Raw genomic sequence first — 72,089 nt, 5'->3', positions numbered from 1 at the left:
CACTGAGATATAAAATTGAGCAAAAGCAAGAGTGATCCCTTCCCTAATACAGCTTCTAGTCTAGTGGGGAAGAGAGCCATTAGTCAAATAATTATAGAAATGCATGTAAAATTGCAGCAATGATTAAGTACTATGAAGGAGAAGTTTGTGATGCTGTAGAAGCTTACTTTAGCAGAAACTGACCTTGTCAAGGATGTCAGGGAAGGCTTTTCTAGAAGTGATGCTTGAAGTGAGCTTTGAAGAAGTTAATTCAGAAAACAGAATTCCAGGAAGAAGGGCAGGGATATGCAAAAGCCCTGGATGTGCATATTTTTGGTAAGGCTGGGGAAGACAGAGATCAGGGTGATCTTTGTTTAAGAGGATACTGAAGAGGTGCATTCAGATAAGACTGTGCAACCCATATGAGGAATTTTACCTTTAACCTGAAAGAACTGTGATAGATTGAAGGGTTTTAAGCAATGGAGTGGCACAGTCAGACTCACAATTGATAAACAAACACTTTTGAGTTCTGCTTATAGTGAGAAGTAAAGTGGATAGGGAGCAAAGAAAATATTGGTAGGCCAATCAGTAGAATAAATAACAAAAATTAAAAATAATGGTAGCTTGGAGATACAGAAAAGTGTTTATATTAAAAATATAACTAGAAGATTCTACTTTGGGCCATGATAGTGTAACTGCTATCAGACTTGTCCTTCTGCAGTAAGCAAAGTATAAAACTGGACAAAACATATGGTATACTGTTTTCAGATATTAAATAGCATACAGACTTGAGAGAAGGGCAAATCATGACATGAACTTCACAAATGGCATAGCCCCATGAATGGGGACACTTTTTCTACTGCTAGTGCAGGAGGTAGAGCTCAAACAGCAGCAGTCACACTGAGCTGAGGGAGAGAGATCAGCATTTGAGGCTGGAAGTGGCTGGAATTTGTAGGATAAGGTACCTGAGAAAAGGGAGTTGTGCATGAATTGGGGGAAGGTCACTAAACGTCTACATTGGGAATTCGCCATGAGCCCTTAGTCCAAGGCTAGGCTTTATGTGAATGATCATGGAAGACTCTATAAGATCTAGCAAAGTAAGACAGCTGAGGGATGAAATGACAAATGGTGATATCAGAACCATATGGTACTGAGAGACCTTTGAGATGTAGCTCAGCTAGAGAAGAGAGACTTCATGAGCACCTCATGCAGAGTTGAGACCCCTAAAAAGACACAATTTATAAATAAGGATGATGCCACTATCAAGGGGTAAAGTCAAAACCAAGAGATTCACCCTAACAAAACATAAAACCAAAAAAGATAGGTTCAAAAGCAGCTGCCAGGAACTCAATTGTCTTCTAGAACAAAACTAAACACCAATTACAAGAGGCTAATGTAATCCAGAATTCAAACAACGTATTACCTAAAAATATCTAACATAGAATTTAAAAAATTTTAGACTGGTAGGAAAATATGGCCCACACTCAAGAATAAAAGCAACTGATAGAAACAAAACATGACATGTCTCAAGTATTGGAATTAACAAACAGAAACGTTAAAAGAGTTATTAGAAATATCTTCCAAAGCTTAAAGGAAAAGATGACTATAATGAGTGAAAAGATAGGGATTTTAAGTATAAACATGAAAATAATAAAAAGAGAATCAATGAAAATATCTAGAGCTGAAAATTATAACATCTGAAATTAAAAAACAAAACAAAGCACCAAAAGGACTCAACAGCACTATGAGTCAACAAAAGATCAAAGTGTATTTGATGACAGATCAATTGATATTATCTGATCTGAAGACCTCAAAGAAAAAAAAACTAAAACAAACTCAGTAAGCAAAACACAAAAGAACAGAGCCTCAGTTACCTGTGGGATAATATTTTGATGTCTAATGTACATGCATTTAGATGTTCCAGAGGGAGAGGAGAATGAGACAGAAAAAGAAAAAAAAAATCTGAAGAAAAATGGCTAAAAATTTTCACCTTTTACAGGTTAATAGTATGAAGAGAACCACTTAAGAATATCATAGTAAAACTGCTAAAAACCACAGATACAAAAAAATTTTATAAGCTTACACCTTGAGAAGCTAAAAAAAGAAGAGTAAATTAAACTCAAAATATATAGAAGTAAAAACATAAGGCTAATATTAATAGCAGGTATCAATGAAATAAGAAACAGAAAATTAACAAAGAAAGATTCTTTGTAAAGTATAACAGATTGACAAATATTAATATTAGTAATATCAGGAATGAAGAATATGTATACCAAAGACATTTGAAAAATAAGAAGAAATTATGAATAACCAATACTTAACTAGAGTAGATAAAGTGGGCAAATTCCATAAAAAATACAATGAACCAAAATTGACACAAGAAGAAATAGAAAATTCAAATTGCCCCATATCTATTAAAGACATCAAATTCATCCTCAAAACCAGGGGACCTCAAACTTTTAAACAGGGGGCCAGTTCACTGTCCCTCAGACCCGTTGGAGGGCTGTTAGAGAGTGCAGCGCACATTCCACACATGTGCACTGTGGGCCCAGGACAAGTTGGCTGCTAAGCAGGACAGGCAGCGGCGGCAAAAACACCCAGCGGGCAGGATAAATGTCCTCTGCGGGCCGCATGTGGCCCGCGGGCCATAGTTTGAGGACACCTGCTCAAAACCCTTCTTACAAAAAAACTCCAAGTCCAAATGGTTTCATTAGTGAATTCTATCTAATATTTGAAAAGGAGTTAATGCCAACTCTACATAAATTATTTTAGGAAATAACATAAAAAGAGTGAGCACTTTCCAATACATTTTACGAGGCCAGAATAACCCTGATACCAAAAACCTGACAAAAATATTAGAATAAAATTACAGGCCAATATCCCTCATGGACATAAGTGCAAAACCATAAAGCTAAAAAAATATTATGCTGTATGAAAGAGACAAGATCATAAAAGTTTTATTTTATAAGTCCTTTTGTAAAAAGTTCAATAAAGGAAAAAAATCAAATGTGAGAAAAATTAAATGTGTAGTTTCCCATGAGGTGGGGAGAAAACAGGTGGGGATTGGCCAGGAAGGGGCATGAGAGAACTGTCTGGGATGCTGGGTATCTTATACATCTTGATTGAAGTGATGATTATACAAATCCATAAGTATAGACATAGATGGACATAAGATGGAATAAAAAAGTCATCAAATCATATCTTAAGGTCTGCACATTTACCTTCCTATATATTTGACCTCTGTTTTTAAAAAAGATATCTAGAAGGCAAAATGATCAGAGTTTGTTGACCAATTACAAACGTATGTATAGAGAAAAATGCAGTTATGATAGATTAGAGATATTCAGGAAGAAAAGTTTAATTACAGCTTTTTTCTGCCTTAAAACTGCTTACATTTCTCTGCCTGGTGCTAGGTAGATGATGGAAGGGATATAGAACCCAATAAGATTATGTCGTAAAGGAATTTAGAGCTAATGAAGGAGTCAGAAACGTACATAGTTCTGATTTAGCCATTTGTAATTCATTCATCCTATAATTGAGATATAACATCCTACAGGAAATGGAATAAGTTGTTGATATCCCGTGCTGCCAAGTGTATTATTTTGGAAGCTTGCTGGAGACCGTCCACAAAGCATTGCCCCAGCTTTTAAACTGCAAATCCTGGAAGTTTTTTTTTTTTTTTTATCTTATTTTAGTTTTTTTTGCTGGCAAATAAAGACGTGCACGTGGAAAAATGATTATTGCAAAAGAAGGGGACAGTAAAAGAACAAAGGGAAGAAAATAGCATGGGAAAGCATTGCTTTATAACTACTATGTATTGATTGATAGAACTGGCATCTTTCAAGCTCTGTCACAACTGCATTATGAAGCCGTCACTTCACAGGATATTGATGAATACTCTGAAACATGCAAATAGCAGGAGAGATCATTTTTCAGCAAGTTTTGGTTAATGAGGATGGCTTCAGTCCCCAGGGGAGGGCAAAGAAGAAAGGTCAGCCTTGACTCTCATTCAGAGCAAAGCCATGTCACCCCGCTGCGCTTTGGAAGGTATGATGAGTTATGCGAGCTCTCTGCCAGCGTCCCTCTTAGTGTGGACCGGGGGTCTGCTTCTGGCCCCTCCTGCTAATTGGAGAACACATAAACTGTAGTGCAAAGAAAATTAACAATTTTATTCCATAAAAATCTGTTGGTGAGGTGAATGAGCTCAAACACATTTCATTCATGATAGCTTATAGTTTTCTAAGGAAAAAAGAAGTAGTTCAGGGATGTCATAGCAGGTATCCCATTAATATTGGGAAAGGTATGAGAGGGTACTTTTGGTTATTAGCTATTTTTTATGTATAGAAAAGTAAAATAAAATCCAATGTTGGTTTTTAAGAATTAAATTAAGTCAATAAACTTACCTTGATATTCTCCTCAAATTTTTCAATTGACATTGCTTTAGAATAATAGACCCAGAGGTAGAAATTAATATAAATATATATTGCTATATATGGATATGTGTGCATATATTTGTATATATAAGCATATATACTTATATACATACTTATATAAGTATATATGCTTATATATGTATATATTTATATATTTATATACTTATATATATACTTATATATGTATATACTTATATATACTTATATATGTATATATAAGTGTATATACTTATATATGTATATATACACATATACTTATATATGTGTACTTATATATGTATATATTTATATATGAATATATATTTATATATAAACAAATATATACTTATATTTATATATACAAATATGTACACTTATATACAAATATATATACATATATACTTCTATATACAAATATATAGAGATAGTTATATATATTTGTATATAGAAGTATATATATTGTATATATAGAGTGTATATATACTTCTATATACAAATATATATATAATTCTTTGTTATTATAAATAATGCTCTTTAAACATGCCTCTCTATCTCTCTAAATTTTTTTTTAATCCACAGTTTTAGATGTGGATTTAAACAATTAATTTTATAACCCATGTATCTTTTATGAATTATTTTGACATTTGCATTGTTTCATGACTGTGCTGACAACTAACATGAATGGAACCCCATGGAGATATGCATTGTATTGGCAATGGGTTAATTCTACATTTTCTGGTTCCATTGCTCAGCACTATTTTTTTTTAAGAAACTAAGTCTTCTCCTTTCTTAAATCCCTTATTGTAACTCATTTTTCAGTCTTCTACAGTTTTCTATTTGAGAGATCCTTCTTTCCAAAAAAAGTTTGAGAATGATATATTTTTATTTAGTCCTTTGATGCCAGACAATTTTTATATGTTTTTGCATATAAATAAAACATGGGCAAGATATAGAATTTTGGAGCGGTGGCTCTTTCCATTAAAATTGTGGGAAATGTATTCCAAAGATTTCTGGTTAATTTTAGTGCAAGGAGAAATCTGATACTAAGTGGATTTTTTTTCATTTACAAGAAATCTGTTTTAATTTTTTTCTTGCCTGAATATGTATAGACATGTTTTTCTTTACCATTTAAATTCAAAGATCTTATTAGCAAACATAAATATAGATCTTTTTCATTGGTTTTCTCTAATCCTCAGTGAGCCCTTTCAATAGAATTTATTTATTCATTTGACAAATATTTATTAAGTACCTTTTTTGGGTGCTAGTCACTGTTCTAAACTCTAAGGACACAGGAATGAACATAAAAGACAAAAATTCACCTTTCATGAGACTTGCATTCCGGTGGGAGAGAAACAAAAAAAGTAATAAATTGTGCTAAATGAAATTGCCATTTTTGTAGGTCAAAATGGTTTAATGTCAGCTATTTCATATGGCTCAATATATTAATATTAAATTTATAGTGTATTAGATGGTGGTAAGTGCCGTGGGGAAAAACTATAACCAGATAAAGGGGAAAAAGAGAGTACCTGGGAGAAAAGGTAGTCATAGTATACCCTGTTTAAAATTGTTGGTGGCTCTCTGTATTTATGATGCACCCCAAACCCGTAACATGGCCTGTGAGCCTTTACTGCCCTAACCCCTGCCTACTTTTTCTGCCTCATATCAAGCATTTAATAATTCTCCACTCTTGCTCCAATCATACCACCTGTTATACTTTCCCTTGGACACACTTATTCTCCCTCTTTTGTTCAGATGTCTCTTTAACCATCGGTAAGTTTAGTCTTTTATTTGTAATTTTTGTCCTATTTCACATCCTGCTCCGATGGTGTGACCTAGTTCTACTCGTTCAGCCTCATCCCCTTCCCTTGGGACTGAGCTGGACTCTGAAAATCAGTTGGGAACCCCAGCTGTTCCAGTTCTGAGAACTGTTCTTACTGATTTTTGTCCCTCTAGTAATTAGCATCATGTCCTAATGGTTCTCAGTCCTGATAACAGATTTTATTCATTTGGGAGCTTTTAAGAAATACTAGTTCCAGGGCCATCCCAGATTAGTTAAGTCAGAAAATACAGAAGTAAAGTCTCAGTATCAATATTGCTTGAAAATTTCCCCCAGCGATGCTAACTTGCTAAAAGTTTGAGGAGTTTTCTGAAATCCTCATGCCTGAGTCCCACCCCTGAGAGACTCATTTTATTGGTTCTGGTGTCCAGACTGGGCATTGAGATGTTTTAAAGTTCCCCAGGTGGTTTTACTGTGCAGCCACAGTGAGAACAACTGGTTCAGGTGGTGAGTGGTTGTAACGTATAACAGGGCCTGGAAGAACCTGCAGAGAAACAAGCTACTGATTTGGCAGGGAATGGGTATAAGATGAAGGAAAGGGAAAAAACATTTTTCTGTGCTTTCTCAGGTTCTACAGCTGGACCTGTGAATTAAACTGACCAAAGACAGATTAACAGAAGAAAAAGCATACAATTTTTTGATATTAATATTTCAATTTTTATATGCATGGAGGCCTTCATAGGGAAGATGTGAAGACCCTAAGAAGTGGTTAAACTCAAGGCTTATATACCATTTTAACAAAGGGTAATAATACATTGTAGAGAACTGACAAGACACAGGAAGAGGGGTTTGAGCTTCTAGAGGTGAATTGTGAGAAGGCAAATATGTGAGGGAAACTAATGGGAGATAAGAGTTATTTAGTAAGGTTTATTATGCAGACTCAACTCAGTGCTGTCTCCATATCTAGTGATAAAGGTTGTTCTTTCCTGGCTGGTACAAGAGAGTGGGGACACCTTTACAAGGAAAATATATGCCCTGATTTTAGGCAAGTAGGGAGGAGGGAGAGAGCTTTACCTATGTTTGGTTTTTCTCAATTGCCTTTAGCTCAAAATAATTTTCACACCAAAATGATATAAGTAATAATAATAACAATAATCAAGTGTGAGGTGCACAGTAAGCATCCGATATAATACTTTTCTAAGAATTATGCATATATGTGCTTATGTATTTCCCACAATACCACTAGTCTGTTTCTCAAGAGTAGACAAGAAGACTAAGAATGAATATATTTCTTGCCCAAGATTATACATCTAGTAAGGAATCAAGATTCAAACCAATATGGTGCCAGAATCTACCTTCTCAACCACTAGGTTAGACTACCTTGTCCCTAAGTGGCCTGGAATAACTCCAAGAGTATTTTTACATATCACTAAAAACATTTTTTATTGAAATGTTATTGTTTTATTCCCATGTCAAAATAAAATGGGAATAAAACTGTATTTATAGTCACCTTTCTGTGTATGGTTTGTACCTAAGATAATCCAATAACACAGCTAAACTCCATGTTCTAACCTGAAGAGAATTTTGAGAAAGTAATCAAATCCAGAAGTGGTCTTTATGATAATCTAAGGCTGTATTTTCTAATGGTTTCCTTAAAGATAGTAAAGGAGTCCATGAGACATTTTCAATATTTTGAAAGCCCCAGTGGAAACTGTATATGTACCTAGCACATTTTAAGCCAGCACAGGCCAACTGAGAGACATCAGATTTGCTTTTGGCTGAAATGATATCAGCTCAGAATAGTACAACTGTATGTCAGCTAACCTGAAACTCTAATGGTGGTAAAGAGCTCCATGGCTACATTTAAGCTACCGGCTAGGGAAAAATAGAATAGTGAGTACCTTTTTCCTGTGCACTCCAGCAAACAATTCCACGAGACTATGGCTAGGACAGGCCTGGGAGCAGAGTCAGGACTGCCTAATTCCAGGAGAGGCTTTTTCCCAAAAAGTTGCTGGGGTAGCCAATAAGAGATGTCTACTAGACGGAGAAACTATGGTTTGACTCAATGATCTCAAAAGGCCCTAAATATCAAGATTTATCTAACCCTTTGTATTTGACATTATATTCTATGAAAGTCTTCCTGTTGATCAGAATCATATGGAAGCTTGAGGGGAAGGAAATTACATAGTTAAACCATAAAGTTTTATACTTCTTAAGACATATTATCTCAGTTAATTCCAAGTGTATTTTTAGGTCTTTAATTTTAGGAAATATATTACATTTAAAAAATATCTTTAAAGTTTGATATACTACTTTTTGCATTTCATAGTATAATCTTAGCATTTATTCTCTTTTTTTTTGTAAAATAAAGAATAAACATCGAGATTCAGATTGTGCTCGATTGAATTGCTCCAAACTCATTATCATATGAAGATACAAATTCTATTGCTTAGCATCTAGGCTATTCAGACGATTATTTTTTATTCCTTTCAGACAAGGTGAGTTGAATCTCAATGTCAGAGTAAGCTTTGAAAAGTGAAGACCAGGAACCATGTTGGATTTTGTGTTCCAGTAAGTCAAATTGAAAGAGAGAGATTTAAACCCAACAACGAGAATGTCTCAATACTTATCATGCTTCCGAGATTTTCTTGAAAACGAGCCTCGCCTGTTTGCAGGATGTCTTTAACCTTCAAACTGTCCTTTCTCCAACAGCCCCACTCCTTTAGAAGATACATGTTTACTTAGAGAAATCTAATTTGTGTTTTGTTAATGTGTGCTGTCTTTACTCGCTATATTACATTAAACGAGAAATAGAGTTACCAAAAAATCATCTTACTTGAAATCATTCATAAGCTATCAGCAAGGGAATCCATATACCAATTTCCTTTTTGCTTTATAACCATCCACGGCACTAACTTGACCTTTACCTAAACAGGACTATAATTGCAGTTAAGATTATATAATTTACAATAACAACAAAAAATTACTTTGGAGGAACTGCTACCGGGCACAAATGTCTCGCAGCCATTAAGTGTATCATTCATCTTGAGAAGAAAATTATTCTTATCCACATCGACATTTTTAACATAAACTGTAGTACTCTCTGTTGGCACCTTTTTACGTACCCATTAATCTCAATAGTAAAGTCTCAGTCTCACCCACCTAGTCTCTGAAGTTTGGATGTCACTACTGTGTACAATAAAAATTGTATATTCATGAACTCCATTTGTTTTATGTCCTTCTCTCTGTCAAAGCCTCCCAAGCAGCATATGCTTTGCTCTGTGGAGAATAAAATCAAATTTGTCTGTCTTGTCATATTGTCATCAAAGTGATAGTATCACAATTAGATTAACATTTTGTGAAGGAGCTGAAGGGAGGGAAATGAAATAGGAGCACATTATAATAAAACCTACTTAACCCTTTCAGTCACAAATCCCTTTTTCTCTAGCACCCGGAGGCAAAGAAGGCAATCAGACTCTAAAATAAGTGACACTGTCAAATTATTATGATCTATGTTGGAATCAAATAGGTCAGTTACTAGGCCTGCGAGGTATATTTTCATTTGAAGGGACCATTAAGATTTTGCGACAACAACAATCTTAAGAAGTAAGACACTTCCTGGGGTTCTTTAAACCAATCAGTTTGGGATTAAGTCAGCAAGAATTGGTCAGAGTGGTTGGTGACACTGTTTGACCCTTCCTATATTAGCACTCATTGAAGTCCTAGGCTCCAAACTCAAGGTAAATTTTATATCTCCAGATGTCTAGGTCCTAGGAAATTTATTGACCTAAAATTTCTGCGTACCACAGAGAAATTTTATTTTCATCCTGATAGTTTAAAAAAAAAAGCGCTGTGAGACTCAAACAGAAAATTTTGTGAGTCAGAAGTGGGGCCTGAACTAAGAATGGGTTGAAAACGAATAACAATTCCAGTGTCAGTTATTCTGACAAGTTTCTTCCTTTTTCCCATTGTGTGGAGAACAAAAGAGGAAAGAACTCACACATTGCAAAGAAAGGCACCACTTGAAATGAACTTACATCTAGTTTTTACTCTTGCAGAAAAGAGTGAACTATCTTCAGGTGGTGTAGGTTGCCTTCACTAAGGGATGTTAGAAGGTTCAAGAAGAGTCACTGCCCCACTGTCCACAAGGGTGCTGAGTGACAGGCACCCCAGGACTTGAGGCTGCCATGGACCTCATGGTCTGCAGTGCTGTTTGCAGCAAAGATGTAACCATACGAGACCAACTGGCCTTGACTTTTATGTGACAAAGTCGTGAGTTGTTTTTCTGTTGCCATGGAACCCCAGGTTGAAGGTCAAGTAACCTGGGCGACCTACGGATGAACCAAGCATGCAGCCCTGGGTGGAAGCTCAGTGCTTAGACCCAGGAGCAGGGACTGAATTAAGACATGGACATGGCAGGATCCAGGATCCAGTCAGATTGAGCCCTGGCATCGCCCCATTGCAAGAGCCTATCAGATCACAACTCGTTACCCTCTGAGGATAAAACCAGTCCATCCCCTTTGTTCAGGGACACGCTGCTTTGGGAACTGTCGACAGTATGCCAAGTAATCAAAACCCGCTTGCTATGACCAACTTGACTGGGTCTATTGACTGGACACCCACTAAGGAAATGAACCCCTCTGTTTGGGAGGTAACGTGACCTTCCCGTGACTTCTTCCCCAGAAAGGAGGCAGCATTTGGAGGATTAAGACTCACATGTCTTGGAGTAGAGCCATATCTCAGTCAGCCTCCATTGTCCTTAGAATTACATAACATTTCCCCATCCTGGAACCATCCCCTGCCCTCAACTCCTTTAACTTCACTGTACTTAACAATCGATTTAGCATTAAATCATGTATTTAATGGTATTATCAATCAGTCTTACCTCTCCAGCATCGTTTCCTACCAATTCCCTACAACTCTACCGGAACACTATTTCCCTTGTCTCAACAGTTGCCTCTGTCCTATACCCCCATCCCTTTCTGCACACCCTTGCTGCTTCTTAGAATGCCCTACCCACTCCCTTCACTGGGGTTCACTTGTCTTCAGACTTGGCTCAAGTATGTCATGTCCTTAAAGAAACCTCACGTCAATCCCCACTTCTGGGACTTCATGGCCCCCTTTCATAATTTCCCCATAAAATTATGATTATTACCTATATTTCCTTACACTACATGATACCCAAACAATAATTTACATCTATTTTTTCATCTCTGATATATAGCACATTACCTAGCACATGGAAAGGACTCATCAAATTGAAAAAAAGGAACAATAAATGCATGAAGAGTCTCTAAACACTCATGAAAGCCAGAGATGGTCTCTAAAATGCCAGATATTCACAGAGGAAATATCATATATAATAAAAATTTATTTGATGTTTGGATTGGGGTTATTTACTTATATCAGGAGAATACATGGCTCATTTTGACTTGAGCAACTCATGTGAATAAAACTCTCATTTTATTTTTGTGAGAAGGAGGAGAAGCATGGACTGAGTGCTGGTACAACTAAATGGATATGTCACTGGATAAACAAAATAAACCTCCAATCATTTTGGTTACTAGACAGCTATTTCTTGGAAGAGGTTTGTAGTAGTATGTGTAGTGACATATGTGTTTTGGTCTTGGCTTTTAATTCTTTATTATTTTAAATCAACTTATTAGATAATAATAATAGTAATTACTAATAATACTTAATTATTAATAATATTTAAAATATTACTATAAACTTTTATACATTCACTCATTTTATACTTGCAAAAAATCTTTTGGGTTAGGTATTATTCTATCTCCACTGTAGAGATGAGGAAACTAGGGCACAATGTGCTTGATAACATGTTGATCACATCTTAAGATGACATAAAGCTGAAATAAGGAGTTATCTATTGGATCATAAAAGCAGGTTACAACAGAGCTCAGTAGACTGGAATAATGGATGAAAAATTCAATTACTATAGTATGAGGAATCTTTGGCAGAAGTTTGTAACAGGAAAAAAAAAATAAACTTTTACTAAAGGCCTGCAAAAGATCTGAAATAATAGTGCTGTTCAACACTAGGAGAAATTTAGTAAATTTATTTACCGACTCTTCTCAAATCTCCATTATTGCCAATAAGAGCCAGGGAGATTTTTAAAATCACTCCTTCTTGGAGATGAAATTCAATAATTTGACACCAGATGCATCAGAAATTTCTGCACATGGAATTACTGAAGCCAATCCAAATGCTATTACAACATTCCATTACCATATTCCAGGATAACCTGCCAAATTCACCTCTTGTCCTTCAACTTTGTCATTTATCATCCTTAATGATGCAGTTTCCTAGTCTCAGAAAGAGCAGCTGTTAGGTACCTATAGGATCCCCTCCTCGGTTAATTTCTCTCAGGTGGCGTCTCCTCACTGAAAGTATAGAAGGCAACTGGGGCAAATTTACCCAAGTTCAACACGACTTTAGCATCAACATGTAGATCTTTTAGACAGGAGTATTTGGAACTTTTAGGCACACTTTATCTGGAAAACTGTAGCAATTCTTTACTTCATTTTTTTATGAATAGAAATAGTCTACAAAATAAGCAATTTAGAATAAATTGCATATGTGTTATCAGCCATTTTTGACAACATGATCCTTTTCATCTTATGGCCTCTCCTCCATCATTTCTAGTGAGGCCTCCAGAAACTTTATAACAAGAAAGAAAGAAGTAAACTTGTATCCCACACTAATTTTATAGATTAGGCAGGTCTGAAAGTGGTGGTTTCAAGGTGCTCTGAGAGGGGGTGGTGAAACAGCAGCAAGATGAAGCAGCTCTCTTAGAATTACTCTTCAAATCCATTTGAAGAAACACAATAAAATGATAAATTGTTTCTTTGATTTTCAAATGATTTAATATTTATAAATTATGTCTATGATTTCTTTTTAATGCAATTTGCTATATTTCTAAACCAAAAGTGTGACTAAGTCTTTAAATAGTTTTACAGTTTATATTTTTTATTTTTCAAATCCTTCCAACTAGGTAGTGTATAGCAAATTTGTTCCACTGTGAACTAAATGAGATATTCAAATAAATGGATGATGATATTTCTTTCTGCCCACCATCTTGCAATATTTATCAACAGGAATTCTAACATCTAATTGAATTTTCACATCTGTATAGGCAGCACTTCTCTTGGCCAACCCTCTTCCCAGTGAAGCAACCATTCAATCAGTAAAAATTATAAAAAGAAAAAGAAATTAAAGTGTCTACAAATTGACCATGAACATACAACAAGTAGGCAAACATTAATTCAAGAAAATTTGCTATATCTCAGTAAGAATGACAATAGTCTAGTTCCCATCCTTCGACCAGCTCCATTTTATAAAAGCTCATTTCAGCTCTCAGCCAGAGGCTATGGTTTCACCCTGAGAAAGGCAAGCTACCCACGAACATTTCTTATCACAGCTCCATGTTGCAGAAGTTCTATTCTAAGTAGGCATAACCCTGAGGACTGGGCTCCCTTTCCCCACCCACTTCAGCTCTTAGATTAGAATCCCATGTTAGTTTCAGCAGACCAATCAGTTATTTGAGCTTCATGCAATAATCCCCCTCTTCCACATCCCATACCCCTGTCCCACCCAACTTGCTTGTAGGGCAGAGGTTCTATGTTGGAATGGGTAAGTTTAGAAGACCAGGAGTGTCTGGTCTATCTCTCTTAGTATCTGTATAAGTGTCACTCCAGGAAAAGTGGGCCACCATACCCACTCCTAGCTATGACACAGTTATGAACAGGGGAGGAAAGGCAGGCTGTAAAGATGGAAAGCTCCATAGCTGTCCCTAAGGGGGACAGATTTTGGAACAAAATGTAGAGAACTCTATGCCTGAGGTCCTTGTCAAAAACAATGGAGATCTTGGTGGACAGTAATTAAGAGGAAGCTATAGTGCCATGAAACAAGCAAAACCTCATTGTAATCAGACATTAAGAGGATAGATCCAGGGAAGGAAATAGCCAAGAAGACACCTGCTGGGATCACAGTCAACTCTGTAGTCTGCAAGACTGAGTGCATGCACTAGGTTATACCCTTATGACTGGACCAATCAGGGAAGGACGTGGGGTAGACTTGAAAGCATTGCCCAAGCCACTTCACAGATCCATTAGCAATTGACAGAAGCTGTACTGGTCAAACAGCTTCAGCAAAACCTCTGACCAACCACTGAATATGGTCCTCTAACCCAGGGGAAGCTCCAGGGAATCCAGGATTAAAAATAAACCTCACCCATTCCTGACAGTCTGGAAGATTGTATGCATACCCCAAACTGCATTCTCTCAAGAGTAGCTAGAAAGGCCAGGTGCAATGACTCATGCCTGTAATCCTAGCACTCTGGGAGGCCAAGGTGGGAGGATTGCTTGAGTTCAGGAGTTCAGGATCATCCTAAACAAGAGTGAGATCCTGTCTCTACTAAAAATAGAAAAATTAGCTGGGTGTTGTGGTATGTGCCTGTAGTCCTAGCTACTTGGGAGGCGCAGGCAAGAGGATTCCTTGAGTCCAGGAGTTTGATGTTGCAATGAGTTACAATGATACCACTGCACTCTACCCAGGGTGACAGCAAAATTATGTCTCAAAAAAAAAAAGTGACCAGAGAGAGCACCTCTCAGCTACTAGTTCCTAGTTAAATGTAGGGCCAGAATTAAACTGTAAAAGCAATCTCCAAGACACACCCACATCCGATAGTAAAGGGTTAAAATCTAATTACCTAAGGGAATGTAAGCACAAACTTTGACCAATAAGTAATTTAAAATGACCTAAGGGGACCCACAGAAAACTAAAAGATAAAACAAGGAGAAAAATCTGAACAAGGATGACATAGAGTGAACACTGTAGGAAAAATAGACCTTGCAGAATTAGTTCAAATGAGCCTGTAAAAAAAATAAATATATAAGTAAATAAATAGCTGAGCAATCAATAACCAGCCCCAGAAACATGGAATCATTGCCAGGAGTTGTTACAATAAATATTCAATTTTCAACAAAAAGATATTAGACATGCAAAGAAACAGGAAAGTGTGACCCATATCAACATTATCTCATCAATTGTAACAAATGTACCCTACTAATGTTTGATGTTAATAATAGAGGAAATTAGGTGGGAGAAATCAATGTGCTGCCTTGGTAATTTTTCTGTGTATCTTAAACTGTTCTACAATAAAAAGTTTACTATTTAAAAAAAAAGAAAGAAGAATCAAATGGAATTGCAGAGTTGAAAATTACAATAACCTAAATAAAAAAAATTCACTAGAAGGGCTCAAATGCAGATATGAGTTGGCAGAAAAAAGATTCAATGAGCTTGTATTAATAGATCAATAGAGATTATGAAATCCAAAGAACAGAAAGAAAAAAGAATAAAGAGAAATGAAACCCTAAAAGAATTGTCGGACACAATTAAGTACACTAACATACACATATTAAGGGGACCAAAAAGAAAAGAGAGATAAAAAGGAACATAAAAAAAATTTGAAGAAATAATGGTTGAAAACTTTCCAAATTTAATGAAAAATAATAATCTACACATTCAAGAAGCTCAACAAGCTTATCTTCTAAGTAGATTAAACTCAAGGAAAGCCATACCTAAACACCTTATAGTTAAATTGCCAAAATACAGAGACAAAGAATCTTAAACGCAAGGGGAAAGTGACTCATAATATAGGAGAAAACTGCTCTGAGATTAACAGCTGATTTCTCATCAGAAATAATGGCAGCCAGAAGTCAGTGAGACAGCATATTCAAAGTACTATTAAAAAACTATATCAACCAAGTATTTTATATCCAGCAAAACTATCTTTCAAAAGACAAAATAAGGACATTCTCAGATAAATAAAAACTGAGAGAATTTATCATTAGCAGAAAATGATATATTTTAAAAGAAATATTGAAGGAAGTTCTTCAGGCTGAGAGAAAGTGACACCAGACAGTAATTTGAATTCATAGAAACACAAAAACACATACACACACACACACACACACACAAAGAGCTCTGATAAAAGTAATTATGTAGGTAATGATAAAAGACAGTATAACTGCATAGCTATTTTTCTTTCTTCACTTAACTTATACGTGCATATTTATGATCTCCTTTCTTCTCCTAGCATCTTTAGAAGACATAAAATTATATAAAACAATAGTTATAACAATACATTGTTTAGTTTATAAAAAATATATATATATAATATGTACAATATGTATAACAAAAATATTTTTAACAGTAGACAAAAAAGGAAGCCATATAGGGGTATTTTTATAGATCTTAGTGGAACTAAGTTACTATAAATGTGAAATAGATTTTAATACAATAAGATGTGTATTATAAGTTCTAGAGGAACTACTAAGAAAATGACAAAAATAACTCTAATGTCTGTAGGATCCATAGTGATATCCCCTCTTTCATTCTTGCTGGTGGTAATTGATGTTTTCTTTCTTTTCTTTTTCCTTGATCAGTCTGGCTAGAGGTTTATAAATTCTATTAATCTTTATAGAGAACCAAGTTTTGACTCTGTTGATTTTTCTCTTTGGCTTCTATTGATTTCCATTCTTATCTTTATTATTTTCTTTCTTCTAGTTGCTTTAGGCTTAATTTGCATTTCCTTTTTAGCTTCTTAAGGTGGCAGCTTAGATCATTGATTTTAGAGCTTTTCTCTTATCCAATATAATTATTTCAAAGCAATAAATTTCCTCTAAGCACTTCTCAAGTTTTGCCCCCAAATTTTGATATGCTGCATTTATATTTTCATTCAGACAAGATATTTCTAATTTTTCTTGTAATTTTTTTTCTTTGACTTGAAAGCTATTTAGAAATGTATATTACTTAATTACAAATTTTGGAGAGTTTCACAGTTATCTTTTTATTATTAATGCTTAATGAATATGATTGAGCACATAACTGGCATGATTTCACTGACACCTTTCATGGCCTCATGTGCAATATATCTTGATGAATATTCTATGAGCTCTTGAAAACAATGTGTATTCTGTAGTGGTGGGTATAGTGTTTTATAAATGCCACTTACATCAAGTAGATTGAGAATGTTATTCAAATCTCCATATACTTACCAATATGTTTTTTATTCTACTTGGAAGATAAGGCTCTACCCTTTTGACTTAATTACCTCCCAAAGACCTTTAACTCCAAATATCATCACATTGGGATTAGGGTTTCAACATATGAATTTGGGGTTGGGGAAGCACAAACTTTCAATCCATTTGCACCAAATATATGCCTTAGAATCTATGATATAAAGAGTAAATCAGTGATAGACAGATTCAGATCTACTGATCCTCAGTCTAAGGCTCTTTTACAATACCACATCACTTCATTCAGTAAAGACTTTTTTATTCTTTTTTATTTTTTATTTATTTTATTTAAGACATTTTTTATTCTCAAAAATAGCTTGATATCAAAAATTATTCCTTGAGATTTATAGGCAAAGATTTTTCTATTCAAGTGAAAATATGCATTAACTTTAAATCCCGATGAGCTAGTATCTAGAGATTTATTTCTGGACAAAAGAAAGACTGAATATGAACACAGATAAGCAGTTGATACTAAAAAAAGAAAAGAAAGAAAGAAAAAAATGAAAGGAATACAGAGTGTGGGAGTGGATTGTAAGAAACAAAGGAGAAGTAATTGGGGAACTAAAATATTCTAGTTACTGTAACTTGTTTATTTACTGTAGAGCCTGGTTGGGGGGGGTGTTTCTTGATGAAAATTATTCAATAGCCTAGAGAGAGAGTGGTTCTGAAATCAGAGTCCATTCTTGTCTAGTCATTGATTATTATGTGTCAGCCACTGTTTTAACTGTAGTCCAAAAATATATCCATAGCTTTATGAATGCATGAAGAAGCATTTACAGCTGCAATAATTACAGGAGGTCACAGACTACACAGAAATGTTGTTGACAGGGTAACTAGAACAATCAAAGTAATGTAAAAAGTATGTGAGAGGAAATAATTCTATGTGTACATAATCAAATCAAATTATATTCATTTCCTTACTCTAAAATCTACTTTTACGAAATATCCAAAAGTGTAGGGCATAGCACTAAGCACTAGAAAAATCAAACATAAATCAAACATGATTAAGGCACAGTCATGGCCTGAGCAGCTCATTCCAGTAGGGAAGTCAGATACATAGACAAAAACTGAACATAACAGGAAATTGCAAGACTAGACATGGCCCCAAAGTGCTATTGGGATAGGAAAGGAAGAGATTAATTCTGCATCCCTAGGAATTGGGGTGGTGATTGATAAATCTGAAGAAGGCTACAATCAGGAGGCTACAGTCCAGGTGAATCTTGGATGATGACTGAGCATTGGTCAAATGCGCAAGAGGGGAACACACCCATTTGATTCTGAGTTTGATGTTTGTAAATGAAAATGCAGAACAGAGAGAGCATCTGTCTTGTGGTGCATACTTGACAGTTTTTCTGCAGTTTGTACTTGGCTTGCTATTTGTGGTATTCCTTCCTCTTCCCAGAAAATGTTAAAGTGCTTTGGAAAAAAGCTCCCTGCCATATATTTACTATTTTCCTGTGCTTTGTCTGGGTCTTTAGACTCATTGGACATCTTATAAAACAAGACTGTGAGGACATTCTAATATCTACAGCCACCACATGACTCCATTTGCTTGGTGTCTTAGTTTCTGATATCTTGTCTCTGGTGTGAACCACTAACTCTATCTGCACCTGAAATGTTCAAGGACACGCTGTTGACACAGTAGTGTCTAGAAGCCAGATAGACGGCTTCAGGCAAGAGAGCTGCAGTGGAAAACTGTCTACATCTACCTAAATTAGAACTGACAACCCAGCCCTGGATTTATAATGAAAAATTCTTCAGTACAGAACATTGGAAACTAGCTAGAAATGGAAACAACACAAACTGAGTTTTTCTGTTTGTTTGTTTTGCTTTGGGGCACTTCCTTTGTTGTCCTTTGTATAAATGTCTCTTTATTTTAAAGGAAAATATTTCTGATGTTAAAATGTTTAATCAGAAGTAGTTATGCCATTTTAGTGTCCAAATTGACCTGACTGTAGCTTATAGTTAGTGTATGTGCTGCAGAAATAGGATGAAACAGAGACTTTTGAAGTATCTGTTATCTTCCCACTGATTTGGTGTATAGCTTTTCCTATATAGCATTTATATCTTGAAAAAAGTTGGTTATTACTAATATGTAGAACATGCTAATAAATTCTTATATCTTAGTTTATACTAATGTTTGGCTGTTTTATCAATGGTACCATGACTTTTGACACATCTAAAACCAGTAGCCCCTAAAGCAGAGTGCTTGTATTGAGAGGATTTGTGAGAATCTGTTAGGTATAGCAAACAATAGCAATAATACAGCTTTTATTTATATTTATTTTATGTATAAATTTAAAAAAAATGCTAGGCACAGTGATGCACACTTGGAGGTGTAGTCTCAGTTACTCAGGAGGCTGAGAAATGAGGATTGCTCAAGTCCAGAAGTTCAAGACCAGCCTGGGCAACATAGGAAGACCAAGTCTCAAAAAAAAAAAAAAATTAAGCTTTATTGACCATTAATGTAGGGATGGACACCACTTACCCTTTTGGTCCTTATGTGACATGTAGACCCTGCTATATCCTGAGAGAAGAGTGGAAGAACTCCACAGTGGAAGAATATACAGCATATTCCTCAGGCCTTCATTTGCCAACTGCAAAATTTGCAGTTTACACGCTATAAGATGTTATCAATGTGGTTAATTTCATAAAAACTAGTCCATTTAATAGCTCAAAAATGATTTTAAACAGGTGATATTTGCATATTGTATGAAGTCCAAAACACTTAAGAGCATAAAGTATGAAAAGTCATCCTCCCACTCTTGTTTCCAATCCCAATATACATCCTGGGGATGATCAGAGGTGCCAGTTTCTCATGGTCCTTCCAGAAACATACTATGCATATACAAAAAGCTGACATACCTCCATATTCTGCTTCCTACCTATCTCTTTTGTAATAGAATTCTTAGCATCCCAGAAATATTTTGCACCTTACTTTTTTTCACTTACTATGTCATGGTGATAGTTGCATAACAAGGCAGAAAGAGTTTTTGTGTTCCTCTTTATGACTGCACAATATTCCTTACTTTTTGTTATTTAACAATCTATAATTGTATAAATTTATGGGGTACAGAGTAATGTTATGATTTATGAATGCAATGTGGAATGATCAAATCAAGTTAGTTAACATGCTCATCACCCGAAATACTTAACAATTTTTGTGGTGAGAATATTTGAAATTTGCCCTCTTAGCAATTTTGAGATATAAAATACCGTGTTTAACTATATTCACCATGCTGTACAACAACAAGTGTTGTCAAGGATGTGGAAAAAAGGGAACTCCTGTACACTGTTGGTGGAAATGTAAACTAAATTAGTACAGCCATTATGGAAAACTGTATGGAGGCTCTTCAAAAAGCTAAAAATAGAATTACCATATGATCATACAATTCCACTTCTGGGTATTTACCCAAAAGATTTCTAATATTCCTTCTTATAAATATACCATGAATTGATTTTCCAGTTCCCAAATGATACATATTTATGTTGTTTCCTTCCAGTCTTTTGCTATCGCAAATAACACTGCTTTGGATTACCGTGTTTTATGTGCCATTTTGCACGTGTGCTAGTATTGCTGTCAGATAAATTCTTAAGAGGTCGAATGTCTGGATCAAAAAGTGTGTGCATTTGTAATTTTGAAAGACGTTGCCAAATTATCTTCATAAATGTTGTACCAATTTACACTCCCACCAGCAATGTAGGACAGTGTCTGTTTCCTCACAGTCTTGCCAACAATAAATACCTCTGTATAATTGGAGTTTGTGATTGAAAAATGAGCATCATGATTTAGTAAGATGAGCCAAGAATGAACTTCTTCCATTTGGATCTATCTTTCTTTGTGAGATGCCTCTTTCCCAGTAATGGCATCCCTTAAAACCCTGTGCTAAAATAAAGACCTTAAAACCAGATCATTGAATCACTATATCACAAGGAATTAACCAAAAATTTTCAAAGCCAATGAAGCATATTCAACCACAGTTCCTATTACATTGTGCATTTTATACCATCAATAAATGAAATAAAATTACTTTTAAATATTGTTCATCCTATCTTTATCTTATCCTTTGTGAATATCTAGTTTATGTAGGTTTTACATGTAGACACTATATATATTTAGTTTATGTTTTATGGTACACATACTATTAGTATATTATTCTATAATTATTAAGTAAACATTTTTATATGAGGGGGTTGTCCAATACTTTTTTTGCTGATGGAGCCTGGTACAAGAACATTTTGAAGACCACTGATCTGTATAATCTAAATGTCTTATAAACCAATGAACATTTCAAATTATAATAACACACATTTAAAACATGTAAATTTTTATTCCAACCTTCTTTCCCCAGGCTCCATAGTTCTGGCTGGAATCTGAAGACCAGGCTCCAGCCTATTGCTCACGATCTGTAAAGCCCCACCCAGAGTGGACTTCAACTACCACCATATTTTAAATAAATATATATATGTTGCAGCAATGTGTACGGCTAGCCTTACAGCTCTTGGTATAGCTCTTATTCCTTTGACCAGGAAAAGAACCAAGAGTTGGAGAATAGCCTTTATTCTTCTACAGCAGGCTCAGCACACTTACTGCTACAGCTCTCTTCAGTGTCTTCTGTTATTCTGACCCTTCTGCCCTTTCTGCCCCTGCTTTTATACCCTTGCTAAGGCTCAAAAAGCGTCCAATCAACTACAAGCTTTAACATCCAATCAACAACAAGCTTTAACATCCAATCAACAACAAGCTTTAACATCCAATCAATAACAAACTTTAACATCCAATCAGCAACAAGCTTTAACATCCAATCAAAAACAGTGGGATTCAAAAATTACCCAATCAGGATCACGCAAGCAGCGAGGCCGGAAACAGGCAGCGGCACATGGGCCTGGGGGGCATTCCTGAGCAGGGGTCCGGTGGCATGCAGGGTCCTGGCCCCAGCAGCGTGCCCTCCAACTGGCCACATGCAGCACTGGGCCGAGGCGATGCGGAGCTATAGGGAGGTGGCAAGCAGCTGCGTCCCGGCACCCGACATTTTCCACACTATATATACATATATATATATATATATTTTTTTTCTCTCTCTCTCTCCTGAGGGAGGGTTACACTGAATAGTCTACAGTCTTCACTGTTCCTAAGAAGACAAGTTGGGCAGAAAAAGGAAGGCTAGCCCTCTTCATTTGAAGGGTACCACTCGCTAGGTACCAACATGAGGATGCTGGGACTGCCCTGCATGCAGACTCCGTGCATGGCTCCCAAGGCATTGCTCCAGGAAGTCTCCTAACAGCTGCTCCTGGAGCTGCGACACTGGCCAGGGCTTTCTTCCCCAGCAGCCAACACACACTTCCCTCCTGGCCACCAGCTTCTGACCGCAGCTCCCATAGCAGCCCGTCTTTCTTTCAGTCTGTGGATTCCTCAACCCCTGCACCATGCAGCGAAACTTCTAAGGAGCACTTTCGAGAACTGCCTACTGAAAGGAGCTCTTTAGGATCACAGCCATTTAAAAGTATTTTTTCTGTTTTTTTAAAAATTGGAAAACATAGAAAATAATAAACAAAAAGTTTAAAAAGGCTGGGAGTGGTGGCTCACGCCTGTAATCCTAGCACTCTGGGAGGCTGAGGCGGCAGGATTGCTTGAGGCCAGGAGTCCGAAACCAGCCTGAGCAAGAGCGAGACCCCGTCTCTACTATAAATAGAAAGAAATTAATTGGCCAACTAATATATATAGAAAAAATTAGCCAGGCAGGGTGGCACATGCCTGTAGTCCCAGCTACTTGGGAGGCTGAGGCAGGAGGATCGCTTGAGCCCAGGAGTTTGAGGTTGCTGTGAGTTAGGCTGACGCCATGGCACTCACTCTAGCCTGGGCAGCAAAGCGAGACACTGTCTCAAAAACAAACAAACAAACAAAAAACCAAAATAAAACAAAACAAAACACAAAAAGTTAAAATCAACCAGAGGAAATTTTTTTTTACTGAATCATATTATAATTCAGAGATAAACTGCTGTTAACCTTTTACCTTGATCCCTTCCAGTCTTTTCTCAGCATATGATACAGTATTTTGTATAATGAGATCGTACTATATATATGTGTAGTTTTTGCATTCTAATTTTTGCTCTCAGTGGAATGCCATGAATACTCCCCATGTCGTTGAAAGCACTCCCAAAATACCTTTTTGATGACTACTTAATAGATCATTGTGGGGTTGAATCTCATTTAACTAAGCACTGTTGGATGTTTGGGTTGCTTCCAGTGTTCTATTCTAATTTCAATGAGCACCTTGCTACAGTGAACTTTTGCCCAAGGTTTCAGGTTGATTTCTTAAGATGAATTCCTGAAAGTAGCTGTACTATGTTGATAGCTCTTGATGACATAGTCCCACCCTACATTTTAGACAGGAGTTTTGTCTCACCACACCCACACTTACTTGCTGCTTTTATTTACTGCTAACTTAGTAGGAAAAAAATGGTAATTTGATACTGCTATAATTTATATTTCTTTAATCACTAGTTAGATTGAATATTTTTTGTACATTTTTCTTAAATAATTTTTATGATAAAAATAGTATAAGATCACCATAGGAAATCTGCAAAATAGAAGAATATAAATAAAAATCATTTGTAATTGCACAACTGAGAGATGTATTTCCCATAAATGGTATTTTACTTTTTATCATTCACATCTTATTCCAGTGAGAATTTATATGTATTTTACATAATTGGATTGTATAGTATATATAATTTAGGAGCTTATTTTTTATTTAAACCATCTTTCTTATTCCTAAAAAAATTTGAAAATATAATTTTAAATAGTTTTCAATGCATTGAATGTACAATAATTGATTTAAGCATTGCCATCTTATTAAGCTTCTAGTTATGATTTTTTTGCCATTACAAATAATGGTATTTTATTGTTATTTAATTATCATCTATGTGATTATAAATAAAGTTGAATTCCAAACTGCTTCCACTGTATTTTTGCTTCTGTGGATTATCAGTTTACATACCTTCTCTCATTTTTTAACTGGAATTAATGTTTTTCTTAGTTATAATGGCTTTTTTGACTTTTGAAGATATTAACCCCTTATCAATCACATTACGAATAATTTTCCCATTTTAGTTGTTTGATTTTTGTTTCCATTTATTTTACATCCAAAAGCTTTACAATTTTATTTGATCGAATGTATCCATACTTTCCTTTAAGACTTTGTCCATTGCTTTTATGCATTAAAAATTTTTTTCCAATCCAAGATCAGTTAAATATTCAAGTATGTGTCCTCCTATTTGTGTTTTGTTTTGGTTTTTAGTGTTTTTATGTTTTCCATCAAACTATTTAATTTATGTAGAACTTGTTTTGGTATATGGTGTAAGAAGATGGGGTCACTTTTTTTTTCCAAAATAACCCATCTTTCAGGCTTTCCCTTAGTTTGAGAACTTCTTTTTTTCACACATAGAAGTCATCATATATAGTGAAACTCACATATAGTGAAAATCTCTCATATAGCCCCTAAAAGATTATATGTAGATATATAATTATCTATAAATTTAACATAGCCACTGTCTTCTCCAGTGTTGGAACATTTGATAATTTTTAATGTATGGCCCAAAGTTAACAAGCTAGCTTGGGTCAGTACTCTAAACTGCTCTAGAAAAATACTCAACATGAAAGATTCCCACGCTGTGGGAGGCTCAAAGGAGCGAAGAATGAACAAACATGAGGTTCCTACGTCTCTTTCATGCTGAATCATTCCAGGGCATGTGATCAGGGAATGGAATGAAAGACCTGTTATATAATATAGGCTCACTCGTTCAGTCTAAGTCTTTCTCTGTTTCTCTCCCTCTGTAACATAAGTTAATCTGTGTATGATGTAGTGTTACCGTATCTTCTCAGAAACCTGTAGCTGTGAGGTAGGCTGACACTTCCCAGTATCAGATTTCTTTGCCCTCTTTTGTTGTTCCTGAGCTAGATTTTACTCTTCTATCCTCAAAGGTGAATCATACTGGTCCTTAAAATTATCCTCCAAGCCACAGAGTTCCATCTTAGAATCTATTACTTCTCCTTTGTAGAGGCTAAAGTAACTCCATCTTGGATGCTAATCCACCATGTTGACTTCTGATTAACCCCAGTTCCCAGGAATGCTTCTAAGATTGCTACTTTCATGTACTTACTATAAATCCTGAAACAACCTTGATGTTATAGTAAACATACTTGCGATAAATCCTGCCCTTAGGCAAATTCTTGCCTTTCCATGTGGGGTCAACATCTGTTGTCCTGCACATTGCTTCTCCATGGTATAGGAGCCCTGGGTCTAGGAGGGAAATGGGGGGATCCACCATCTTGTCTCATGGCTGCCATGGAAATAGAATATAAGCAACATATTTAATTTTGAATTTTCTAGTAGCCATATTTTAAAAAGTAAAACGAAACAGTGAAATTAATTTTAATAATATATTTTATTTAATCCAATAAAGCAATCATTTCAACATGTAATCAATATAAACATTATTAAGGAGATATGTTACATCTTTTTTTAAAATCCTAAGCCTTCAAAATTTGGTGTGTGTTTGCTACTTGAAGCACATCTTATTTTGGACTAGAGACATTTTAGGTGTCCAATAGTCACACGTGGCTAGTGGCTACCATAATGAACAGATCAGATCTAGAGGGCTTGCTAACAATCCTAAATTCGTCATTAAAATCATAAGCATGTATGTGTTTTGGATATCCTAGAAAACTAACTCCTCAATGACTCCAAGCTATACCATTTAGAAAATAAGTAGAATTAAGAATCAGCTGCTTCTTATTTCTTTTTCTTATCTCCCATTATATGTCATCATTTCTTTTCTTTGCATCCATATCATTTAAATTCCACATTTTCCAGAGAGCCTATGACTTGTGTTGGACACAGGCAGCCCCAGATCGAGAGATATGAATGAGACATAAGACTCAAGGAAGAGACCTTTAATGAAAGAGACCCTTGGTGAAAATCATGAGTCACAAACATTTAGACAGTTTTCCTTTCTTTGGTGGTTTCAAATCTCTTCCAGTAGCCCCCAACTCCAATGTCTCCCTTTCCCCAGTTCCAAGAGGATAAAAGATTTAATTTTATTTTCAACCGATATATGTGGAAAATCTGCATTTTTCTGTTTGTCACTTATTTTAGGGTTGTAAGCATTAATAAACAGAGAATATGTATCTTCAATGGTGGCCTAATTTTTTTAAAGGAGCGTGCAAACATAGCTTTTGCTAGCATTGTTTTGAAATGAATAGAATGCTCTCAGTAAACTTTTACATTACTCTGCAACATGTTTTGTTAGAAAAGCCTGTGGTAGTATCTAAAATTGTGTAAATCATCAGTTTTTAATCTGGCAGGAAGTAGATAGTGGCCCATTAAACTTTCGTAATTAAATTTTCCCTGTACTCCCCCATAGAACCATTATCTGAGTTTTCTAATTAACACAAGAGGAGGGAGTCAATTCAGATTGATGGGATCTAGAGCCATCCCCTTTCATTTTAATGACCTTTAATAAACTTTTATGACTATTGATATTGATAATTATAATACACCCTTTAATTCTGCAATGTGATTCTAAGGACCTTTTCAAAAATTGAAAAATTCACCTTTAAAGCAAGACTAGGCAGAATTATTATATTCCCAAATGCTGTGCATTTAAGGCAGTGACTTTAAGGAAGTTGAAGGATGGGTAGACATCGTATTGTTGGCGTTTCCTTTCCTTAAGCCACAGTGCTGGACCTCTGTCCTTACACAGTCTCTAAATTTCACAGTATAGCTCCCCCAAGAACAGCAATTGGGCTGAATTGGGAGGTGGTTTTTGATAAATAATCCACAGGGGGGATAGGTGGAGTTTACTAAATTTGTCTTGTTTACAATTGGAAAGGCATTGAGACCAGGAGGCCAGATGCCCAAGAGGATAAGTCATTAGGCACGTGGGCTGGTTTCCCAGAATGTTTTCTGGAGATCTTGCCAGAGTTTTACATAATTCTACATCCTCTTGGAGCTGCCATTCCTGTCACCAGAATTGATCCTTCCAAGTGAGAAAATGAATTTGCCAACAAGAACACATAAGCACTGAGAAGAACATTCCCATTATTACTTATAATTTGCTTCAGAAATTGGGGTGCTAAGAGGATAAATTACCAAGGTCATGTGTGTAGTAAATGATGTAGCTAGAAGTTAGCTTATGCTGGAACTCAAGTTATACTATTTGCAAAATCACCATGGGTAACCTATATGGGACTTTGGGTGCCTCCATTAATGAAATCAAAAGTTGTAAATATGAGATCCAACAACCTCATGGTGTTTAGAAGAGAGTGAATGGAATGGTTTCAAACTCCTCTCATCTATAACGTGGCAAATAAACAATTTGAAGCCATAGAAATGTGAGGATTAAATGAGATCAGGCATAAAACATGCTTAGCATAGTCTGATTCATCAAATGTTACTTATCATTTTTATTATAAATATTATTTTTATCATATCTCACCTATCAGAGTTTAGTGCTTTGATATCTCAATATACAAACAAAAAAGTATACATTAAAAATAAAATGCAAACACTATATGGCAGGGGAGAAACTATGATCATGGAGGTAGTTTTCCCAAGGTGAGGCTCATCCATTGCACTTGGGGTGTGCTAACCACTGCAATTTCCCCAAATGTGAGGAACTGGATTGCATTATTTATGGTGGTGGGGGACTGTATTTGTGCTTTCACCCCCCAAAACTAAATGAAATAAAAAATATTTTAAATAAAATAAAAGCCTTGACTTGCCTGAGAGAAGAGATAGCAAGGACATGCTCAAGATCACAAATATAAGATATGATCATTGAATTCAAAGATTTTATAATCTCGCTGTGACAGTAATCTAAGGATAAGGTTTAGATGGCCTGTTGTTATATAATAGCAGGAAAAAATAGAGAAGAAAGGAAAAATCAGAGGGATTTTAAGTGGCAATAACCATGATTAGAAACCAGACATGTTTTAAGATACTTGTGGAGAAGTTCTGTCTTATGATGCCTTGGAATACCTGAGACCAAATATACCCTCCTACTAAAACAACTAGACAAGTGGGGGCAATATATGAGGCAGTGGTTTTGGGACAGCACATAACTGTGATCTATTAGAGAAAGGAAATAAATGAAGTGAGCCATACAACTGCCCTGTCTGGAGGAACTTTCCAGACTGTGGGGTATTAAGGAGACCCTAAAGAAAGCATGGCAATCTCATCAAGTTGAGGAGACACAGATAAGAGCTTGGGATGACTGAGGTGATTCAAAAGGAGAGAATTGTGTGGAGAGAAAGCTCCAGAAATATTGACAGGGGTCTTGTGACTCTGTTGTTGAAGACTAAACTACACATGATTAAGTCCATGAGGCCAGGCAAACAACAACTCAAGAGTTGAGGGGCGAAAGCCACCTTCATTAGAGACCCCAAATTAGCACACTTTCACAGTGATGCTAAACTAGCCTCAGAATAAAAGAAATTCTAGATCAGGGATTAGCAAACTAAGGTCCATGGGTCAAATCCAGTCCATGACCTGTTTTTGTAGGGCCCACCAGATAAGAATAGTTTTTTCATTTTTATTTTTATTTATTTTTTTGAGACAGAGCCTCGCTCTGTTGTCCAGGCTAGAGTGCCCTGGCGTCAGCCTAGCTCACAGCAACCTCAATTTCCTGGGCTCAAGCGATCCTTCTGCCTCAGCCTCCCAAGTAGCTGGGACTACAGACATGTGCCACCATGCCTGGCTAATTTTGTCTATGTATTTTTAGTTGTCCAGCTAATGTCTTCCTATTTTTAGTAGAGACAGGGTCTTGCTCTTGCTCAGGCTAGTGTCAAACTCCTGACCTTGAGCAATCCTCCTGCCTTGGCTTCCCAGAGTGCTAGAATTACAGGCGTGAGACATCATGCCCAGCCTGGTTTTTTCATTTTTAAAAATTTGTTTTAAAAAAAAAAAGTGAGAAGAGGAGGAGGAAGACATGTAACAGTGATTGGATGTTATCTAGAATGCTTAAAATATTTACTACCTGGCCTTTTATAGGAAAAGTTTACCAAACTGCTGTAAAAATCTCTAAAAAATAATCCTTGAAATAATCAAACTGATCCTCAGTTAATTTAACTTTCTGGCTAAACAAAGTTCATTACTTAAATAGATAAATTCTAACATTTAACAGTGTATAGTTCATAATCCCTAGTACCCAACAAAAAATATTAGACATGCAAATAAGCAGGAAAATATTATCCATAACCAGAAAAAAATCACTCAATAGAAATAACTCAGAAATGACAGAGATGATGAAAGAAGCAGACAAGGACTTTCCAAAGGTATTATAAACATGCTCAAGGATTTAAAAGAGAACATAAATATAATGAGGAGAGAAATAAGGGAGATATAAATGAACCAAATTGAACTTTTAGAGATGAAAAATACAATATCCTAAATGAGAAATTTACTGTGAGGGATTAATAGCAGATTAGATGCTGCAGAAGATTGGTGAAATTGTAGACATATCAGTAAAGAAAAAGTCTGAAAAAGTGAATAGAGCTTCAGTGACTTATAGTACAATATAAGATGAGTTAACATATATGTAATTAGAATCCCAGAAAAGAAGGATGGGGAGGAAAATATAGAAGAGGAAACAATGGTAAACATTTTCCAAGTTTGATGAAAACTACAAACCACTAATCCATATAGCTCAATAAACCCTGAGAAGGATAAACACCAAGGAACCAGAATAAGACAAAAAAATATGTGATAAAGATAAAATGTTAACACAGTCATAAAAAGATACATCACACAAAGAACAACAGAAATAAAATAAAAATAAAAATAAAAATAAAAGTTTGTCTCAAACTATGCAGCCATAATCTGAAAGAAAAACTGTCAACCTCAAATTCTGTAAATATCAAAAATCTCCTTCAAAATGAAGGTCTATGATAGCAATGAATATTTGAAATTTGAATTTTTTTAAAAATACCATTTATAAAAGCACCAAAAAATTAAATATGTAGCAATGAATCTAACAAAATATGTATAAGATCTGTATGCAGAAAACTGCAAACTTGGATTAAAGAAATCAAAGAAGACCTAAATAAATGAAAAGATATTCTGTGACTCATAGATTGGTAGACTAAATATTGTTAAGATGTCAACTCTGACCTTTAGATCCAATGTAATCCCAAACAAGATCCCAGTGAGACATTTTGTAGATATCAATAAAATTATTATAAACTTTACATGGAAATGCAGAAGATCTAAAACAGCCAACACAATATAGAAAAAGAACAAAGTTGGAAGACTTACACTACCAGATTTCAAACTCATTATGAAGCTATCAAGTTACGAAAAGGTAATGATGAATCTTAAATGTATATTTCTAACTTTAAAAAGCCAATCTCAAAAGGCAAAATACCATAATTCCAATTCTATGACATTCTGGAAAAGGCAAGACTATAGAGACAATTAAAACATCAGTGGTTACCAAAGGTTTGGCAGCAGAGGAGCGAAAAGTTGAACAGATGAAGCACAGGGGACACTTTTTTAGAGTGGTGAAAATATTCTGTATGATGCAGTAATTGTGGATATGATATTATGCATTTGTGAAAACACATTGAATTTTATAGCCCAAAGAGTGAATATTAGCATAACATAAACAAATTTAGAAAAAAAAAATCATTAAGGAGGTTGGGAGAATATCAAGATAGAATGTTGAATGTGACAATGCAATCTGGCTATATCACATTTATACATTTACACAAATGTATTAAACAACCTCACTGAAGAGGGGTGGGCAAAAAGGTGCTTACCATACTAACGTTAGAAATGAGTAGAGTTCTTAAAGTGAACAAGAAACTGCACATAAGCACTGTACTCTAGTTGATAAAGTTGTACCTCACAGAAATATGGATTAATAATTCTGATACTAATAAAACTGAATGCTAGTAAATGGATGGTGGATGGTAGGATTCAGGTTTCTCACTCTTGGAGTGGGAGTTTACAAAAAAAGTAGGCAGAATGATTCTTGTGCTAATGTATTAGAGTTGGAGACATCGGCATGAACTCATGTTTAGCTTAATATATGTATAAATCTTCAAATATAGAAAAATTTATAGGTGCATATTTACACATGGGATAGTATACATACACACATATTTGCTTTCTCTGTCAGCTGAGGGGGCCTAGAAGCAATGACACCCTAGTAGCAATAAGCATACCTAGCACCTGGATCTTGGTTTCTGACACCACTCTCCAATTAAAAAACCAAGGAATTTGAAGAAATGGCTGATCCTAGGACCAGGGCAGGAAATACACAAAATGATCCTGGAGCATCTTATAGTGCTGAAAAGTAAGGAGGTGTTCAAAACAAATAAATAAAACAAGCCCCACAGTGATGGAAGTATGTCCAAGGGAGACAGGACAGCATTTTGAGAAAACAAGTAAATAAACTCATGTTGTATTATATCAGTCAATCAATAAACTATTCTAAAAAGATGAGAGACTCTAAATTATTTTGTAAGACATTATTATTCTTACAAAGACAAAGGTATTATAAGACAAAGATATTATAAGAAAAGGAAACTATAAGCCAAATCTCTCATGAGTATAGATGCAAAAATTTTTAACAATATAGTATTAAATCAAATCAAGCAATATGTAAAATAGGATAGTTTTAGTGGATTTGTATGGCATCAATTTAGCTAAGCTGGAATTGTGTTTTCCGGAATGTCTCTCCATCCATAATTTTAAGTTAGCATTGGCTGAAGAAACATTTTGCATGGGCTACAGAAGGTGGAAGTGAAGTTACAACCATATTGCTTTTATGCATGGAAGGTTGATGTGGCCACCTGGTGTTGTTATAGTGCACACACATAGTCACTGATCTGCTGGCTTACCCTGTTGGCACTGTGCAGTAGCTGGGCTTTTAGTTCCTTTAGCTCCTGTTGGATTACCTGCTTTAGCTTTTCTGAATCTGGGGCCAGAGTGTGCAGCTCCAGAAGCAGCAGCTGAGCCTGCAGCTTCTCCAGCTCCTGCCAGATCTCCTCCTCCAGGTTCTTTGAATCCTTGGCCAATGTGTGCAACTCCTGGGGCAGCCGCCAAGCCCACAACTCTTCCAGCTCACACTGAATCTCTTTCTTCAGGTTCTCCGACGCTTGGGCTAGTCCCAGCACCAAAGATAGAAGTAATGGCAGTACATAAAATATTTTAGCTAGCTCCTACAACTACATAAAGCCAAATTCCTATAATAAATCTCATAGTTTATATCAAGTATAGTGGTTCTTTTCCTCTGATCAAACCTTGATTGATGCAATGATATATCATGACTAAATGGAATTTATCCCAGGGATGCAAGGTTTGTTTAGCACTTAAAATCTAACACTATAATTTACCATATTAACAGATAGATGTGAATATTGTATGATTATCTCAATAGGGACATAGAGAAATAGGAAAAAATTTTAAACCCAACACCTATTTATGATAGGCACTAATTATAAAAGAAAACTTCCTCAACCTAATAAAGGACATCTATGAAAAACTTATAGTTAATATTATACTTAATGGTGAAAGACTGAATGGAAAGCAACAGTGTCCAGTTTTACTATTTCTATTTTTTTCTTTTTCCTAAAGAGAGGGTCTTGTTCTATCTCCCAGGCTGTAATGCAGTGGCACAATCATAGCTCATTGCAGCCTTAAACTCCTGGGTTCAAGGGATCCTCCTGCCTCAGCTTCACAAGTAACTGGGACTACAGGCATGAATTACTGCACCTGGCTCCTAAAAACATGAAATATGTAGGGATAAATATAATATATTATGTGCAAAACTTGTACACTGAAAATAATCTCAGATTACTGCTGTGATAAATCAAAGAAGATCTAAGGAAATGGAAAGACTTCTATATTCATTGATTGGAAGATTCAATATTGTAAAGATGTTAATTTTCCCTAAATTGATCTATGGATCTAAGACAATCTCAATAAAAATCTCAGCTGGATTTTGTAAAAATTTACAAGCTGGGTCCAAAATTATATATGAATAATGAAATATTTATATATGTATAATGAAATAATTATATATGTATAATGAAAATGTATAAGAACTAAAACAGCTATAGCAATTTTGAAAATAAAGAAAGTTGGAGGATGTACACTACTCTGATTTTAAAACTTACTATAAGTAATCAAGACAGTGCAGTATTCATGTAGGAATCAATGGAACAGAAAAGACAGTCGAGAAAGAGATCCACACATATATGGTCAATTGACATGTGACAAGGGGACCAAGGCATCTCAAAGGGAAATGGATATTTTTTTCAACAAATGGTGCTGTCTCTCCATATGAAAAAAATCTACCTTGATCTTTACTTCACACCATACACCAAAATTAACTTGAAATGGGTCATATACTTAAACATGAAAGTCAAAACTATAAAACATCTAGAAGAAAACATAGAAGAGAAGTTTTGGGATTTTTTTTTTAATCTCGAAGTAGCCCAAATTCTTAGATAAGATACAAAAAACAGAAACTACAAAAGAAAATATTGATAAAACTGACTTCACCCAAACTAACAACTTCTGCTACCTAAATACACCATTAAAAAAAAAATGAAAAACCTCTAACTGAAAGAAAACATTCTGACAAAAGACTAGTAGAGTTATGTCTGAGAAACTACTGGAACCAGAATTTGTAAAGAACCTTTACAACTCGACATTAAGAAGATGAAAGCCTAGTTTTAAGCAATTGATGAGTTGAACAGATTCTTCACAAGATGATACGAGAATTACCAATAATCATGAAAAGATGTTCAATATTATCAGTCATCAAGAATTTTCAAAGTAACTTAATTTACAGTAGCTAAAAGCTGGAAATGACCTAAATGCCCATCAACAGGTGAATGTATAAACAAATTACTGATGTGCCTTGACTTATGATGGAATTATATCCTGATAAACCCATCGTAAGTTGGAAATATCATAAGTCGAAAATACATTTAATACATCTAACCTACAGAACATCCTAGCTTAGTTTAGTCTTCCTTAAAAGTGCTTACAACACTTACGTTAGTCTACAGCTGGGCAAAATTATCTGGCAACAGAGCACACCACAGAGTACTGGTTGTTTATCCTCATGATTGAGTAGCTCACTGGGAGCAGCAGCTTGCTGCCACTGCCCGGCATCACCAGAGAGAATCTTGCCATATTACCCCTAGCCTGGAAAAAACTCAAAATTCAAAATTCAAAGAACCATATCTACAGCATACATATCACTCTTAACACCATTGTGAAGGTGAAAAGTCCTAACTCGAACCATCGTTAAGTCAGGGACCATCTGTAGAATATCCATATAATAAAATATGACTCGGTAATAATAATAAAAATTATTATTATCAAAAATATTATTGATACACAAAGTAACATGGATGAATATCAAAAAGGTTTTGCTGAACTAAAGAAGCCTGACACAAGATTAAGTAATGGTGATTTTATTTACATAAAGGTGTAGAAAAGAAAAATTACTATGCAGTGGCAGAAAACAGATCTGTGGTTGCCTGGGGCCACAGCTGGATGGGGAGATCCTACAAAGAGATGCAAGAATGATCTTGGGGTGATGGAAATATTCATTATCTTCATTGAGGTAGTGATTATATGGGTGTATAGTTCCGTTAAAATTAGTCAAACTACACACTTAAAACAGGAACATTTTAGTAAGTATAAATTATACCTCAACAAAGTTAATTCTTAAAAATTATTATTTTGCATCTTAGAGATAAGGAATTGAAGTGCCTGACTGATAGTTGTTCTTTTGGCCACCACACTAGTACAGATCTCCACCACTTCATAAAAAAAATCACAACGTCTCCTAGTTTAACACTTCTGATAGGGAATGATACATTGTCCAATCAATTGTAAGCACATCTTAAAAGCCAGACTTTTGATATGATGCTATTGCCATTCCTGGTTGTTTCATTGAACTGACTAACACAGCTTCCCCAAACTGGGGAATGGATGGTGCTGGATGATACTGGCACATATTGTGGGAGTATTAATTTTACGTGAAAGTAAGTAATTTAAAATAATAAAAAAGCAGATTTCTTTTGCAGAAATGAAAAAAGTTTTTAAATTTATAAGAAAACAAAAAGGATCAATATTAGCCATAACAACCTTGAAGAAGAAAGAACAAAAGTAGAGAACTAAAACCATCACAAGACTTATATCAATACATCTACAATAATTAAGACAGCATGATATTAGTGTCAGAACTGATAAGCTCACTAATGGAAGAGAATAGAGTCCAAGAAGAGACTCATACCCATATGAACAAGTGACATTCCAGTGCAATGAGGAAAGGACGTAAAGATGGACGTCCATGTAGGAAAAAGAAAGTCTTAACCATCACCTCATACAAAACACAAAAATCAACTTGAAATTGGTTTCCTAAATGTGAAAAGCAAAACAATAAATTTTCTAGATTTTAACATAGAAAACTCTCTGTAGGACTTAAGGATGGGCAATGACTTGTTAAATAGGTTACAAAAAGCAATAATCATAAAAGAAACATTTGATAAATTAGGCCTTATTGATTTTAAGAACTTTTATTCATCAAGACACCATTAAGCTAGTGAATGAAAAAGCCACAGAATGAGAAAAGATATATGTCATACATATATCCGACAAATTGCTTAAATCCAGAATAGAAACGAACCCCTACAAATCAGTAAGAAAAATATAGACATCCAATGACAAAAGATTTAGACAAGGCATTTCAAAGAGTATATTAAATAGCCAATAAACATATGAAAAGGTGTTCAACATCATTCACCAGAAAATGCAAATTAAACCCACAATGAGATACTACTTCATACTCTCCAGAAAGATCAATTAAAAAAAAAAAGTAATACCAAGTGCTTAGCAATAATGTGGAGCAACAAGCTCTTACACTGCTGGCAAGACTATAAATTGATACAACAACTTAGAAAAACTGGCAATATTTATTAAAGCTGAACACATATACTCAATGACCAATTCCTCTTTAAATATGCACCTTTCAGAGATATATATGTACATATGTTCACCGAAGACATGTTTATAGCAGCAATATTCATAATAGCCCCAAACTGGAAATTACTCAAGTGCCCATCAACAATAGTAGGAATAAATAAATCATATTATACTCATACAATGAAATATTGTACACCAACGAAAATGAAAGAAAGACTGCTACACATGAAACATGGGTGAACCTCACAAACGTAATATTAAACAAAAGAATCCATGTGCATAAACTATATACAGTATGATTCCATTTATATAAAGTCCATAAAAGGCAAAATAGGATGCTAGGAATAAGAATAACCTTGTATTTTGAATAGAGTCTATTTTTATCCCTCCCTTAAATGTTAATACATGACCGAAGGCACAGAAATTGGCCTGACATAGTATTATACATGAAATTGAAATGTAAACAAGAAGTCAGCCCTTGAATATCCTCTATTTAACCTTTTGCGCCATGTTTGTGCTTCCACTTTGAGTTTTGTGTCTAAGGCCAAATACTTTTAAACTTATATTTCTTTTGATATAGTATTCCTTAGGGAAATTCTCGATCTTTTGTGTATGACTCCAATGTCTTCTCTTTAGAAGACCTCTCCAATTAATTGCTGAGATACATGTTAGGTAAAAAGTGTTTGCTATTGTTGGCTTGGAGACCGTCTTCCCCCAAATGCATGTCTATCACACTGTGCCCGTGTCCAGCTCAGCCACTCACAGAAGGCTCCTAAACAGAACTGCTTCTGCTGTCAGAGCAGAAGAACAGGAATTGAGGAGTCCCATCCCTCACAGGGTTAGTAAAGGACAGATGACAGACAGACAGACTCATGCAAGTTGTCCATCACAAGCAATCCATCCAGCCACAGCCCTTGACAACACCTCCCCTTGAGAAATTTAGAGCCTCCTCCCCACCTCCCATTTCTTTGTCTTTTACAATCCTTTTGACAGCAACGCTACTTGAAGAATATGTGCAGAGTTATAATGCAATTTCCCCCATTAGTACCGTGTTTCCCCAAAAATAACACAGGGTCTCATGTTTATTTTTCCTCAAGAAGACACCCTAGGGCTTATTTTCAGGGGATGTGTTATTTTTTTTAAGTACGGTACAACAATCTACATTTATTCAAACATAGTTAAGTCGTCGTCTTCTGGAACATCATCATAACTCTCCAAACCCCGAATTCCATCCTGGATTTCTTGCAACTCGATTTCCTTTAGAACCATGGGCCCCAGTCTCTCGCGTCGAGCAACAGAGCTCTCATTAAATGAGCAGGGCTGGCTTATTTATCAGAGATCCAGTGAGCACTGGGTCCAATCTGCACAGTGGAGCAGAAACGATCTCTCTGGGCTCAGTAGGAGACTGCTTGCTGAAGCTTTTCCCCTAGCCCCTGGTGTTTGGGGGGGGGGTGAGAGAGGCCCACAGTGCTGAGTAAAATGGCAGCCACAGCTTTCCTTCTTCCCCCTGGGGACACACAACACCTAAAGCGGAGCAACCCGCTCCTCACTTCACTGAGGAGACCTTCCCCTCAAAGCCTCAGCTTGCAGCACGCACAGGATGGCCCGGACCTGACAGGGGGAGCCCACCTTGTGGGTGAGGCTGCCCTCACCTTTCTGGTCACCTCTGGGATAGTAGCTGTCACAATGGGGCAGATGAGAAGGGCTGCTCCTCTTCTTTACCTCTCTGAGACCAAATGCATGGGTTGTGCAGGTATGCTGCATAGCCACGCCCATCACTAGGTCTTAGTTTCAGGGTAGGGCTTCTATTGCACAAATATTTAGAAATCCTGCTAGGGCTTATTTTATGGGTAGGTCTTATTTTCAGGGAAACACGGTATAATTTCACTAGGTGTATGGGCCCCTTTTCATTCCATATAGTACTTAACTTTTTTGCCTCTTCAGATGATTGCCTATTTCTATAATAATTTTACTTCCCTTTCTGTTGATGACTTTCAGACGTAAGGGGTTGATCTTGCTTTCAATGGGCACAGCAGCAATAAACCTCTGTAAGGCTGAGATTTGTGTGCCTTATACTGAAAGTGAGAGTTATTGCTTTTACCATTAGAATGCTATTAGAAATACATTTTTTTTGAGACAGGGTCTCACTCTGTCACCCAGGAGTGCAGTGGCATGATCACTGCTCACTGTAACCTTGAACTCCTGGGTTCAAGTGATCCTCCTGCCTCACTCAACCTCTTGAGTAGCTGGAACTACAGGCATGTGCCACCATGCCTGGCTAAGTTTTTCTTTCTTTCTTTCTTTCTTTTTTTTTTTTTTTTTTTTGGTAGAGACAGGGTTGCCCTATGTTGCCCACGCTGGTGTCAAACTCCTGGGCTCAATGATCCTTTTCCTTCAGCCTCCCAAAGTGCTGGTATTAATATTACAGGTGTAAGTCACCATACCTGGCCTTAGAAATACATTTTTAAAAGTTTGGTGCTCTGAGTTTAAGTCTTCTCTAGAAGAGGGATAATCCTTTTCCAAGGCCATGGATGAGTTACTGTGCTCTCTTCCAGCATTTAATCTGAACTTCTCAGTACATCCCTGCAGGAAGTGGTGGGTCCTGCCCATTGATATAGCCTCGTCTCTCACCTGTACTCTATAGCCAATCAGGGGCCAGCCGCACCTGCCTAATTGCATTCCTCTGGGTGGGGAAGACTAGATTTTTACACATCTATGCCTTCAGGTGCTCTTCATTTTGTCTGCTTCTCCAGATAGCAGTCTTCTACACTTTATTTTCCCCAGAGACATAGTCTCCTTCTGTGGCCCAGACTGGAATGCAGTGGTATCAACATAGCCCACTGCAGCCTCAGACTCCTGGGCTCAAGTGATCTTCCTGCCTCAGCCTCCCAAATAGCTGGGACTACAGTCACATACCAACACACCTGGTAATTTTTAAAAAAAAATAGAGATGGGATCTCGCTATGGTGTCCATGCTGGTATCCAACTCCTGGCCTCAAGCAATCATCCTTCATTCTGGTGGTGAAAGTATAGCTCCCTGATGCCATGAGCACCTTATGCATACCCATGTCATTGGACTTAACATGTAATCCTGGGAGGAGCTCATTGTTTCTCTGGTTATTGCTTTAGACATTAAGTCTCAGGAACTGTGTTTTTAAAATCCGTCATCACGGAGGCTGCAGAAGGCCCCCAGTGTACTTGTTGAATAAAGCAAGCAAGCAAGCAAAACATCAAAAACATGGCAAAATCAAGTGTATTTAGTGCTTTAGTAGAGGTGATTTCCTGCAACTTGTCTACTCTAGTGAGATGAATTGCAAGAGCCTGAACTTACAGGTTCCTGCTGTTCATGTTTAGCCATCTTAATGCATCATGGCTGATTGGACACACGGAAACTCTCAATTAGTCTTGTTTTGCCATGGTGCATACAGCTCTATCCGGACATAACAACAAAAACACCACACAGCTGCCTGATATTCATTGAAGGAGAAGCACTATATCTGACCCTAGTCCCAGCATTACTAAAATCATTGCCATTGGAAGGACTCTACACCTCGGCCTCCACTGTGCTGACTATTTGTGGTTATGCTTCAACAGGTAGAAATAAGGAAGGGGTATCTAAGCCATGATGGCGACAGGTTAAAAAGCCAAAATGGAAATCCAAGACAAAGTCCTTCAGGAGTAACTAGGTTCACATCTTTACTAACATCAACCAAACACTTAGAAAATTCTGTTCCCTATAGCACGGAGTTAGTTATTCACTTGCAATGTCTTGGTAAACTCACTTTTAGCCCTGAAGGAAATTAAAAATAAACAAAAACAAAAATCTTGCCTCCCACACCACTCCTCTTTCCCACTCCTTGCTTAAGTGAACACACTTCACTTTCTTTCAAAAGAGAAGGAACTCATTGTGTTATACCCAGGAACGTAGGTAAAATGTATTACAGAGAAGAAATTGGAACTCACAATAGAACAAAATGCATAACAGTTAGCATTGAATCTCATGCCTTTTGGATCATGCCCCTTGGTAATGTGCTAGGTGTGAGAAAGCATGTCAACTTCTGTGAAGGCAAAGGTTCGAGGCTTACTTGACATGTTGTGGTCACCATCCAGTATCTAAAGAGAAGGATCCAGAGAGAAACAAATATGGAAGCTAACTAAAATGGTTGCTTCCATTAAGTACCAAATAACCCTTAGGATTCACAAGACATTCTGATTAACACATTTGATTTGAGGTGAGTGGAATTCCTGGGAAGGATTTGTGAATTAAGAACTAAATGTAGGCCGGGCACGGTGGCTTGTGTCTGTAATCCTAGCACTCTGGGAGGCCGAGGCGGGCAGATTGCTCAAGATCAGGAGTTCGAAACCAGCCTGAGCAAGAGTGAGACCCCGTGTCTATTATAAATAGAAAGAAATTAATTGGCCAACTAATATATATATATTAGTTATATAATTTTTATATATATTTATATATATATTAGTTATATAATTTTTATATATATTTATATATATATTAGTTATATAATTTTTATATATATATATAAAAATTAGCCAGGCATAGTGGCTCATGCCGGTAGTCCCAGCTACTTGGGAGGCTGAGGCAGAAGGATTGCTTGAGCCCAGGAGTTTGAGGTTTCTGTGAGCTAGACTGATGCCATGGCACTCACTCTAGCCTGGGCAACAGAGACTCTGTCTCCAAAAAAAAAAAAAAAAAAGAAAAAAAGAACTAAATGTAGAACGAACAGTAAATGTCATGATAGAATCTTTAAAGTATTTGAGTGACTGTCCTACAATATTTCCACTGAGAATAAAACTTATGTTAAGATGGAGTTGGAGGTTCTTTTGGAAATTATCTAATTTGTGAGAGGCATACAACTGGGGCTTACAATAAGGACTTAAAGAAACATAAAAAATGCACAAATGCACACATATACACATAAGAATGGGAAAATTTTACTCGACCCTTAAATAGGTACGAACATTCCTAGCCCAGGTGAATGAAAGAAAAATTTCACTAAATTAAAGAAAAATTTCATTGAATTAAAAGTGAAATGCTATTATTAACAGTATTTGGTTATTTACTAATGCTTGATAATAATTTTCTGAAGAAGACCAAAAATGTTACAAAAATGCTCTTTAAAGCCACCTACAATGAACATATTTTCAAATATATTTTTTTCATTTGTGCCCTTCTAAATTAGAGTTTAAGTCATTGGTTAAATCAATAGCAAAAGAAGGATAATGGATAATAGGAAGAATGCTTTGTGTTTCCATCACCTTCCTTTCAAGAGTCCAGGCATTTTTGTCGTTAGAGCCAATGCTTAGATGTGAAATTGTTTTTGCTGAGTTATTGATGACTGTATCTACACAGAGCCTAAGTCAAATTATAGTATATTATGGAAGCAATAGCTTCCTTCAATCTTTTGCATTATTGTACTATAAGAGCCACCTAAGCCCATTACGAAGCTGCCATGAATATTGTGTCTAGACTATAAGTCATCTCGGTTTTAACCAAATTAAGTCTCTACTACATGACTCAGATTTAGTATCTTCTGAACATAGCAATGTAATCTGCAGCCATGCAATTATTATAAGAGAAAACTAAAACACAGTGCCTTATGCACAATGGGCATACAATAAATATTTGTTGAACTAAAGATATGACCTAGACCTACTACAAATCTTTCCTATTTTTCTTCTATAAATGAATTAAGAGCTACCAATCTATAACATTTTTATCATGTCGTCAGCCTTGATATATGAAATGATATTCTTGGGGAGGCTTTGGAACTCACATTAGCCAGAACACAATAGACTAACATATCTTTGGGAAGAACAATGCATCCTTTTAATCCACACCAGTAGGTAATCAATTTCTTGGTGGTAATATCAATATAGGTTAGATATTCTTCTTAAAACTGGCTTCACTGGCAAGAATTACTCCAAGAATATTTACAAATAGACTAAAGAATAAACATTTTTAAAGAAATAATGTAAAGAGTGAACATCATTATTAAATAGGAAATATATCATACATTTAAAAGTAGAAACAATAATATACTTTTAAGTCTAAACAATGAATTTTACCTTCTCTAAATATCTAGATTTTTACTTGACAAGAAGGCTTGGATTTATTGAGCCAGTGGTATGCTTTGTACTATGAGCATTTAAAGGAATTAATCTCCCATCCATGAATGCTTAACTTAAGAATACATGGTGTTCTACACATAGATAAATCCCTAGCTGCAATTCATCTCCACTAAGAAGATAAAGAAGAAATGAATTTAAATAAAAGAATAAAGAAAAAATAGGTTAGGCAACTTGAGTTTCTATATGGATTTTCTACTCAATGCAATTACTTAACAGGGACTGTTAAGAAACCTTTTGCTGGAAGGATTTTAAAATGGAATCTGTTTTCTCTCCCCAAAACGATTTTAAAATGAAGTCTGTTTTCTCCCCCTGGGACAGTCTCAAGTGGGCCTTGCCTAAAAGTGGGAGTGAGAACAATCTTTATTTTTGTAATAATGAAAATTTTGGAGGTTGATATTGAGCTTGAGTTTGTATGGGTGATTAAGTTTCAAACACTAATGGTTTCTAAGAAGATCACTAATGTGTCTATTTTTAATCATGTATACATATACACTTTTAATTATATGCATATAAACTTACAACCATAAGTGACTCAGACATAAGAAGCAACTAAATAAATTATTCAATTTCAGAATGAGGGAGGAGATATCCATTTGAATAAGATTACTACTTTAGCGACCGTTTAGAGGATGATTTTATATTGAAAGTATACTAACTGAGATAAGTTAAAGTTCCTGAAATATTCAAGGGGCTCCGTTAGAAAGGATGGATTATGCCTGGAAAATATTTTTTTTCTGGAATAAGCATTCATATATATGGGCTTTTTCATTATTGTTTGTTTTTTAATTCCCATAGGTACTGAGATCTTTTGTTTCAAACCAGGCAGGGGAGAGTACTAAAAAGATATTTCTTGTGAGAGTCCTGTTCAATTTTCTCAGTTCTAATGGTTATAACATTTCCCAGTCTCAATGACACTGTAACCAAGTCAAGATGCTTTCTGTTAGCCAAGATCCCACCGAATGATGTGTTTGCCAAGGCACGTGAGGAGTTAAATGCAAAACACGAGAATTAAAGTTAAGCAGTAAAAGCAATAAGTGTTTTACTTCTATCTCATTTGGGACCTCCTGAGGGAAGAAACTAGTGAGCTATGCAGACTTGAGGGGAAATAAAAAAAGAAATTGTCCCAATGCTATTCAGTAATCAATTGGAGAAAAAAAAAAATCAGTCAGTATCAGGTAATAAAATATGGAATTAGGGTAGAGCACTTGCCTGAGGATATATCCTGTAGTAAAGGTTATTTTTCATGATTTATAAGGGTTTTTAAAGAATGCCACAGGAGAAATGAAGACTTCAGAAAGCTTTACATTGTTCTGCGAGTGCTTTCATAATACTTGTTTATGTTTTAAGGTGTGGGGTGGGGGGGGTGGCGGGGAAATTGTACAGTGAGGTGGAACGGTTATTGACCAGATTGATCATGGGAACAAATCTGCCGGTGGTAACCTTGTTTAATGATATGTTGCTGGGCTCAGCACCTTGCTGAGGCTGTGATTCTTCACCGGCTGGGGCCGCATGATGGATCGCCGTAGGAAGCTGATGGTGCAATCACTCACCGGCCGTCAGCGACACCTGCAGCAGCCTGACACCCGTCCCCGCAGAACCGAGCCGCCAGGCTGGCCCGCCCTCTGGGACACACAGGGCTCCTCCGAAGAGCACGCGGGAGCTCTCTCCCGGCCCCCCACCTTCCTTTGTAGGGCATTTCTTTTAAGTTTTTGCTTAGGATTGTTTTCTTTTTTTTCTTTTTCCAAAAGAACTTGAGTCCCCTTCATTGCTTAGACGTCTCAGTTCCTTTCTCACATCCACAGCTCATGAGGACTTATTTTACTGTGGCCAAACAGAAGACCAGCAAGGGCCTGAATCCGAATATAAAGACTTAAAGATTCAGGGAATGTAATGATTGTTTAGCAAAATGCAAGATCTTATTTTTAATAAATGAATGAGTGGGGTAAAATTCGTTTGGGACCGTTTGTATAGTGAAGTCTGTTCCATGAACCTACCTTATTAGGGTGGGAGCTCTCTAGGCATCGGATCTGTGCTGTTTGTCTTTGTACATCTAGCACCTCTCACGTAACTGTTTGCTAAAGAAAATAAATCAAGATGCGTGCGATTGATCTGAGAAAGAACAAAATAGTAAAATAGTGTGAGTGAATACTTTTTGCTTTCTTTCTCCTTCCTTCCTTCCTTCCTTCCTTCCTTCCTTCCTTCCTTCCTTCCTTCCTTCCTTCCTTCCTCCCTTCCTTCCTTCCTCCCTCCCTCCCTCCCTCCCTCCCTCCCTCTCTCTCTTTCTTTCTTTCTTTCTTTCTTTCTTTCTTTCTTTCTTTCTTTCTTTCTTTCGCTTCATTTTTTTCAGAGAAAGAGATTCCCATTGTAGATCAAGCTGAATGCAGTGGCACCATCATAGCTCACTGCAGCCTCGAACTCCTGGGCTCAAGGGATCCTCCCCTCCTCGGCCTCCTTAGTAGCTGGCACTACAGGTGCACACCATTATGCCCAGCTAAGCAAGCACTTTTACTGTGTGACTCCTGTACTAGCCCTATCTATAATGATTCCCTATTGCTTATCCCATTAACTCTAAACTTCTCTGCCTTGTAAAATATATCCCTAACACCAAACCTAATTCTTTAATCTCCAACATGATGTTTTGTGGCTTAGCCAAGACTACTTCCTTGTTTTCATGTTCTCATTATCCATGCTAATTCTATTTTTTTTTTTTTTTGAGACAGAGTCTTACTCTGTCTCCCGGGTTTGGGGGCCATGGCATCAGCCTAGCTCACAGCAACCTCAAACTCCTGGGCTCAAGCCATCCTCCTGCCTCAGCCTCCCGAGTAGCTGGGACTACAGGTATGTGCCACCATGCCCAGCTAATTTTTTAAATATATATATATATATATATTTAGTTGTCCAACTAATTTCTTTCTATTTTTTTAGTAGAGACAGGGTCTCACTCTTGCTCAGGCTGGTCTCAAACTCCTGAGCTCAAACAATCCACCCACCTCGGCCTCCCAGAGTGCTAGGATTACAGGCGTGAGCCACAGTGCCTGAACTATTTATCAGCCTGGTACCACCATTTATGAGAAGTACTCCTTTGTTACTTTGGCCTTCACTTACCCCTTATATTAGATGTTTACTCTTTGCCTCCCTTTTTCATTTTTGTTTTTGTGGTGTGTGTGTGTTTTTTTGAGAAAGGGTCTTGTTCTGTCACCTGGGCCGGGCTAGAGTAAAGTGGTGTCATCATAGTTCACTGAGACCTCAAACTCCTGGGCTCAAGCAATACTCCTGCCCAAGCCTCCCAAGTAGTTGGGATTATAGGTGCAAGCCAGCATGCTCGTCTAATATTTCTATTTTTTGTAGAGATGGGTTCTTGCTGTTGCTCAGGCTGGTCTTGAACTCCTGATCTCAAAGGATTCCCCCACTTCAGCATCCCAAAGTGCTAGGATTACAGGCATGGGCCATTGTGCCTGGCCCATTCCCTCATTCTTAACAGTCCCAGTCTCTGGTTTGGCATGCTTGTGGTTCCAAGGATGGTAATCTAATTCCGTCCTCAGCTTTCAATGTGGAATTTGAATTGCTAACCCCAGGCACTGTATTGCCTTAATGACATATATGGTTCAAAGACAGGCACATGAAATTTATTAGGGTTTTGCTAAAATGCTGCGACAAAGATGTGCTCTGTTTTTCTACTACATAAACAAGCATGCAGGTCTAGGAGCTTCTGGAAAACATCTCGGAACTATGAACAAATTAGACTTAGGAGGAAGTGGACACTGCTCTAGGTAAGAAACAGAGAAGAAAAGACACAAGACATTTGGTGAATCCCTGAGATACTCAATTAGGCCTTTCCTGATGCCAGTCCAAAGCTGACTCCGTTTTCTAAACTGAGTAATCTCTTTAGGTTTCAGCCAGGTTTTGTTACTTGTAACGAAGAGCACCACCATCTTCTTTGAATGAAATTCGCATGTATAATAAATAAGCAACTATTTCCTCTTCAACAAAGTTGAAATATTCTTGAGGATACAACAATGTCCCTCGGTTCTTCTGTTTCTCTCCTTGACAGCTTCCAGTGTGCTGATAGAATAGACACTCAATACACACTCACGGTTTGATTCTCAGTGACACACTGTACAGCTTGCTAACTCTATTGGTGGGGCATGCTCTATTGCACTGCAGTACAGAAGTCACCGTTGTCTCCTATATCAAGAAGGAGATTTACAGACAGAATAACAGATTTTACCATACTTCTATTTATCTATTCAACTAACATTTGTTGATCAAGTCTATGCTACATTGCCTGTTCTTTTATGGGCATCTTGATCTTAACTGATCCACTAAAATGTTTCCAAAAATTGTCACATGGCATTTTTGTCAAAACAGCTACCGCCCAGACTATGTTATTTCTCCACTGTTCCTGCTGCTCTCCCTCCTCCTTCGTCATCCAGAGTGGGAAGTGATATACACAAGAAAAAACAGGCTTGTAACCCACCCACGCTCAAAAACTATGGCTAATCAGAGTCTTTAGGGCTACACATACATACACAGTAGTCATTAAAAACAAAACACCTAACTACTGCATATAGACATTACTTAGCACACTTGTGCTTTATGCCATTGAAACTACTATAGGAGATGTTTGTACATGATGTCAACTTTTTATTTATTTATTTATTTATTTATTTATTTACCCCAACCCTCCCTCACTGACATCAACTTTAAAGACTTCAACTTAAGCAAATTTTATACAGTCTATAAACATCATTTAGACAGAGGCTCCAAATTTCTAAGACTTTATAGTCAATTTCATTTCTTGTATAAGAAATATCTTCTGATACAAACCTAATTTAAATATAAACGTTTTCAAGAAAATATTCTTGAGAAAGGATAAAACATCTTGCTACCCTCCAAGATAGTCATTTTCCGTCTTTATTTATTATGCATAAAAATTGTCTTTGGAGCCTGTTAAAATACAGGTTCTGGGGCCCCACCCACAGAGAATCTGATTCCATAACTCTGGGGTGGAACCCCAAGTGATCAGGGGATGCTATTGCTGATCCACCATCCACACTTTTAGTAGCTCTGCTCTGAATGCTACTCTGATAGAATTTCCTCCGAATAGTGGCAAGTTCATGTTTTTCCATCTCTTCTGCTAAACCAGGGTTTTACTGATGCAAGTAAGTCACAACTACAAATTTGAAAAATTAAGTTTCCACCTAAATCCCTTTTATTTTATTCAATCTGTTTACATGATTTAACATCATTGCTCTAGTAATTTTTTAGAACTACTCTCTAGCTAAGAAAAAAAAAGCAATAAGACTAATGTTCTGGGTTCATGTATTGGGTTGAATGGATACCTGTATTCTGATTTGATTATATATTATTTGTCTTTTTCGCAGGTAGGCACTTGAGTCCTGTCTTTTCTGTATTCTTGATATTACTAATTATATGGCTGTCACTTGAGAAATACTACTATGTGTATTATTAGTAATACTACTACCAATAAATCACTATGCCAGTCTACTTCAAAAAGTTTCATTAGCAAGCTATGTGCACGATGCCTTGCAGAGGAAAAGAAAAAAGAAGAGCTTTATAAGCCATGATGAATCAAAACCTGCAAGACTTTAAAAGAAATTAACCATACTGGGGGAAAAAAGTGATGTACAAAGGTGAGAATTGTGACTTTCCAATAGAAAGCTCAATCGAGGTGTCATTTCATTAAGCTGTCTTGTTGGCTTACTCAGTTCACTTAGAGACATATTTGTAAAGATATTGTCCTAGATTTCAATCAAAAGGTGTTTCAGGTGCACCGAACCCAATAGGCAGAGTCTGTAGCCCTTAAGACGCAAAACTTGAAACAAATAAAAAAGCAGAGTGACGTTACTTAAGCTAACCAAAATACGTTTTTAAGCTTCAGCTTTTCATATTTTCTTACATTGCTTTTCATCCTTCCCTCCCACCAATGTGGCATTATGATATTCTTTGCAGAATGTTATTGTGCGTGGGTGAGTGTTTGAAAGACAGAAACGTATAGATGCTTTTATTCATTGAACCATATCGCCTATTATTTAGGAGTAAACCCTCTTCACTTCTCTTCCTTCTGATATGGTTTAAGGGCAAGCAGCTGCAAAAACATTTCCCTGCTGCAGAATCTGGCTTTCTGGCTGGCTCACCTAGTGGTCACATTCGTAGTTTTGGGTCTGCTTTTTAGTATATCATATGTAGGCAAAGAAGAGGTTAGCTTGCCCTTGTGTGGTGTCTCATTTGGCTTCTCAGTCAATTTTGGGGGCTATATCAATATCTAAACAAGATTGTAAAAAAAAAAAAAGAAAGAAAGAACAGTGAGGAAAGGACACACACACCCAATGCCAAAGTTTCTTTCATCCTCTCACAAAGTTTCTGTTTCATTTAACCATAATCATCTTTCAACTTGTATTTTTATTTTTAAATCATAAATGCAATTCAAAGCAAATTCACTGGTATTCCAGGAAACTGCAGGTTACTCTCTATGTATACATAAAAGTTATTTCTTCTTTGAACAAGAACCTTCATACAATGGTATTGTAATATAGGGTAGAGGATATTTTTCATCTTATAATAATAAATGACACACTAAAGGGACATTCTGTATCACGAACACTTTATAACTACTGTTCTTGCTTGATGGTTAACATAAAACAAAACAGAGTTAACTAGGAATCTAGTACTGCCTAATGCTAATTACAGGATAGTGATGTGTATTTTAAAATTATGTCTTTATATTTAGCATCTTAAAATACACTGTCCTAATAGCTAAAATAATTAAAAGCCCTCCGAATAATAAAGTCCTGTTTTTTTACTCATTGCTCCAAATGAAACCAACATATAAATTTTTTAAAGATAATAGTTGATATTGTTTGTATTTACATATGACATATTTACAAATAGAGCAATCTACACATTTACTCAGCATTATGTTCATTTAAACAGTGTCCATTAATTTTCTAGTCACTGAAAGCCTAGTAGAAAATGTTCAAGATTTTATGTCCGTTTTTATTCTAACTCTTGTAAAAAAGAGAAAATGGCAAGATAAATTAGCTTTTATCAATGTATCTTTAGAAATGCTTCTTTTATAAACATTTACTCCAAATGAATTATTTGGGCCATCAGATTTTTATTTTGGTTTTTTTGATAATATTTATTTCAAAATATTAGAGGGTACAAGTGTTCTTGTTATGTAGATGAATTGTATAATGCTGAAGTCAGGGCTTTTAGCATGCCTGCCACCAGAATAGTGTATGTTGTACCTGATAGTGAAGTTTTTATCACTCATCTTCCTCCCACCTCCCTTCTTAGTTTCCCTTTATCTCACTCATGACCATGTGTGCTCATTGTTTAGATCCCACTTATTAGTGGAACACATGGGTGTTTGTTTTTCCATTCTTGAGATACTTCACTTGGCCATCCGATTTTTAAACTGTTGTATTTGCCAGATTGTCGCTACAATAGGGGAAATATAAAAACAAAAATGCTTTATAGATGCAGGTCTGTTTTCTAGAAAGGTTATTTATCAGCTAAAGTGTTTACTCTTCCTTCAGTTTAAGAAAAATATATAAAGCATAAATTGATGTTTGGGAACATAATTTAGTTGGCAAATTTTTCAGAGAAATTTAATAGTTTGCTGTAATGATAAAATGGAGATGTACTGATATAGAAGAATGTTCTGGTGTCAAAAAAATTGGGAACATTTTTAAGAATCATTTCATTCCCCATTCGTATCATTTTAAACAGTCTATCAGGCTATATTTGAAAACCACAAGGAAAAATATTAAAGCATTACAGTGGGTGCATGAACATCTGTGGATATCATTGAAAGCCACTTAATAATCCCAATGAAAGAAGTTTTACATTTTAAAATCTGAGATCTCCTTATGCAAATCATTTTGCCTTTAGCCATTTCAAAAAGAAATGAAGGACCTAGAGGATTTTACAGTTTTACATAACACTGGTGAGATGGTTGTCAACTTTGATCTTACATTAATTAGTTAAGACCGATCACAGCAAAAGCAAACTCAAAAATCTGGTCCCCAGCTAAAATGAAGAACAGCCACAATTTAAAATGATAAAGATTTTCACTGTATTTGATATTATATTCTCTATGTTTAGTTTATTATTGAGTGGCACATAATAACATAATTTGTTGTCTAGTAAAGTGGTTCACAATGAAGTAAGTGCATTTTTTTCACCTTGTTATATAGACATCAATCTCAATATTAGGAGGTTGTATCCTTAAGTCACTTGGGGTATAAACCAAACATGTTTTGGGTTTTTTTTTTCTGTTTAAAGACTAAGATTTAAGGAAAGTAACTCCACATACTTACTGTAATCATGGGAAATTAGGTTGTGGGCGTACTTCTGTTAACATATCTACTCTAAATGAAAGGAAGTCTATTGTGTTACGATTAGCTGTTTTGTTTTGTTTTTCCCCAGCATGAAGTTTATTCTAAGATAAAGCTTAAAGCTATACTAACTTTTAGAAAATATGACCTTTCTATTATATATGAAGAACTAAAATTTAAAACTCATCAAACAGCCAATCCCTGCAAAGAATTTCCTTTTCCCTACAGGTAGTATGAAATGGAGCCCAAATGACAGGACCCCATCTGAGCCTCCCCGGCTCCCCGAGTCCGCACAAACCCACTCTATCAATCATGGCAGGATAATGCATAGTGGCTGCACCTGTGACAGGAAATGATTGAGTGCTGAACACAGGGCCTGCCTCGCCTGTCGCTTTGTGCATTTGTATTTCTCCAGGGCCGGTTTGAGAATTTTCAGAACTTGGAGGCGGGGGAGGAGGGATTCCCATTGTATTTTGAGAAAGAAATAATGCATTCTGATTATCAAGACATAACACAAAAGAGAAATTAGGCAGTAAAATGCCCCAGTCCGCTCAGGTGTGTGCAAGAGCGCCCGTGCAGCACAGGATGCAATATTATTAAGCTGTAATTTAGTTGAGATAAGTAAGAGGATGCTGATCATGGCCATTCTTTGGGAGATGTCTCACTCACCAGTTACAAAACAGATATTTGTACCTTTCTGATCACACAAAAGAAAAAGAACAAAAGGTCTAGGCTGACCTATTGTCCACAAAGACTGTATCATCTAACTTAGGTTAGGAAAATTATGTTTTCATTGCTTAAGTTCTTTCGGTTGTTTGTTTTTTTTTTAAACCTTTGATTTACTATGATGATCTAGTTATTTAAGTGGTTTGAGTTAGTGCCATAATCTGTTTTTAAGAAATTGCAACTATAATATACAGTTTACATAATTTTCTGCTAATTCAGCCACTCTTTGAAAATATATATGGTGAAAACATACTTACAGGGCCTATTTTACAGTAGTTAATATTTTATTTTCTATAATCCAACTGTGTAGAATTATATGTATATGTTTTTCTATTATAAAGGATAAAATATTGATAATATATTTTATTGTGTACGCTATTCATATAATTCAGTTTGGGTTTCTAAAATGACTAAATAAATACTTTTGTTAAAATAATAACAGTGAGGGCAGGGAATAAACAAAAAGTAAAAAAAAAAAATCCACCACTTAATAATTGAAAACTCTCCCTTTACCAGGGTATGTGGCAGGGGCGAGGGAACAGTAATAATAAAAACAACATCTGAATATGTAAACTTAGTTTCTCGGGGGTCACCATTCGCATTTTTTTGTCTGAACCAGCATTCGCTGTACAGGACATTAGCACATGTTTAGACTCCTAAAAAAATTCTGTGGACTGTTTACCGGATGCCCTTTTATTTTCGCTGTGCAGGATTATTATCTTCCACTTTCCCCCTCCACGTAGGCAAATAAAATTACAGAGAAATAAAACGCGCGTTGGAGCGCTGGCTCGCTGCAGGACAATCGGGTGTCGCCGGGTAACGTATCTGCAAACACACACGAGCCGTTTATTTCATTGTTTGCACTGCGGAGAGTCTTCCCCGCCGCTCTCCACGCCTTTGTTGACCCGCAGCCAGTGGAGTTGTGCGGTTATAAATAGAGGCGGCCGGTCGGGAAGGTGGGGGGGTGACTTTCTCCGGGCGCCCGCGGCTCGGTCGCCGCCGAGGCGACGCGGGGCGAGGGGCGGACAGAAGTGCACCGCGGGGCAGTCGGGCGCGGTGCACGCGGGTCCTGCGGCCCCGAGCCGCGGCGGTGGCGGCCAGACCTGCGCCCCTGTCTACACCCAAGGCGGTCTCCGCCAGCCACTGGCCAGCACTGCGCCCCGGAGACAGGGTGGGAGGTCGGGCAGGTCCGAGACACGGGGGACGCGGGCCGATCGCCGGCTCGCAGAGCCTTCGGGGCGCTCCCGCGTGAGCCCCGCGGGGTCCCGGCCGCGCTTGCCCCGCGCGCTCCAGCCTCCCGGTCCTGTCCCGCAGGGTCCCCGGGACAGAGCAGGGCAGACCGGCGAGCGCCCACCCCGCCGCCCAGGACCCGGCAGCTTCCATCTGCCCAAACTGGGGGTGTCCCCTCTCTGGCCCCCGCTGCGGCCCGACTGCAGGAGTCGGTCTACCGGGCGGGCGAGGGAGGCCCGCTTCCTCCGCGGCCCGGCCTGCAGGTGCCAGCGCGCCCCCGAGCGAGCGGGCGGGCGGGGTGTCCCGGGGTCGCCGGCCGAGCCGCGCGGTCCCCTCCTTCCTCGGGGCGCTCGGTGGCGCGGGACCCCGAGCGGCCCCCCGGAAAGACTCGGTCCCAGGGCCCCCCCAGCTGTCCCGCCGCGCCTTCTCCCCGCGCCCCTCCTGTCCCCGCGCGCCCCACGTCGTGCTAACTGGCCCGGCGACTCACTTTAACCGCGGAGTGACACCCAGAGCGTTAGGGGTTAGGTGCGAGGGAACCCCGCCTGGCCCCCCCACCGCCCGGCCGGAGAGGGAGGCCGGCGACACAAAACGCAAACTAAGCCCCGTCCCGGGCGGCGCTGAACTTGGAGGAGGGGGCGCGGGGAGGGAGCCACGGCCCGGGAAGGGGGGACTGGGGAGAGGGAGAGACAGCGACGAACATCTGGGGACTGGACCATATGCCGAAGCTTTGCCTTGTCCTTCAAAGTTCGGCTGCCCTTGAAGTGATTTGCCAGGCGGCCCACGGGTGACGGGGAGGGCGCGGGCGGGGACAGGGGGGCGCAGAGCGACCCCGCCGCCCCCGGGACGGCGGAGACCGGGGTCCGCGGAGCCCGCCCGCGACGGGGACGCGCGTGGTGCAGGGGAGACGCAGGACGGCGGGAGAGAAGGAGCAGAGGCGCGGAGGTTAAGGGAAAGGAAGGCCGAGGAGCACGAGAGTGGGAGAGAGAGGACAGGAAAAGAGGAACCAGACGGGGACAATAAATTGAAGACGGTCACCGAGGCGTATTAAGAAAGTGCCTGTCTCCTATTTTAGGAAAAGTGGCTTTGAGCTCTACCCCCACCCACCTTTTTTTTTTTCTTCCTTTCTCTTTTGCCCGCCAACCGCTGAACTGATTAGACTGTAATTAAGGCCATAAAGCCCTCAGATTATACACCTGTTTATTCACTAAAGTCGGGGTCTCATCAAGCAAATTAGCTGCTTCCAGGCTACACATTGGGCCTAGAGCTTGCCTGATTAATGAAGTTTATTGGGAGCTGTTAAAAGCATTAACTGGAGAAAATCTCCGCAATTCGTCATATTTAAGGGATGGAAATTAAATCTTGCTATGCAAATGAGAAAAAAAAATTTTTAAACCATCTTTAGGGGTTGCTGTCTGCATATTAGTATTTTTTAAAATTCTGTTCAGGAAACAGGTATTAGCAGGAAGCCATTATTTGGACTTAAAGTTATCAAAAATATTCAATTGCACCTTATTTGGCATTATGCTGGGGAGAGAAAAAGAAAACATAAGAAGGAAATTCCCATATGCTCTGATTCCCAAGGCAAAGAAATTTTTAAGACACCTAATCACAAAGCCAGCTTTCATAAGAAACCTAATTTTTAAAGTTAATGTAGCCACTCACAGAATGAGATTTAGGTTTAATGTTTGATGGGGGGAGGTGGAAATGATGAAATCGACAGCTGAGAGTGGAGGGAAGTTACTGTAAATGCCCTAAATAAGGAAAAAATGTGAAAATGGCAGAAAATCAGTAGAGGCATAAGAAAAGACACCCCAAAGAAGTTAATATTCTTATAAACTAAAACTGGCCATAGAAAATTCTTCTGTATCTAGTATTTGTAATCGTAAGCACTGTGGTTCTTTGGACAGGTTGAAAAGGTGTGATTAAGAATATAAACAAGGGAAGTGAGGGAAATATAACCAAGTGGAAAGAGGAAATGGAGTGCAAATTGAGAACATAATCCAGAATTTGTAAAGTATGTATTTACTTTAGGTGCTGCTTGGTGATATCATTGTCACACAAATGTTTATTAATGGTTGCAATTATAGAAGTGAAGGGAGGGTGATTTCAGTACATTAGTTATTCTTGAAAAGGGGGAACTCTTTTCCACAGGAGCAACAAAAGTCTAGATATAGATGCCTCATATTTCAACAAAATATTGAAAATAAAAACATGTAATGAATACATTATTTTAGTCAATAAAAAGCTTATCATAATGTAAATCTTTCAAGAATTATTTTTAAATCATTTCTACTATTTCTTTTCCTAAGGTCATTTTAGGTGTTAATCCAGTTTGAAATGTCTTTTTGACTATGTATTTGTTTAAGGACAATGTCATATGTTTTATAATTTCAGTAAAATATATGAAATGGTAGCATACATAAAATCTAAATTATATGAGACAAAGGGACAGGCAGATCTAATAAAAAAGTAGGTAATTTTAAAGAAAATGTATGTCATCATAATAGTCACCTCTAATGGATTCAGTTTTAAAGTATTTGATAGATCTTTATAGTTATTCTCACTAATACTATACTTTAAAATTGATTTTCTTATTAATTCTAACTTTTTTATTTTAAAAACTTAAAGAATTGAGATTTACTAATTTCTCTCATGTTAATGAAGTCACTTATAGTCAGCTAAGGAAAGTAATAGTAATCATTTATATTAATATTTCTGTTTTAAAAGTCCAAGAAATCTTTTCAATTTATGCATCCCTTCCCTTTGGGATGCATGGAGCTTACTAAAACTAAAATAATCTAAATTTAAAGTCTAGAAAATTCAATAACAACACCCACAAACATAGATAACCTTGAAAAATAGTCTTCATTTGTCCTAATCTTTAAAAATCTTTAAATTATTTGTTTACTATCTCCTAAAAACTCCAATATAGTCTAAGTCTGAACCACAAAAATCCCATTTGTTTCTATCAATATTATATATTACATTAACTCATAAAATAATTATTTTATAACAAATGAACTATAAACATTTTAATTTAAATATTAGAAATAAAAAGTAATCATTTAAAATAATTTGGGGTAATGACTAAAAATTATTGAGTAGGCATATACTACTATCCTTTGGATTATTTAGAACACATTTTATACTAACATTATAGTTATTAAAGGATTATTCAGTAAAAAGAGCATATATGTAAATTTAATTCATGTTTGTTCAAGCGAATACAAGTTTAAGAAAGACCTATTTCTCCCATAATTTTGAAGTAAACTGAAGATAAACAATTATCCTTTGCACTTAAAATTGGCCATTTATTAGGACTTTGATTTACTTTTAATATTTGATTTAAACATATAAATGGAAGAAGAGAGACAAGTAAATTTTCTGAGAGTATTTTTAAAATACATTTTGCTATTAAATATATTTTAGACAATATTTTGTGTCTCACATTTTTAAGCTCAAAACATTTAAAAATACTCTTATCAATCTTAGGATACTTGTCATTATGGTATCGTGTGTCTAATGGTTCCTTTAAAATATGGACATTTTTGTACAAAGATAATTTGCCGTCAGAGTATATAGTCATTCAGAGTGGGCTTCTGAGCTCCTAACTAATGGGTATCAGTTATTGTCATTTGTATTTCGGATCTCTAGAGTGGTATGGATAAAGAAGGTCAAAATGGTCCCTGATGAAAAGAAACTTTTAAAACGTTTGGAAAAGTTAATGAATTAGATTTCCTCGCACTTGAAGATATTAGGATTGGGAGATCAAGACTCCCATCAGCCAAATCAAGAATATTCACAGTTGGCAGGAAAACTCAAAGTTTCTTTTTCCCCACCAGAGAAATGTCCTCCCATAGCTGAAAAGTGGTAAGTCATAGAAATGATTATATTAGCTGAAGGAGTATGTTTCATTAGCAATAAACTGTGGGTATACTCAGCCTAATTTTTGTTGCATTTATTTCATGTAGCTTTTCATAAGTGCTTGAAAATACTTCTTGTAAAAATACCTTTTTTTCTTTTAAGATGCGTTTTTGCTGTGAATACAATTACAATGTTACTAACTATGATTATTATTTTTAAAATGTTTGCAACAATAATGAAAGTTCAGTGAAAAGAATGTAATTGTTAATAGAAAAGATGTACAACATTCCCCTTTTTTAAGTAGCATTTAATGATTTATGACATAAAAATGCTACTTCGATTTGCCTTTAGTAAGCAGTACTTTACCAATTATTTTCTATCTTAAGTGTTTGAAATATTACAGTATAAAATATGTTCTTTAACACCTGCATTTTTATCAAAATCTTCAAAAAATCGAAAGTGTTCTGGTGCATAGTTAATATGATCAATTGGTTTTAAAATTTTATTTTTTCATTTGTTTTCACAGAATAACATATGAAATTATGAAATATGGTATATACCTTTAAAGATGAGCCAGTATGTCCATAATATTAAGCAAATATACTTATTATACTACATTTCATATTTTGGGTTCTCAGAACTGATAGATAGCTTCTTTGTAGAAACTGACTTAAATGTTAGAATTACAGTTCAAAACTGTGTTTTGGTCCTTTTGGTACTATAAAATTATTAATGGAAAAATAGGTCCATGAAGTGAAGATAATAGTATTTTCATTCTCAACTATGCAAATATTGCTCAAAATGAAATGTTTCATTATTTTATATTTCCAAGGCAACCTTTTGAGTCTAGAAAGGTCAGTAACAGGATTTTATTTTGATACATATTATGACCTAATTCTTTCATGTGTTACAGAAATCCAAAGTGGGTAGAAGGTGCTTCTTTTTTCCTTTGATGTAAGCCTAAATTGCAACAGCTAACATGCCTTTCCCATAATTGTAATGAGATCAGTGGGTTTTAAGTATGGAATGAATCAATTATTGTTAGCAGAGCCCCCATGTAAATCATGGAATGCCAAACCAAGCTCAGGATTATAAAATGAATCTTTGACAAGTATTCAAGGTTTTGGCTTAGCCTCAATAATGAGAATGAAGTACCTACTATCAAGTGAAAGCAAAGTTTTATTCACTTACTAAGGAATACGTGCATATTCATTAAAAGAGGTCAGATTGAATGAAAGCTTTTTTTAAAAAAAGAGCATCTAGCAGCAGTAAAGATAAAAATCAATGATAAATATGTACAGTTTATGTTAAAAAGAGAAAGATTCCAAAAGCAGATTTAATAAAATGAGTGAGAAATAACTATATTAACACTGAGAAATAAAGAACCACTATTATTTCTCAGTGTTAATATAGTTATTTCTCACTCATTTTATAACACTTTTAATATCAACAACAATCAAAGGATTATCAAAAGAAATCAGAACTACTCATTGTCACTTTTAGCAATTCTTGGAATTGGATATTTTTCAACTGGGAAAAACAACAATAGAACATAAAGTTTAATAGAAGTGAAGACAGAGAAAAATGTCGATTGTATTATTTTTTATACACTGCCAAGAAGCAGGCAGATTCTGAAAGGGTTGAGAGATTCTGTTTAAATAAGATATTTCCCTCGTGCACACATTCCAACAGTCTCTTTGCTTTTCTTTCTTTTCCTTTCCTTTCTTTTCCTTTAAGATAACCGTCTCATGTAAAGTCACTGTAACTGCTTATTTAGTAACTTATAATTTACTGTTGTAAAAGGCAAGTCAGAAACATAAATGATAATAGCAGGTTTACAAATCTTTACCAATTTACTAATATATCTTAATGCTTATGATAGGGTTCTGTGGTTTTTTTAAAAATATTTTGAGTGATCCAAACAGAATATACATTTTTCTGGTTTATCCTGTTCCAGTTACATACTTCTTGAAATTAAGTTCTTTACTATATAAAATCAGTTGTGAATTAACTTATTACAGTAAATACTAAACTTAAAGTCTTAATACACATAAAAACTGTAACACCAGAGTTCTCCCATTACTTGTACATATTGTTTCTTATAGTGTATTTCTATTAATGCATTTCAGGGGTTATACACAGAAATAAAAAGCATTATTTTTAAAAAACATGTAATAAAGTTTTACGTTAAATTCAATATTCACAACACCTTACATAAAACTCTGAAATATAAATTTGTAGTTTAATAAGTTTTATGTATTTGAGCCATAACATGTGCAAAATTTTTTTAAAGTATAATATTCTGTTTATTTTTTTCCAGTTAAAATTATGTTAATATGCTAAATTATGCTTACTTCTCATATGAGAAAATTAAAAATTTTGACATAGGTGTTGTAGATATTTGTGAGAAAATAAAACCTATGTAACAGATTTTATGTGAAAAACATATTACTTAAATATTTTCCCCATCTGTTTTTTTTATTTCCTAGAATACAAAATAAACTGTATTTTGATATTCTTAAGTTTAAGTTATCACTTTTTCTAGATTTTATTTCACATATAGTCATCTTGTTTTGGCATGAATGTATGCCATTTTTATTTTTAAAGGAGATCTATTATTGATGTGCAGGTATAAATGTGAAGAGGTATCTCAAAACAAGTATGGAACTCTTGAGTGAATTGAAAATCAGAATACTGTAAATAGAAGCTTGTAAATGTATGCCTGAAACAGCTAAAATCAATGTCTGCGAATTCATATTCAAAGGCAAGTTTTTAAATCATGCGCTGAAATTGAAGAAGAGAAATGATTTCAGCATGGTGAGCATTTACAAATAAAAAACGGTGACGGCTGTGCAATGGAGGATTTTAAATTTGCAGTGAAAGTCTGACATCTGGTGGTCAAAAGAAGGAGCGTCAGAAGAGGAGGAGATTATTTAAAAAACCTTTTAGCTTTTTGATTAAATAAAAACCAATTTAAAAATTATAAGAAATTCCTTTTTTTCTATCTTCTAGACATTTTACATAGCATTTTCATCTTTTCCTAATGATTTTACCATAAGTTTTCTTTTATGTTTACATTTCTTAAATATGTTTGTGTTAAAGATACGTTTTCAAGAGGATCAAAATATTGGTCAGCAGATCTTTTTCAAATAACAATAAACATACATTTAGAAATAGTTTAATACTAATCAAATTGATCCATGGAAAATTAGTTTTATATTATACTGTTGAAATAAAAAATAACACTTCCCAAATCTTCCCAATAAATGAAAAAATTAAAAATTCCCAAAGAAATTTTGTAATTTTTAATAAAGAACAACAGCCAAAAGGTTTTAAACCTTCAAATTGAAAGTTGATTCTAGTTCCTGATAAACATTAAAAAGATATTTCCTAGAACAAAACTGTCAATAAGTAACTACTCTTTTAACCCTTAATGCCATTTTTATTAAAATGGTGCAAAAGAATTGCCAAGTTGATACAGCAAACTATGTTCTAAAACTAACAACCTACTACAGTGGAATTTGTTTATACTAGGTGAAATTAATCTTGCTTAAATTATGCAGTAATTAAATTATAACAATTTAAAAGTAAAATTAGTAATATTAATATTTTAGAAAGTAGACTTTTGTAAGGTCATCATCATATTATTTAAACATGTTCTTCAGATAACTTTTTAAAATATCACTATATAAGAATAACAAAAATCTTTTTGTTTACCCTTAAATTTCAACATACAAAACTAGAAATTAATGCAAGATTTGATATCATCTGCATATGGAAGATATGTATATTCTTGCTCTTTGTTAAAAATAACTTTAAATTTCTTTGTGAATTTTTCATTTTTTCATTTGTTTATTGGGAAGATTTGGGAAAGGTTTATTTTGATTCCAGGAGTATAACATAAAACTAATTTTCTATGGATCAATTGGATTAGTATTAAACTATTTCTAAATGCATATTTATTATTATTTGGAAAATATCTGCTGACCATATTCAAAGTGAAATGAAGTAGCCAGAGGGGAAATCTTTTGCATAATTTATGTTCCCTACGAGATTTGACCAAGCAGAGTGAAAAGTGTTAGCAATGTTAAAAACATATTCTGGTAATTGCCCCATTTTCCATTTTGCTTAGTGTATGTAGTCTTAGTGCTACTAAATTTGTTGTTTCAGGTTGTAGCTCTTTGATGTCTTCATCCAAGAAGCAGTGCGACACTCAGAATAGAGAATGCCCATGATGTACGAAAAGGCTTCTGTCATTGTAGTTTCAAAAGTCTTTCTGCAGTGGCAGATGTACAGTAGTATTGTAAGATCAACATTTCCCTATAGCTCTGGATAGAATTCATGGATGGGGTGGATGGTTATAATGGGTTGGTTATTGGTCTTCCTCATTTATGCCACTAGTATAGTGCAGGAGATTGACTTAATAATTTATTGTGAATTTGCAGAGTGAACGTTCAGTAAGACATTTCAGATGCGCAGGAACCCTCGGTAGTGAGCATGGGAGGGATTCCTCCCTACTCCGTACCACTGCAATCAAAGACATAAAACTGTTTCTATTAATTAATTTATTCATGAAAAGTTGATATTCCCACCAACTGAAAAGAGTCTCGCACTGTTCTATTCTTACAGCCCAGGTTATTCTAGGAGTGCTTATCAAATAATAAAAAACATAGGTTTTTTTTTAGAGAGATTTCTCTTTATTCTTATATATTAAATAATTATTGATGTGATTACTTAATGTATCAATACTCTCTCTCCAGCTGCTTTGAAGATAGGAATTCTTTCTCAGTAGACACTTGTAAGTAATGCAAAGTAATTTCACAGCATATTAGAATAAAATTAACTAGTCTATTAATGAATGTTAGTGGCCTGGCGTGGTGGCTCACGCCTGTAATCCTAGCACTCTGGGAGGCCGAGATGGAAGGATCGCTCAAGGTCAGGAGTTCGAAACCAGCCTGAGCAAGACCCTGTCTCTACTAAAAATAGAAAGAAATTAATTGGCCAACTAAAAATATATAGAAAAAATTAGCTGAGCATGGTGGTGCATGCCTGTAGTCCCAGCTACTTGGGAGGCTGAGGCAGGAGGATTGCTTGAGCCCAGGAGTTTGAGGTTGCTGTGAGCTAGGCTGACACCATGGCACTCCACCTGGGCAACAGAGTGAGACTCTGTCTCAAAAAAAAAAAAAAAAAAAAAATGAATGTTGGTGTTCATTTTCTTCATAAGAAGAAGACAAATTTTCTGTCTCCTAAAAATGAATATATTTTCATTCCAGAATATGCTTTTTGGGGGCTCTTTAGTTGGGGAGCCCATGTTCTTCCCTTGTTGCAACCTGGCAGACTCTAATGTGAGTGTTTGCTGTTTGCACAGATCTGAGAAGGGTTTGCTGTTTGCACAGATCTGAGAAGAAGGGACGATAACAGTTTTTGCTCACCTTAGATTTCTCAGTGCCTGGCACATACTAGAGTTCGGATAATTATTTTTTGAATGATAAATCAATAATAAATGAATGCAGAAGTGCTTTGCTTTCAGCCCCCTCCAATATCAGTAACTTTTTCCTAAAAGAGCATAAAATTGAAATATGCTTCCATCCATGTTTGAGAGAAAATAGTAAGATAAATAAATGATTACAACACACACAGAGATACATTATGTGAGAAGGCTTTGAAGGTTCTTTCCTTTGGACAAAAAAAAAAAAAAGAGAGAGATGAGCATCGTTTATCAGAAACCTTCACAATTAAGCAATCCTTGGGGTCCATGTTATAGAAGTAGGTACATGAAATAGGTAACATTTTAGCAGCTAATATCTGCATTGATAATGTTTATACAGTGCGATGCCATCTGGTCCATGAACATTTGCACATATTAATAGGCCCTGAGCTTGCAATGATATATCTTACATGCGGAAGCATGTCAGAAATTTGTAACAGATCAAATATGTGGACCCATAATAGACATTCCATTATCATGTTAACCATAATCTGAACACTTGGTTTTCTGATGATTTTACTATAAAACTATATAGTTTTAGAGCCCTCTTAATTTCTACACCTTCCCTGACCACATCACTCTTCCCCCTTTGATGATATCCTGCAATATTGACTCTCCAGCTTCTTGTTTGACATCACCAACTCTGCTTAACTATTTCCAAATGACATAATTGTCTTCCCCAAATGGTTCTAACTTCTCCAGATCAGCGAATGTGTTCCCCTTTTCCGACATTCACATGATACACAGATTCAGGATTTTTAGAGATAATGTTAACTTTTGAGGTGCCAGTACTAAATATGTCCTGGATATCTGTCTCTATAGAAATATCACAAAAATTAGTACAGATTATATGAAACATAAAATGTTTTCTTGTCTGCCAGTTTATTTAATATTATCTAGTCTCAACACCAGTCAGTCTCTGTACATTACCTATTTTTTTCATAGTGCTAAGTACTATTTTAAATTACATTATTTTGTTTTTACTTGATTAGCATCTGTCTCCCTCACTAGAATCTAAGCTCCATGAGGACAGGGACCTTTCTGCCTTGTTCATGGCTGTATCCCCAATGGGTAGAATGCTGTCTATAGGAGGTGCTTGATACGTGTTAATAATATTCCCTTGCCTGCTCCATGTAGAGTTGATACCTTACTAGGATTAGCTTCATGGTGTTAGAGTTGAATTTAGAGTTCATTTAATCTCACTGTCCATGCAGAACACAAATCTCTGAGTGATATTTAAGTGGCCTCTGTTTGTATTCTCGTGATAGGGTGTCTGTTGCATATCAAGGCAACCAGAGCAATTGTTAGAAAGCTGTTGTTATTAAAAGTTCTTTTTATTTTTAAGTTGACAGACCATGTTGTATGCTTTTATTGTGTACAATACGGTGTTGTTTTTCTTTTTTTTTTCTTTTTGTAATGACTAAAAACCTGTCTTGCTGATACATTTCACTGTTAAGTCCTAGTTTTGCTCTATGGAGCTACAAAAACAAGTCAATTTCTACATAACTACTCTTCCAATATATTCACACACACACACACACACACACACACACACACACACAATTTTCCTCTTTGAATAAAACATTACTGACATTGCTCGTTCACTCTGCTAGGTGCGCCAGACAGAAACAATCCCTGCTTTCATGTCCGCGGAGTCAAATGGGAGAGACAGATAATTAAACACATTATGTTCATAACACATGTTAAGCACAATGCTTGAATAAGAAGTACAAGATCAAAAAGAACCAAAGGAAAATCTCGTCCAGATCGAGAGCCAGCCCAAGTTGAGCCGACTCTAAAACAGATGTACAGCGTGACATCCCCTCTGCGTCCCTCCCCATGCCCCACCCCAAGTTGAACACTACTTAGCAACACTTCTGAAACTGGATTTGTGGAGTTTTTTCCTGGGTGTGATAACATAGTAAGTCTTGCCTCAATAGAGTCACAAAGCAAGAGGAGAATCTACCAGAAAGACCACTTTACATTTGGTTGACTATGTATAAGATTGGATGTTGCTATCAGCTGCTAGAATTTCATTTTGTTCTAATTTTTGAGTGAGCTCTTTAACCACTTCAGTGCCACGCTCACTGGCAGCGACACCTGGCCCACAGCCGGCACTCACAGTCCCCACAATAGTTTGTGCTGTGCCTTGATGATGAGTCCGTTTTGCTCTTGTGTGATGAGGAAAGCTTTAAAGCACTGAGAGCTTGTTTTACTTTACAGGCAGCTTTCCTTGTAATGTAAATCAGAATAGGTAACATATGCATATATGTTTTCATTATGTTATTTTTAAATGTTCACAATTTTATTTTGATAAATGAAAAATTAGGAAAGTCATATCACGGCTGTCAGCTAAAGTCGCTGTGAGCATTCATCTGTGGCTGTCGACTATAGTCCACGCTAGTACCAAAGTGGTTAAAGATTGGATTAGCTTTCTAAATCTGGTTTCATACTTTCCTTATAAAATAAGGTGTGATTCTTATGAAGAAACCTGTGTGTTTCTGGACCTTGCTCGTTTCTAATATGTGCATTTGATTTCCTATAGCAAAGATTTTCATTATATACATTTAGATCATTAATCAAATGAGTAGCTCCTTGTACTAAATAATGCATGTCATTAGCCCTATCACATGGTCATTGATCATAAAATTTTGAATAGAGATGCATGCTTAAATGTTATGATATATACTTCTAACTAGACTTAATCCGTTTGCAGGGTAAAAAATAACTGCAGTTACAGGATTTGCTTTTCAAACTCTTTTCCTCTCTTTTCCTCAAGTTTGTTACTTAACTTCAATCTTGCTATTGTTTCTTATCAAACATGCCTGCCACATTTTATCACTCATACTAAAATACATCCCTCTCTTTATACACTCTCAACACAAACTCATGTTCTTCTACACTGTTACTCTCAAGTTCTCTTACTTTCTGAACATGATTTGATCCTTGTTACAGAATCCAAATGATCCTTAAATTGCATGGGAAGAAAAAATGACTTCTTTAACTTTGTGTAACTGAGCTTTGGTCATTCCACAGATTTTGGTGATAGAGAGAAAATAGCCAAATGAACATAAACGAAAGAAACATGGAATACAGGAAACAAGAAAAACAAGCCACACATTTGACAGTTGTGGCAGATTGTGTTTTCCACACAGTATCTCTTGACCCATGTGCTCATCTACAGCCTCCCCCATCAAGAGGCAGATAATTCCCTTCCCCCTGACTCTGGGAAGGCTTCTGCCTCACTTGCAGCCAATACAACAAGGCATTAGTGATGCTGTGTGACTTCTGGGCTAGGTCATTGTCTTGGTCTGTTTGTTGCTAAAAAGGAACACCCGAGGCTGGATAATTTACAAAGAAAAGAGATTTATTTGGCTCATGGTTCTGAGGCTGTACAAGAAGCATGGCACCCACATCTGCTTCTGGTGAGGGCCTCAGGAAGCTTCCACTCACGGCAGAAGCAAAGGGGAGCAGGTGGCACGTGGCAAGAGGAAGGAAGCAAGAGAGAGACAGGAGAAGGAGCTGCCAGGCTCTTTTAACAATTAGTTCTCTCAGGAGCTAATAAAGTGCAAACTTGCTCGTTACTGTGAGGAGATCACCAAGCTGTTCATGAGGGAACCTGCCCCATGACCCCACACCTCCCACCAGGCTGTACCTCCAACACTGGGGGTCAAATTTCAATATAACATTTGGAGGGGACAAACATCCAAACTGTATCAGTCATAAAAGGTTGTAATGTAGCTTTTATCTGGCTCACTTCTTTCTAGAAGCTGCCATGTAAGCAGCCTGACTACCCTGAGGCCACCATGTTGTGAGGAAACCCAACATGAGCAGAGATCTCATCTCAACTCAGCCCATGAGCAGAGATCACACAGAAGGTCTGGACACCACATAAAGAGAGTGAAATGCCCAATCAGTCTTCAGCTGATTGCAGCCCCAGCCCCTGCCTGGCCCCTCCTCTAGCTCCAGCCACCACCTAACTGCAATCACAGAGTCCCATAGCCAGAACCACTCAGCTGAGCCCTTCCCAAATTCCTGACCCACAAAAACCATGAGGAATAATTAAATAAATGTTGTTTCTGGCCACTAAATTTTGGAGTCTTTTGTTACGCAGTAATAGACAACCAGAGCAACAAAACAATGACTTTCAGAAACTTGATGCTGAAATAAAGGAAATGAAGGATAATCTTGTTCTATGCACAGCTTTAAAAGCAGTGTAGGCTGAGATTCAGAAATATCTAATCCTCTCAAAAGGTCTCCTGGCTGTTGATATTTGTACTATGGCAGTACCTATACTTACATTTACCAAGTTTTATTAAGTATTATTGAATTTTATAAAATGTTTCACATTCATATAATATCAAAAAAAATAAGCTTCCATCTTTTCCATTAAATCTAGCAAGAGATTATATTATTATGTCTTATAATGGTAGGTGGTCAAATGGAGGCTTTTAAAAGCCTTTTAGGCTAGGCATGGTGGCTCACACCTGTAATCCTAGCACTCTGGGAGGCTGAGGCAGGAGAATTGCTTGAGGTCAGGAGTTCAAGATCAGCCTGAGCAAAGCAAGACCCCATCTATACAGAAACTGGAAAACTTAGCCAGGCATGGTGGCATGCACCTGTAGTCCCAGCTACTTCGGAGGTTGAGGCCAGAGGATCACTTGAGTTCAGGAGTTTAAGGTTGCAGTGAGCACTCTGTCCCCAGCCCTAAAAAAAAAAAAAAAGAAAAACTAAAAAAAAAAAAAGTACTTTTAAATGTACTGTTCAAAAAATATGGAAACTCTTAATATAAAACAGCATGCATCAATTAAGATTATTTTAGCAGCAAGTGACAAAAACCCCTAAGTCAAATTTTTCTGGACAACGAAACATTATCTCAAGGTATCCAGAAGTCAGGGATCTGCAAGGATGGCTTGGGCTTTGCTTCTTTGAGTCTCTTGGGTTTACCTCATTTGTGGGTTGGCTTCATCCTTCTATTGGTAGCAAGGTGGCTGCAGAATTCCATGCATCACGTCCAGCCACAGCAATGTCCACAGATAATTGCCTCTTGTAATGAATTGTATTTTGAATGGAAAACTCTTTAGCATTTAGTGTTCACTCATTCAATAGTTATTTATTAAGGAGCTGATGAGTGCCAGGTAATATTTTAAGTGCTTGAAATGTAGGTATGAGGGAAGCAATAGACTTCCCCTTGTGACTCATTGGGCATAAATGGGTTGCATGGCACCCCATAGCCAATCAATGGAAATATAGGAATAGAACCATTGTGATTGATTGAAACCTGATTCAGGGTATTGTGCTCACCTTGCAAAAAACCCCAAAAAACAAAAAAATCACCCTCCCCCAAGTCACACTGGGGAGAGATGAACAAATTGGAGTTTTTGAACAATTTAGAGTTTTTCTAGCAAGGATTCAATGGGAAAAGAATATTCAGTAGGCAATCAACAGTGTCTGCAAACAGAATTTAGAAGAATATTCAATTTGTAGAAACTATGTAATAGTGCAGAAGTGTCTTGGTACATACTGATAGGTTAAATAACCAGGATTTTTTAAGTATATATAAAATAATCAAAATTATATCTTAACAATCTTTGCATATTCCAAAAAGCCAAATAGCAATCTCAAATGCCAGTAATATATTGCCTGTAATTTAGGTAATGGAACTATTTGTGTATTTGTGTGTTCTGTTTATTTTTCTACTTTTTCTCCTTTCTTTAATGATTTTGTTCTTCTTCAAATAATTATTTAAATAAAAAATAAGTTCTTGTCAACTGTGTCCAGATACATTATCTACTGCCTAATCCAAATCAAATAAAACAAATTTATGGAGCCTGAAGTTCCCTAGTCTCAGATCAGAGCAATGATATCTTTATTATTATTTTTTTTTTCAGTACTTCCAGGTCATCCAAGAGACAAGCAATTTGAAATAAAGAAGAACTCCCTTGCCAAGAATCTGTAGGTCAAGGATCAGGAATGTATAATATTTTAGAGTTCAAATATTTATCAAAGATGAAGATGATTATAAATTCACTAAATAGATATTCTTACAACTATATTTGGTTTTGGTTAATGTTAACACATCTTATGCTTGAATTAATTATGATTTACTGGAAAAATCTTCTTTAGAGTATAAGGAGACTATTCCAAGCATCAGTATTTTGATATGCCTGGAGCCTAGTAAAGTCAGGCCTGAAAATAAATGGTAAATAGTCTGTCTCTCCATCCCCATTACTCTTTGGTTTCAATTTTCTCAGGGACTCATGTTTGAGAAGCTAATTATGATCACACAGGCCGTTGGGAGACACATTCTTTTGGGAAGAAAAACTACGAAACTGCAAGGCAGCAAACCTGTAATCAAGATAATCCGCAAACTCCACTCAGTGAGAAGTGTAAAAATGCTAAAAAAAAAAAAACAAAAAAAAAAAACAAAAACCCAAGCAAATATGTATCATACTTTTTCAGCTGTACTAACGCCTATACTTATTAGCAGGACTCAACTTAAGATTTTGAAAAAGTAGTTATAAAAGAAGAAACATTCCATGATTTGCTTTTTAAAGGTGACTACCTATAAAGCTGCAGAGAACAAAATCTCATAGCAAGTGTGAATTCATAATCATTTGCACGCATCTAAAGGGCAGACGCTGTATCCAGTTGTAGAGATGTATTAGCTGTTGGCCTCTCAAACTGCTTGTAGGAATACAGTGAGTGCTGCTTTTTCCTATCAGTTTGACACCTCAACAGCTCAGAGCTGATAGGATTCTTCATCAATCACTTTGATCACAATGGCTGTATGGACAGAGGATTTAAGAGAGCTGATCTGCTCTGTCACTTTGGGCTATGTGAAGAACATTGTTCTTTTTTTTTCTTTCTTCCTTTTCTTTAGGCCATCTCATCCATCAACCAAACTACACAACAATTGAGACCCAAAACTAAAAAAACACATCTAAGGACACTTGGTTAAATGATCGGGCACTGCTAAACCCACAAGGAATCAGACTAACCATTCAACTTGATTTAAAGAATCGGCCCACCAGTCGTTAGATACTCATGTAAACAGATGGGTATTTGGAATCATGCATCATGTAGCTATAGTTTGGTATTGGAGAGACTTTAAATATCCGATGTCACAGGATACATTTTTAAAATCCAATCGAAGACTTTTGAGACTCTTGAATAAATAACATGCTGAGTGAGTCAAAAATCACATTCTTAGAAAAGAAGTGAATGCGGAATATAAAATTCTGGTAAGTTTTAAAATGTGGTCCAGATGCAGGAGTTTGCAGCCGACAGGTTCAAAATAAAGTATATGCAGGGTATAGCTGTAGAGACGCAGGGTGAGAAACATGAGCAACATAGTTTCAGCACTCTGTAGGGACAGCTTGGGGCTCTCTGAAGGCTCTGACACCTTGGAGGTCACATTTCCCTCTGAATTTAAAGGTGCCTTATTTTGTCTTTTACATCGGTGAATATGATTAAACTCCTGCTGTTGTGCTAAATTTCCAAGATTGTAAAAAGTCAGGGGAATTAAAAAGGTCACTGCAGTATTTCATCTCACTAGCAAATCCGTGGAATAATGTTATAGGAGGACATAGGAAATGACTAAAAAATAGGACCTGTTTCCAAATTCTGGAAAGTCTGAGTGGGAAACACCAGGTGGGAACGAGATGACTCTTTTAAATATGTTTGTGCAAAACTGGATGTGATACCCACGTGATAGCCTACAGTCAAGAAAATTGGGATGCCATATTAATAGCAAAAAGAGGCTATGTTCTGGCCACTTAATGTGAAGAATTGTCAGGAATTCATTGCAATTTCCATCTTTCTGTGAACATCTGAAAGTATGTGAAATTGTTTACAAATTAGAAATGCTAATTTCACACTTTAGCACCATAACTAAACAATATATCTTCCTATTTTAGTATAATACCACTGGTTTGCAAAACTAGAAGTAAAATTTTAGACATAAATAGAAAATTAAGAAACAGTGAAGTCAACAAAGATAGAACATATATTTGAATGATCAAGCCTGCATCCATTCAGGACAAAATGTATGACATTTTATATGAGTTTATAAGATGAAAAAATACTCACGTATAGGCATATAATAAAAATAATAGTAATGCACATTAGTGCATGTGCACTTTGAATTCTGTGAAGAGTCCAAGCCAGGCATGGAAGCTCATACTTGTAATCCTAGCACTTTGGGAGGCTGAGGTGGGAGGATTGTTTGAGGAGAGGAGCTCGAGACCAGCCTGGACAACATAGTGAGACCCTATCGCTACAAAAATTTTAATAAAATTTTAAAAAAGAAAAAAAGAATTTTAAAAAAGGAAAAAATGTAGTTAGTAATATAGTATTTTGTGATATTTTGAAATTCAAGTTGTTTCAAAGACAGATTTTTTTTTTTTTTAAGTCCAGTGGCTTTTATTAGGTTTGTCTCCTATACCATGAATTCATAGGGAATAGATTCTGGCAGCTCAAGGTCCTTTCTTTGCTTCTCACAGGTGTGCTATACCTATTACGCCATGAATTCACAGGGAATAGGTCCCAACACCTCAGGCTCCTTTCTGTCGCTTCTCACAAAGTGTGAAACACCTATTATGCCATGAATTCATAAGGAATAGGTTCCAGCAGCTCGGGCTCCTTTCCATTGGTTCTCACAAAGTGTGCTTCTCTGGGTGGAGCAGGCTGTCGCTTCAGTTGAACCCAGGTACCTTTCTCTTTGGCTTCCTTCTTTTTCTGATCATTTTCCTTCACACGCTTCAGGAAGCTATCTCGGCTCTTAGAGTGCTTAATGTGCTCGATACGTACATTAATCCTCTCGGCAAGAATCTTGCCCTTAACTTGTTTATTTACAACAATTCCAACAGCATGCTGGGTAACATTGTAGACTCTTCCTGTTTTGTGTGGTAACATTTGTGGGGCATGCCTTTTTGAACAGTACCCATTCCCTTGATGTCTACAATATCACCTTTCTTGTAGATTCGCATGTATGTGGCCAAAGGAACAACTCCATGTTTTCTAAAAGGCCTAGAGAACATGTATCGGGTGCCTCTCCTCTTTCCCTTTGTGTTCGTCATTTTGGCAAATTACTGGAAGATGGCGGCTCCTCCAGCAGAAAGGAACTCAAAGACAGATCTTAAGTAGGTCCAGCTAAAGGACTGCCTCAAGTACACCCTAATTTAGTGTCTACACAGCACAAAATAGTAACATAGAATATCTTCAGAATAAACTAATATCATGGTGTTTGATTATATAATATGTAAAAAAAATCTTATAGTTCTTTAATATTTGAATTTTAGATAGAATTTTTAGGTTCTCCCACGGTAAATGGTGTGCTTTATTATTAAACATTTATTGAACACAAAATGTGTCAGATAAGTGCTTTATATGCACCATCTCATTTAATTTTCTCAAAAATCCTATGAAGTAATATTATTATCCCTATTTACAGATTAGGAAACTGAAACATAGAAAAGCTAAACGACTTGGATAAAATATACAATAGAGCTGAAATATGAACCTACAGCCAAAGCACTTACTGTGGAGACACAGTTCAAGCCATAAACCATAAAGCAGTCCACTCAGCAAATTCTGGTATACCAATAAAATTGTTATGAAAATATACGATAACTATAATTGTGACTTTACTATCTGACTGACTTAACTAGTGTGTAGCTATAGATTGTTTTTAATAGATTTACTAACGTATGATTGACTACAAAAGTTATGCATAAAGTATATAATTTGATATATTTTGATACACACACATATGTGTATATATATATAAACATATATATACATGCTCTGAATTATCACAATCAAGTTAATGAACGTATTCATCATTTTCATTTTACATATTGTTTTGAGAGGTAATAATGAATTACTTTCCATTACTGCTATTTTTATAATAATAACTATTATTATTACTATAAGGGGGCATAACTAGGCAGATTAAATGGCTATTCACTTTCTTTCCCAGAAAAATTTCCTT

At 36.3% G+C, this 72,089-nt stretch overlaps 1 long non-coding RNA gene, 1 other non-coding gene and 1 pseudogene across 2 annotated transcripts; 2 read left to right on the top strand and 1 right to left on the bottom strand.

Annotated features, from left to right (window-relative positions):
* The first annotated feature begins 27,836 nt into the window (after window positions 1-27,836).
* Window positions 27,837-27,999, top strand: LOC142864004 (U1 spliceosomal RNA). Its single transcript, XR_012914607.1, has one exon. It is a non-coding gene; the product is annotated as a U1 spliceosomal RNA (small nuclear RNA).
* Window positions 28,000-53,211: 25,212 nt separating this feature from the next.
* Window positions 53,212-66,186, top strand: LOC142863852 (uncharacterized). The gene is made up of 2 exons (XR_012914487.1): window positions 53,212-53,268; window positions 65,863-66,186. It is a non-coding gene; the product is annotated as an uncharacterized LOC142863852 (long non-coding RNA).
* Window positions 66,187-70,506: 4,320 nt separating this feature from the next.
* LOC105868759 (large ribosomal subunit protein eL21-like) lies at window positions 70,507-71,203 on the bottom strand (annotated as a pseudogene).
* Window positions 71,204-72,089: the final 886 nt, after the last annotated feature.

The sequence above is a fragment of the Microcebus murinus genome, chromosome 23 (assembly GCF_040939455.1).
Source record: "Microcebus murinus isolate Inina chromosome 23, M.murinus_Inina_mat1.0, whole genome shotgun sequence".
Lineage (NCBI taxonomy): Eukaryota > Metazoa > Chordata > Mammalia > Primates > Cheirogaleidae > Microcebus > Microcebus murinus.
The sequence above is the reverse complement of the archived record's forward strand: the minus strand, read 5'-3'. Positions and strand labels throughout refer to the sequence as shown.